Source organism: Neopsephotus bourkii, unplaced genomic scaffold (assembly GCF_033783945.1).
Source record: "Neopsephotus bourkii isolate Nb327-2 ecotype Australia unplaced genomic scaffold, CSIRO-AGI_Nbou_v1 NB_211, whole genome shotgun sequence".
Lineage (NCBI taxonomy): Eukaryota > Metazoa > Chordata > Aves > Psittaciformes > Psittacidae > Neopsephotus > Neopsephotus bourkii.
This window is the reverse complement of record NW_026900723.1, coordinates 1-61,968: the sequence shown is the minus strand read 5'-3', so window position 1 is coordinate 61,968 and position 61,968 is coordinate 1. Positions and strand designations below refer to the sequence as shown.

Sequence of the window (61,968 nt, the reverse complement as noted above, 5' to 3'; positions counted from 1 at the left end):
AAATTACACTCAAAGGGCTGGTGTTCTGTGCTTTTCGGAAAGGGGACTTGGCTTAGGTTGTTTTTTTGTTAAATATTAAAAAAGAAACAGAAGAAAGTTTAAAAAAAAAAAAAAAAGACACCCTTGGCCTGACCTTTCCCCAGCACTTAAGAGGATCCTTTTGTCTTCTCTTGATAATTCCCACCTTAAGAATGCATTCTCCTGTAAAAAATATTTGTCCAGTACCTTAAAGTAGATTTCTCCTGAGACTTCAATTTGTCATTTGTATTGCAAACAATACCCCACAAAAGTACCAGTTTTTGTAAGAACTTTGGGACTCTGCTTCCTGTAGGAGTGGTTCCCAGTGGTACAAAGGAGCAATAAACTTAGTTCTTCCATTAGCTGGGTTACTGGGTGTCCTGGGTTTAGCAGTGGCAGTCATTTTTCTCTTTCTTGGTAGCTGGTACAGTGCTGTGTTTTGACTTTCAGCTGGGAACAGAGCTGAAAAACAATGATGTTTTGGTTTGGCCAAGGACTTTGTGAGCCTCATGCTCTGCCAGGGAGGAGGGAAGACGGGAGGAAGCAGAGACAGGACACCTGACCCAAACTGACCAAAGAGGTATTCCATACCACAGCATGTCATGCCCAGGATGTAACTGGGGAGTTACCCGGAAAGGCTAAGTGGACTGCAGGGTTGGAGGAGGTATCGGTCGGTGCTTGGTCGGGTTGAGGGGTGAGTTATCGGTCGGCTGGTGATGGGGTGCTGTATTCTCTTCCCTTGTTATTTCCTTTATCATTACTATTGGTGGTAGCAGTAGTGATTTGGGTTATACCTTAGTTACTAAACTGTTCTTATCTCAACCAGTGGGAGTTGCATTCTTTATGATTCTCCTCTCTGTCCCTCTGGGAGTAGGGGGAGGAAAGAAGGAGGGGGGAGTGAGTGGACAAGCTGTCTGGCATTGGTTAAACCACGACAGTTCTTTTTAGCGCCCAACGTGGGGCACGAGGGGTTGAGATAATGGCAGATGACTGTCACAATGCTGATTTATTGGCTCTCAAGAGTTGTTCCTCTTGATCTCACAGCTTCAGAATGTTGTAACTTACTTAGAGCCGGTATTTGCTGTGTTAGTGTTTATCAAGTGTGGTGCTTGGGCTAGTGCTTGGGCTAAGGTGTCTGTCTCACTGTACTTTATGGCAGTGACTTGTAATACGGGCGGGCTCCAGCAGCAGGGAGGGACGGACGTGGCCGTGGACTGGTCCCTGGCCGTCCGGCTGCTCCTCACCGTCCTGGCCCTCGCCCTCGCCTCCGTCTGCGTGAGGCCGCGGGGAGCCGAGGGGGCGCGGCCCCGGGAGCCGGCGGCTGCTGAAGCGGCCCGGGAGAGCGGCCCCGGGGACCAAACGGCGGCAGGACCGGAGGCCGCAAGGGGACGGCTGCCGGTGGAGGAGGTCGGGGCGGTCGAGGAGCGGGAGGAGGCGGCGGAGGAGCCGAGCCCCGCGGAGGAGCGCAGCCCCGCGGCCGAGCGCAGCCCCGCGACGGCCGAGAGCATTCCCCGGAAGCCGCCCGCCGAGCCCCAGGAGGACGCAGGAGACCCCGCAGCATTTCCCAGCAAGGCAGAGGAGGAAGAGCTGGACTCAGGAAAAGAGAAGCTGGTGGTGGGAGAGCCGGCAAGCACAGCAGCTACACCAGCCCCAGTGACAAGTACAGCAGCATCGCTTGAGAGTTCTGAAGGTTTTGAATGGCCTTTGGGTATCCTTGGGACCTGCCTGCTGATTGTGATGGGGATCACTATGTTGGCACACATACAGAGTGTGTTTTACCCACCACCATTGTGTCTGATCCCAAAATTTAAGCAGAGTCGGGTTTGGGTCTTGTCTGGGGTTAGACAACAATATGGGAGGACCAAGAGGTTTTCCCCAAGGCTGGAGAGTCATGAGTGGCAGGGCATGTGGGACAGTATGGGCAAGTATCTAGTCCACTGGGCCCCTCCAGTGCTTTGGAAACATTGGAGATGGAAGGACAGTGAATTATTTTGAGCCTGGTGGGCCCATGACCCTTAAGGCCATCAGAGCAGAGATGCAACATCGAGATGGACTCATGATCGAGGGGTGGACTTAGCAATGGACACTATTGCCCAGGTTATTCATGAGTGTGAACACTGCACACAGCCTCTCCTGCTCTGAAAGACTGTTACAAGAGATGGAGCCTGACATCATGGACCAGATGGACTCAGCAGCTTTATAGGGACTGGTCCATGCACTACGATGAGAGTGCACTTAGATAAGAGTGATGGTATATTGAAAATGTGGGATCTGAGCATGACGTGAATGGTATGGAATAAGGGGTGGATAATGTCCTGGGTTTAGCAGTAGCAGTCATTTTTCTCTTTCTTGGTAGCTGGTGCAGTGCTGTGTTTTGACTTTCGGCTGGGAACAGAGCTGATAAAAATTATGTTTTGGTTTGGCCAAGGACTTTGTGAGCCTCATGCTCTGCCAGGGAGGAGGGAAGCCGGGAGGAAGCAGAGACAGGACACCTGACCCAAACTGACCAAAGAGGTATTCCATACCACAGCACGTCATGCCCAGGATGTAACTGGGGAGTTACCCGGAAAGGCTAAGTGGACTGCAGGGTTGGAGGAGGTATCGGTCGGTGCTTGGTCGGGTTGGGGGGTGAGTTATCGGTCGGCTGGTGATGGGGTGTTGTATTCTCTTCCCTTGTTATTTCCTTTATCATTACTATTATTGGTGGTAGCAGTAGTGATTTGTGTTATACCTTAGTTACTAAACTGTTCTTATCTCAACCCGTGGGAGTTGCATTCTTTATGATTCTCCTCTCTGTCCCTCTGTGAGTAGGGGGAGGAAAGAAGGAGGGGGGAGTGAGTGGACAAGCTGTCTGGCATTGGTTAAACCACGACACTGGGTTACTGCGTTCCTCCCTCCCTCCCTCCCTCCCTGGAAGAGTAAGTGTTCTGGGTTCTCTTCCAGAGCCAAAATGCAGGCAGGTTGACATCCTAAGTGAATAATGCTTAGCAGTGCAGGGGTCAGTCGTCTGTAGTCCTTGAGGTACCTGTTGAAGTTATACCAAGGAAATAATAAGCTAGAAGAAAATGAGGTTAGCATGACTTGAAATGAACAAGTGTGTTTAGGTTGTGTCTACCTTGTACTTGCCTATACAGGCTTGGTGTAAGAAGCAAATCAGGAATTAATGCTCTGTTCTTGTCATGGTTTAACCCCAGGTGGCAGCCAAGTACCTCTGGTTTACTCAGGAGTTCTGGCAAAGTATTTACCACTTTGACTTGTTGCCTAACCTTTTGTTGTGGAAGCGTGGTTAGCAGGCAAGGGTTACGTTCCCATGGCTGAACTTGGCCAGGGACCAGTTTTGTAAAAGTCAGTAAGAAACCCAGCTCGGTAAAAAACACCAGCTGTGCAAAAGGATAAGCTGACCTCGTAGTTAACGAGTATCCTGAAGGGAGGAACAAGGATGTTAGAAAAAGGTTGTAACCACAGGAGTTTCCCAAGAATGTGTGTGTGTAGCAGTCTAGCTCTATATATACCCTAGGCTTAAGCAGAATAAACGGATCACTTTTATCAATCATATTGGTTGTGCTGTGTTTCCTCTGCATCGCGACGACATGGAGTCTCCGACAAATTGACGCCCGAACAAGGGACTTAGACCCAGGCGAGACAAAGAAACCCAGGCTGGGGTCGACACGAGCGGAGAGGGGAAGCACCGGAAAAGCAGTGTCCGGAGGGTCAAAGGCACCGATCTTGCTGGACAAGAGTACCGAGTCGCCTCGAGGACCTGGAGGAGAGGAGCCGGTTCACCGGTAGAGGAGCCTCTGCCTTCACCGCCCGCTTATTTGGCTGTCTGTGGGGTAAGCTGCATTGGCGCCAAAGCTGTGTAACTCGTGAAGAATATATAAAGCTAGCTGTGTAATTCATGAAGAATATAAAAAGCGCTGTAAGAATATAAAGAGCTCTGTAAAACTGTGTAAATATAAAAAGCCTGCAAGAATATAAAGAGCTCTGTAAAACTGTGTAAAGCTGTGTAACTTGTGAAGAATAGCAAGCTGTGTAAGAATATAAGAAGCTGTGTAATTTGTGAGGAATATAAAAATGGATGTGGAAAGACAGGCAGCGTATGATTTATTTAAATGTTTCTCAGAGAAGCGAGGTATAGGGAAAGAAATAGACTTAGGGAAAGAGTTTACCGCCCTTCTCGATTATGCACCACAGAAGACTCCTCAGCATAAGGGGGAAGATAAAGTGAAATGGCACTCGTGTCCAAAAGTACAAGTAGAAAGTGCAAATGCGGTCACCTTTGACCTAGAGGAATAAGACCCCAAATCGGAATTGGAACCAGACCCAGAGGCTCTGGCAGAACTGGACGTGTGCCCCCCCCTTCCTGATCCCGACTCAGACTCAGACAATTCAGACAGTTCGGCTCATCTGCAGATGCGATCCAGCCTCAGTGATGGTCAACTGCGACGGCTGCTGAAGAAATTAAAGTATTGGAGGCAAAAGAAGCCTCCAAACCCTCTGCCCCACCCTCCTACAATCCAGTAGCAAAGAAAGGGGAGTGGGAGGGGGATATTGGATGTTGGGCACGGGGTAGGGGATTACAGTAATAACCCTGATAAAGGTTGGCGTGGGATGATCAAAAATGAAATTGTTATGGGGGAATTTTTGGCTATGGGTCCCTCGGCATTCCCGGTGTTTAACAATCCACAGGGGGGAAAGGAGTGGGAGGCATTGTCTTTAAAGGTAGTAAAGGAGGTGCGTCAACCGGTAACATCCTATGGGTTAAAATCATTGTATACTCGGGCAATTACTGCACATATTTTTTCTGCATGTATCTTAGCACCATATGATATCTGTATGATAGCTCAATTGTTGCTTACTCCTCACCTTCAGATATGATTTAAAGTGAGCACAGCAGAGGAAAAGGCTGGATACAAGGCTACTGCCTTTGCCGCTGCTGTTAAACCGTTTTTACAATAAGGTTAGAGCGATCGTGGGGGTACTAAAGGTATGAGATGTTATAATTGTGGACGAACGGGACATTGTAAAAAGAAACAGTGTACTGTAAAGAAAATTAGTTCAGCAGCCCGCCACCCCCCCTCAGTAGTGTTACTGGTTTTGCAGATAAATGTATTAGGTGTGACAAATTACTGCCCCAGGACAACCCCTTGTCAGTGATTGAATGAATTGAAATTTGATCTTAGGACATCCGTTTTATGGATGTTTTCAGTCCTTCTTAAGGTGAAGGGAGCAACCTTTTTTACGTTAAAGTAAAAGTTCTTCATCAAGACCTGAAGTGGAAAGGTCTGTGATGGACTGTGGACTTATGACCCCATATACAACTCATTTAATACATTCTGTCTGTGATACTCATGTACTAGAAGCTGGTAAAAATAAGTATGTCCAGGTTTCTGTCGACCTTTGAAGACCTTTATAAATACTGCTGGCTACTTCTTCCAACATAGGCTGGCCACCTGTGTCAGAATGAGTGTGCATTTTGGTCAGTATAAAAGCCCAAGCCTCATGCAATGTGGGGGAGGCAGAGCCTCTGCGGGGACACCTGCTAAGGTTAAGCCTGCCACCTTGCACTGCAATGATGCTTCTCGGAGCTGGTTTTCCTGTTAGTCTCCACAGGGTCCTTGTGCCACGTTCTGTACTTGGGATTGTGTAGTGGAAGTAATGATTGTTGGGATTTTGTGCTTCAAATACTGTAGTTGTGTGGACTGTGCTTGTGGGATCCCATACGTGTGTGTGTGTGTGTGTTGAGGGCAGACGGTGTTCTGTGTATTTTTTGTTGTTGGGTACTTGTAAAAGATTCTAATAGATAGTAGTTTAACACTTCAGACAAGAAAGGGTTAATGCAAAAGTTGGGTTGCTGGCAGACATTTATGGTTGCTGCTGAAGCAGGCAGGCGGTTATTTGATAAGAGTTTAATCCCCATGTTCAAAAGAAGCTGCCCACCGATTCGGCTCCAGGTGCTCCACTGGTGGAAGGACCAGTATGGACACCAGAGCCGAGGAGAGAAAAAAAAAACAAAATAAAACAAAACGAAGCTTAATATGTTTAAAGTAACCTGGGGATGAATCCAAGACTTGGAGGAACAGATAGATTGGTTGAAACAAGAACTGCTAACTGAAAAAGCAAGAGGGGTAGTGCAACCACAAGCCTTACGAGCCGTCACCTAAGCAGCATCAGGGTGGCAGATACAGAACCTATCTACTTCTCAAGAATTGATAACCTGGAGGAGGGGGTATATTTGTGTCCTTCTACCTACAGGTCCATGGCGACTGCCTGCAAAGTTTGTCAAGCCTTGCCATGATCTGGATGAACGAATGGAGGAAGCCGAGATGCTTCAGCTGCAGGAGCTGAACGTGAATACCCCAAGCAGAATGAGATACAGGGAGAGAAAAACCAATGATTGCTAAACATCATTTGGGAGCAACTGAAAAGTAACAGCTTGAATATGTGTGTTTGTAAAGTAGTTATTGTTAGAGGCTTTGATTTTGTGTATGAAACCACCTGTATTTACTAGCCAGTTGCTGATAAGAAACTACACCTTGTATTGTATAGATTTGTCACTTGTAAAAGAAATGTCAGAGTATGCAAATTTGTAGTAGCTGCTAGAAAATGCTAAAGCAAAAGATAGAAATATTCTAATACAATGGTAGTGTTATAAAACAGGTAATGGAACAAATTAAGAGGGTGAGAGAATTCCACTGGTAAGAAATTTCTTTCGCTAGTCCCTTGCTGGCATCAGCATCTTCAACATGCTGCTGTACCCTGTAATAGTTACTCTGCTAATGTAAATCTGTGTGTGTGCCTTGCCATAATAACAACTTGGTATTGAATGAAGCAGGTGGAACTCTGCACTGACAACAAGGTGCAAGGACTGAGGCTGACCAAATGCCTGCTACCACAATCAAGGGCAAGACTGGGTTGGCCTCTGTGTTTGCCACCAAGAAGAACCTTTAGCTCTGCTGCTGGCTGCAACCCAGCAGGCGTGGAGCGGTGGGGACACATGCTATGCCGGACCTTGATGTGAAGGATGGCCTCCCCTGTTACCAGAGAGCCATACATGTTGCATGAATCTCTCAGGCCATAGTAGCTCTATATACAAGGAGCTGCGACAACTCAAAGAAAATTTACACAAGTTAAAGGAAGGTGACTCTTGGGACCTCACCTCCTGGTTAAAACCACTGGGACTAGGATCCTGGCTCAGCAGTATTTTAAGCTATTTTTTGCCTGTATGTATCTTGCTTTTGTTTATCTTGATTTGTTTGCCTTGCATTATTCAATGTATTCAGCAAAGCCTTATGAAAATTGTAACAAATATGCTTGAAAAAGAAAAAGGGGGAATTGTGGAAGTGTGGTTGGCAGGCAAGGGTTACGTTCCCATGGATGAACTTGGCCAGGGACCAGTTTTGTAAAATTCAGCAAGAAACCCAGCTTGGTAGATCACCAGCTGTGCAAGAGGATAAGCTGACCTTGTAGTTAACGAATATCCTGAAGGGAGTAACAAGGATATTAGAAAAGGGATGTAACCACAGGAGTTTCCCAAGAATGTGTGTGTGTAGCAATCTAGCTCTATATATACCCTAGGCTTAAGCAGAATAAACGGATCACTTTTATCAATCATATTGGTTGTGCTGTGTTCCCTCCGCATCGCGACGATATAGAGTCTCCGACATTTTGTATTTTCCAGTCTTCATAATCAATTACGGACCTTTTACAGTACCAAAAAGAACACTGTATCATGCCACAAGTAATCAGTGTTAAAACAATTAGTATTAAGATTTCTGCAACCAATTGCCTCAACTAGGAGAGATTAGTTAACCATGAAGTTAACTTTTTCCATATTTCTTCAAAACCCTAAGAGGTATCATCCTTGGTCATCTCATGAAATATTTCCATTTGTTTCAAAAATTCCTCCAGATCTGTTTCAATTCTGCCACTTAGACCTATATAGGAACCATTGATTTATGGAACAAGCCCCTCCTTGTGAAGCCAATAAAAGTAAGATGGGGTACCACAGCACCTAAGGTGCATGCCCCCTTCCAGTTGAGGTAGAGTCTTATGAGCATTTTCTCCACATAACCACTACCGTCCTTTCCCTTCAGGAATGGGTCACCACTGAACTACGATACCATCTGTATTAATAGTGTGATTGCAATTTGAATAGTGACCTACACCTGTGGCATTTCTTTGTACACAGGTATAATATTCTTAAACCCAGTCTCCAGATCTGAAAGGGTGAATAGGATAATCCAAACCTGTCACTCTTGTCTCTAATATTCTTTTAACACCAACAAATATCAATAACCTCCTTTTCTCAGTAATTCAGAAAAATCTATTTGCCACTGCTGTCTCGGATAACTTCCTCTCCCAGTTGTCGCAATTGGATTCCTATTTTCAGTTTTAGGATTATTCTTAAGACAGAGCTGATATTGTTCTGTCACTAATTGAATTATGGTGTGTAGATTCCTTCCTATAATTTGTATACAGAGAATTGCTACCCAATGAGTTTTATTATGTTCCTCCTGAACTAGCTTCCAGACTTGATTATAGGGAATTACAATTCGCCCATCAGGTATCTGAACCCAACCCTCTTTGTTTTCCTGTCTTTTCAAATCTTCAATCAACTTTTCATCCTCTTTTGAATACCTAAGTTCAGATTTCTCAACTGTTAGTTTGCTATCAGGGGTTAAGGACATGATTTTAGATTGTTCAAATGCTTGTTTGGCTTCAGAATCGGCCAAATTATTTCCATTTTTCTGATTAGGGTCACCTTGTTGATGCTCTCTACAATACATAATAGCTACTTCCTCAGGTAGCTGAACAGCAGTTTCTGTAGCATGTTTTATCTGTTTCCCTTGTATGTTCAATAGTCCTCTTTCAAGATGGCACCATGTGCATGTACCACACCAAATGCATATTTAGAATCAGTCCCAATACTTACCCTTTTGTCTTTAGCCAGTTCCAGGGCTCTCATTCTGCCTTCTGGGCAAAGGTATTTTCAGGTAAAGCTTTAGCTTCTATTACCTGTGAAGTGGTGGTAATGGCCTTTCATTCATCATTTTTCATGAAGCTACTACCATCAGTAAACTAAGAATCTGGTCATCTTGAATATACAGTCTCTACGTGGCCAAGAAGTTGTGTGTTAGTGGTTCTGTCGATTGTTCCTGAAAAAACGGTGCTGGATTTACATTAGTGACCGCAATTTCTATATCATCGTGTTCCACAAGGGTGGCCTGGTATTTAAAAAAAACATGAAGGAGATAACCAGTGGGCTCCTTTCTGTTCCAGGACTGCTGATACAACATGGGACACCAGTACAGTAATATTTTGTCCCAAGGTGAATTTGCTAGCCTTTTCAGTATTCATGACAACTGCCACCACAGCCCTTATGCATCCAGGCCATCCTTTGCTCGCTTCATCCAGCTGTTTTGAAAAATATGCCACTGCCCTTTTATAGGGTCCTAGTTTCTAAGCAAGGACCACCAAGGCTGTTCCTTCTTTTTCATAAGAATATAGCCAACAGGGTTTGTTTACATCTGGAAGCCCCAGAGCTGGAGCTCTCATTAGCTCTGTTTTTGAATTTTTAAAAGCCCCCTCTGCTGTATTAGTCCATTTTAAAGAGGGAGGGTTTCCTTTCAAAAGTTCATATAGTGGTCTTACCAGAACACCATAATCATGGATCTAAAGTCTGCGGCATATGGTCATTCCCAGGAACATCCGGAGCTCCTTGACGGTCGATGGTCACGGAGTCTGGCAAATGGCTTCTTTTCTAACAATTCCAAGTTCTCTCTAGCCTCCTGTTACTTCATATCCTAAGTAGGAAACTCAGGTTTCAATTAGTTGGGCCTTTTCTTTGTATACCCGATAACCATTCAGTCCCAGGAAATTCAATAATCCCACCATCCACTGGACACATTCTTCCTTTGTTTCTGTGGCAATTAATAGGTCATTCACATATTGTAACAGAGTCCCCGTCTGAGTGGATGGCTTCCATGATTCTAGTTCTTGTGCTGATTTCCAAAAATAATTGGACCGTTTTTAAACTCTTGAGGTAATACTGTCCAAGTTAATTGAGTTTTCCTTCCCATGTCAGGATTTTCCATTCAAAAGCAAATAAATTTTTGTTTTCTTTGGCCAATGGTAAGCAAAAGAAAGAGTCCTTAAATCCAGGATGGCAAACCATTTCTGATTATTATTCAAGTTAGACAATAAGGTATACAGATTAGTTACTACTGGATGAATATCCTCTACAATTTTGTTGATTGCTCTAAGGTCTTGAACCAATCCACAACTTCTCCCATCATATTTCTGTACTGGCAAGATAGGAGTATTATATTCCAATTTACATTCAATTAATAATATATATTTTAAAATTTAATAATGATTTCTTTGATTCCCTTTGATCTTCTAATTTTAAGGGATATTGTTTTATTCTAATTGGGCAGGCCCCCCTCTTTTTATTTCCAATATAACAGGCAAAGCATTTTTCGCTTTACCTGGAACTTCAGATGCCCATACTCCCAGATATACCTGATTAAAGATTTCTTCTATTTCAGGGAGGTCCTCCTGGTTGCTTTTCTATTGAATTAAAGGTAAACTCAGCCATGGCTTCGCGAATGAAGATTTGGGAAGGGCTTTACCCACGCTTACTACAAGCGTTCTGATGACCAAAAAGGCCGATATGAGATAGGCAAATCCGGCTGCAAAAAGCACAGCGAAAGGTCTCCTTGGGTGGTATAAGCAGGGGGCAATTCTTTCTACATTGTCTTTTCTTCTCTAGACTAGTTCTGCGTGAGTTCTCAAAGGAGTCAACGGCATTATGTATGGTGCGTCTCCAAGTCTCCCGATTGGAGGCCAAGGTGTACCACTGATGGTAGTCAGTATGGCCAAGGCTAAGGTACTGTTTCAGGGAGTCCTTATATCTCTTCTTTGGGGCACCTCTCTTGCGGCTACCGGTGGCAAGCTCACCGTAAAGCACTGTCTTAGGAAGGCGGTGATCCTTCATTCTAGAGACGTGCCCTGCCCATCACAGCTGCAATTTCAGCAATATGGCCTCGATACTGGTGACCCCTGCCTGTTCGAGGACAGTAACATTTGACACATAGTCAGTCCAATGGATGTTTGTACGGAGGCAGTGCTGATGGAAGTGTTCGAGGAGTCGCAGGTGATGGCGACCCACGATTCAGACCCATATAAAAGAGTAGACAGTACAATGGCTCTATAGACACTGATCTTTGTACTTTTCTTCAGGTGTTTATTGCACCAGACTCTTATGGAGTTTTCCAAAGGCTCTATATGCCTTTGCTATTCTGTTGTCTATCTCTTTGTCGATCGTGGCATCTGAAGAAATAATGCTTTCCAGATAGCTGAACTGCTGAACTGACTTAAGCTCTGACCCGCCAATGGTAATGTGGGGATGATGGTAATCTTCTTGTGGTGCAGCTTGGTAGAAAACCAGTCTTCTTCAAGCTGACTTCCAGCCCAAAAAGCTCAGCCGCCTCCGCAAAGCAAGATGTTAAACGCTGCAGAGCTGCTTCTGTGTGGGCAACAAGGGCGGCATCATCAGCAAAGAGCAGTTCACGGACAAGATGATTTAGGGTCTTAGTGTGGGCCTTCAGTCCCCTTAGATTGAATAGGCTACCATCAGTACGATATCAAATATAAACGCCATTTCGTTCGTCAAGGTCTACCATAGCCCTTTGGAGCATCATGCTGAAGGAGATTGTGAATAAAGTTGGTGTGAGAACGCAACCTTGTTTCACCCCATTGGTTATTGGGAAGGGCTCAGAGAGTGCATCGCCATATCTGACTTGGCCTTGCTGATCCTCATGTAACAGAATAATCATTTTGAGGAACTTGAGGGGACAACCTAATCATTCCAGGATCAGCCACAGGCCTTTTCTGCTCATAGTGTAAAAAGTTTTGGTGAGGTCAATAAAGGTGTCCTGGGTTTAGCAGTAGCAGTCATTTTTCTCTTTCTTGGTAGCTGGTGCAGTGCTGTGTTTTGACTTTTGGGATGGGTACAGAGCTGATAAAACAATGATGTTTTGGTTTGGCCAAGGACTTTCTGAGCCTCATGCTCTGCCAGGGAGGAGGGAAGCCGGGAGGAAGCAGAGACAGGACACCTGACCCAAACTAGCCAAAGAGGTATTCCATACCACAGCACGTCATGCCCAGGATGTAACTGGGGAGTTACCCGGAAGGGCAGGTGGACTACAGGGTTGGAGGAGGTATCGGTCAGAGCCTGGTCGGGCTGGGGGGCGGCGAGTTATCGATCGCCTGGTGATGAGATGTTGTATTCTCTTTCCTTGTTATTTCCTTTATCATTACTATTATTGGTGGTAGCAGTAGTGATTTGTGTTATACCTTAGTTTCTAAACTGTTCTTATCTCAACCCGTGGGAGTCGCATTCTTTCTGATTCTTCTCTCCGTCCTTCCAAGAGTAGGGGGAGGGCAAGAAGGAGGGGGGAGTGAGTGCACAAGCTGTCTGGCTGGGGTTAAACCACGACAGAAGGTTACATAGAGTCCCTTGTTCTGTTCTCTACACTTTTCTTGCAGTTGTCTGAGAACAAATACCATGTCTGTGGTAGCTTTGAAACCACACTGACTTTCAGGTAGAAGTTCTTCTGCGATAGCAGGTACTAATCTGTTCAATAGTATTCTTGCAAGAATTTTTCCAGCAATGGAGAGCAGAGTTATACCATGGTAGCTTGAGCAGTCTGGCTTGACACCTTTTTTCTTATACAGAGTGATAATGATTGCATCATGAAAATCTGATGGTAATTTACCTTATTCCCAGCAGCGCACAACTAATTCATGAAATTTAGCATGAAGTGCTTGGCCTCCATGCTTCCATATTTCAGGTGGGACTCCGTCAACCCCAGCTGCCTTGCCAGTTTTCACCTGCTGTATGGCCTTAAGAGTCTCTCCCATGGTAGGGGCTAAATCCAATTCACTTTTCACCGGATGTTGTAGAATGTGCTGGATTCCTTCGCCTTGAACTACACGATTAGCACTAAAGAGGGTTTGAAAATGTTCAGACCAACGATTCAGGATGGAGATTTTATCTGTAAGAAATGTCTGGCCATCTGCACTAAGTAAGGGGCTTTGAACCTGAAATGTGGGTCCATACACTGCCTTCAGAGCCTCATAGAATCCTCTGTGGTCACCCAGATCTGCACGTAATTGAGTCTTTTCTGCTAGTTTGAGCCACCACTTGTTCTGGATGTCTCTAAGTTTCTGTTGGAGTTTGCTACATGCAAGATGAAAGACTGCTTTTCTTACATGGCAGAGTGGCTGAGCAAGGTGTGCTTGATGAGCAGATCTCTTTTTTGTCAGCAATTCCTGGACCTCCTGGTTGCTATCGTCAAACCAGTCTTTGTTTTTCTTTAAGGAGAACCAATTGATTCTATGGAGGACTGCAGGATGCTATTTTTAATATGTTGCCAAAGCGCTTCAGGAGAAGAGTCTGTAAGCTGGTTTTCAAGCCTAGTTTGAATGTTAGCCTGAAAGCTGTCTCTCACTGCAGCTATTTGAAGATTATTAACATTGAGCCTCCTCCTCGGAATGCCACCCCTCTTAGGTTTGGGCTTGAAGTGGAAATTAAGTTTGCAACGCACAAGGCGGTGATCTGTTTGACATTCTGCGTTAGGTATCACTCGGATGTGACAGACATCACGAATATTTCTCTGGCGCACTAAGACGTAATCAATAAGGTGCCAATGTTTAGATCAAGGATGCATCCAGGTTGTCTTCTGGCTGTCATTCTGCTGGAAAATAGTGTTGGTGATGGTAAGCTGTTGCTCTGCAAAGAACTCTAGTAAGAGGCAGCCGTTATCACTGCAGCTGCCAACACCGTGCTTGCCTAGTACTCCTTTCCAGGGTTCAAAGTTCTTACCTACTCAGGCATTGAAGTCACCAAGGATTATGATCTTTTATAGGAACCTTTTGAGTGAGATGACGCAGGTCGGAGTAGAATTTTTCTTTTTCTGCAGGGTCAGCTTGCAGAGTTGGAGCATATATACTGAAAAGAACAACATGTTGCTTATTGTGTAGTGGAAGATTTAGGAAGATAATACGATCGGAATGACCTATCGACAAATTTTCAAGTTTAGAGACTGGAGTTTTTAATCATGAAGCCAACTCCAGAAAGATGACTTTCAGTTTTGGATTTGCCTGACCAGTAGAGTGTATAGCCGGCACCATGTTCTTTAAGGCTACCTTCCTCATGAAGGGAAACTTCACTAAGAGCAGCAATATCAGATGTTAATTTGTGACAATTCGTGGGCAATTAGCGCAGAACGGTGCTCAGGATGCCCGCTGTTCCCTGTATTAAGTATGGTTCTGATGTTCCAACATGCGAGTGTCAATCTGGACACACCTTTGGAGGCAGATATATGCCTTTGTCTCTTTGTCTTTAATTAACCACAGTATAAGATGCCCGTTGGCCGCGGCTAGCTAACCAGGTGGAGGGGGAGATGAGCTTTGGTTAGGCCACCTTTTCTAGGCCTCTGTCCATATGGAGCAAGCGGTGCTGTCCTTGAAATAAAGGCTGCTTGGTCATTCAGGATGTTGCTGAACAAGACTGTCATCTCCTGGGTCAGTCTTGAGTGATCAATGTCCTGAACTGCCTGCATGCAGGGTTGGGTCTGCGACTTCCAGTGCACCTTATCACCTGCCGTTTCGTCCCTCGCCTGTCGCTACAGGGCTTTGCAAGTGTGGGTAAACCCTTCGGGCCTGCGCAGTGGATTTTTTAGGTGAGGCACAGCGTGCGCAGAACTAGCCCCACTCTTTACACCTGAGGTTTATCTGCCAGGGCCTAGCAAGCTTGGATGGTGACAGCAAAGTCCTCAAGTCGTAGGTTTGATTAGTGTCCTTTTCTTAGATGGATGGCCTTACAGGGCTATACAAGCTCCATCTGCCCGGGTTTGAAGTTAGAGTTGCCCTTCTCCTAGGATGGTTGCCCGAAGGCTAGTGAGCCCATCCTGCCCATGGACACGCTTTGTCTGACCGTTTAGTTGAGACTTGACTGGCATGGGAGACCCTACCGGAAGCATAAGCCACCACCAGCATAACTCCCAACCTCACAAAGGCACGCAAGCTCTTTTCCCACGACAAAGGAGTGTCTGCAAAAGAGAAAGATAAACTCAAAACTGTAATTAATTGATCGTTTTTAACTCTTCATTCCATTTTGCCTTCTTTAGGTGTTGCTTCTCACCCTAATAAAGATTTTGGAGAATTTCTCATGCATAAAAAATTATGCATTCCTGTTTGTTTTCCCAATTTGTACTCTAAGGGTTTCAGAAAGAATACTTTTTTTTTTTTTCTCTTTTCCTTGGCAGCCAGTAGCTGCTACAACTGTAACAAATTCTTTTCCCTCTGATTTAATGCTAAATAAGTTGCTCCTGTATCCACTAAAATTACACTATATTTCCTCTAGTCCCTGGCTTTAATTTAACCAGTGGATCTGCTAGGGTAGATTCCCCAGGTCCCTGTCAGTCTAGTTACAATTCAATCACCGGAGCCACCCCATGGCACTCCCCCCAGGGCAGCCTCACTTCCAACGTCCAAACTCCCCACAGCACGCACACCGATGCGGTCCTACAGGAGAAGAACCCACTTCCCCACCTCCACCTGACATCCCTCCTCCACCTTTGCCTGACATTCCTCCACAACCAGTTTCAAAGCAGCCACTGTAGCCGTGGCTATAGCCCGACTCAGCTTTTTCTTTTCTACCTGTTCCCAATTCCTATACATTCTTCATGCTTCCTCCTTCACTCCCATCCTCATTAATCCAACAAGCCCTCAGTACTGTCTGTCAACACGTCTGTTCCCACCTGTCCGTCTGCCCCAGCACTCATCCCATGCTCAAACACAGGAGCAGAGTGAGCTCCCCTCCTTTCCCCCTTGGTTTACCCTTTTTCTTTTTCCTCACAGTTGCTCACCCTGCTCTGCAGGGGCTGCAGATGCCTGCTTCTGCTACAGCGCTTCTGTTTTAACTCTTTCTTAACTCTGAATGTGAATCTACTGCTTGTTGCCAGTAACAGTCATCTCTTCCTCCTTCTCAATATCAGATAAGACGGATGCAGAGGGTTCTCCTCTTCCAGGTACCTTTGATACATAATTTTGCAACCTATCTTCCTGATTACTCTGGTTTTTTGTTTGTTTGTTTGTTTGTTTAACTTTAAACATCATTCCCCCAGTATCACAGGCTGAACAACATCTCTCCAACTTAGCTTTCTGTTTTTCCCTGTCCTTTTCCACAGCTAAAATTAAGAGATCTGGCAGAGCTATATTAATTTTGCATTCAGTCTGTCACTCCACGTAGTTTCTTAAAGTGAAAAACATATCTGCATACATTACTTCATCCCATTTTCCTTGCCCCCTCAAAACAACATTAATTGTAACAATGTATTATAGTTCAGAGTTCCATTTTTAGGCCATTTTTCCTGATCTTCCAAAACATACAAAGCCCACCATTGGTTACAATATTTTACCAACATTTTCTTGTTTACTGAGCCCCCAGGAGACCCTCCCAGTTCTTTCCAATGTGCCAAAATTCACCCTAAAGGACATTTCCAAGTTCTCTCCACTCTGCTGATTTTCCATTATCAATATCACATTCACACACATACGGGATCCTACAGACACGCTCCACACAGTTGCAACACTGAGACAGAGACTAAAATTCAACCAAATGAACAATTAATAACACAGTTATAACAGTCTGTCACCAATACCAAAATCAGAAGACCAAAATAATTACTGTAACAAGCTACAAAATAAGATGAATACCAATAAGACCCAAAACCATTTCCAGAAGACATCCCCTGTGTCTTGTAGGACCCAAACCACAAGATGCCCTCTGCTTCTTGTGGGTGTATACCAGCAGCCAGGTATACGCCTTTACCTATGACCTGTGTATCGATACACCAAACCCTTGGAGTGAGCACCTGCGCTCTTTGCCTCACGTAGGACATCTCCTTACAACTTATAGGTATCCCCTTTACCTGGTTCAAACATACCTGGTGATTCACTAGTGATGGTCCTTGTCTGCCCCTGCAGTGATCTGAGTGAGTGGAGGAGTTCTTCCGAGAAATCTCGGGGGCACCCAGAGGAATCCCGTCCTCAGCAGGTCTTGCAACCGGACAGAGATGGTCCCATCTGGGATGCCAAACTGAAGCACAGAATCAGACTCTACAACTCCGAGTTCTAAAGCAGGTATGTTTATTACAGCGCTGGGTACAAGGGGGATTGCTCCTCCTAACTTGCACACTGAGGGGTTAAGCAAGCAGATATTTATTAACATGCAAACATACATATTCATTAGGTTACCGGGGGGGGGGGGGAGGGGGAGATATATTGCAATTAGCCCTCTGATGGTCCTGGGCAGGGGTCTTCAAGATGAAGTAAGTAGCCTTCCTCATGTGGGCAGGGGTCTTCAAGATGAAGTAAGCAGTCTCTCTCAGGGTGCACTTTTCACCTTTGGCACAGTTGGATGCCCCGGTAATCACAAATTAGCTGAAACCAGCCATATCTGCAAGTTTCTGATAGCTGGCAAAGATTTAAAACAGTGCATGTGACTTTCATCTACAAAATTTATTGCCTCCCAAGCTAGCAGATGTTTGGGAGTCACTGTCTCCAAAATAACTGATAATTACAAGTATGGTAAGACATACTTCACTCATTAGAAGGATGAAAGGAAACAATTCACTCTTGTTAGTAAGACTACTAAGTTCTGTTATCACACCACAGACTTGCAACACATTGTTCTCTATCTTAGACCTAAGTTAAGTTAAAAGTATTTTAACGCTATGTTTTCCAGGCACTTGCTTTCCTTATATCAGGGTATTGGTCTGCAGGTGGTGAGCGGTTATCTTCTCTTCCCTTATTATTTCTTTTATCATTGTCATTATTGGTGATAGCAGTAGTGGTTTTGTATTATACCTTAGTTACTGGGCTGTTCTTATCTCAGTCCATGGGAGGTACATTCTTTCGATTCTCCTCCCCATCCCTCTGGGAGTGGGGGGAGGAAGAAGGGGGGTGAGTGAGCAAGTGGCTGCATGGTTCTGGGTTACTGACTGGGCTTAAACCACATCAGTAGGTATCTCAATCATTGTGGTGGTCTTTAGAGAACTGAAATTATTACCAGTGCTGCAGGTCTGTTTTTCAGTATGTGTAGTAACCTGTTATGAACTGATAAGTGATATCAGGTCTGTGACGTCTTTCATATTGTGTTTTTAGGACGGGCTCTTCCACAATGGATGGGACAGATGGTACTGCTGACCTTGTGATTCACAAGAGATTTGTATCTGAATCTGAGCTAGAGGAGCGACAGAAGAGGAGGCAAGAGCAATGGGAAAAGGTCCGAAAACCTGAGGATCCAGAAGGTATGGGATAAATTTTAATAATTTTAGGAAGGAGATCTGAGAATATTTTGCTTTTGTGGAAAACAGAAATAAAAGGTAATAGTTTGTATTCTACGATTTCAAAAGGTTTCTACATAAAGGAACTAAGATTTGTTGGTGATTTAGTGTTTCTAATGTATGGTCTCATTTCCCGATTTGTTCCTTCCTTTCAGAATGTCCAGAGGAGGCATACAGCTCACATTCCTTGTCTGAAATACTTCAGGAGCAGAGAGAAAAAATGCAGAAGGAGTTTGAGGAGCAGTTTAAATTCAGTAAGCACCATTAGTTCCTATTTTGAACCAAAACCCAGCAAGCTGCATGTATTGTGTGCAACAGCTGTATACAACATCTGACTGAGGGACATATCTGTGTTTTGTCTGTTTCTGAGAGATAAATAGAGGCTTCAGAAAAGTATTATTCATGTCTTGTATTGTTCAAGGGTGGTAGATGTTCCTGCAGACAACACATTGTCCTGGGCCCTGTGACAGCACTGTGCAGCTGTGACCCTCCAAAGTTGCTTGCAGTTTCAAAACTGCATTCCTGTAAAGCATGGAATGCTTGGCTTATTTTGCACAATTAAATCAAAAAATTCCCTGATACCAGTTCCTGGAAGAGTGGAAATGTAATGTGGTTTTCAGACTCTTGAACTCTGTCCTGGTTTCAGCTGTAGCAGGGTTTTTTTCCCCTTTTTAGTTGTTGCTGCAGTGCTGTGTTTTCAACTTTAGCCTGAGAACAGTCCTGATAACACGATGTTTTTAGTTGTTGCTAAGTAATGCTTACTCCGATCAAGGACTTTCTCAGTCTCATGCTCTGCCAGAGAGGAGGGGAAGCCAGAAGGAAGCAGAGGCAGGACATCTGACTCAAACTAGCCAAAGGGGTATTCCACCCCAGAGCATGTCATGCCCAGTATAACTGGGAGGAGTCACCCAGAAGTCCCAGATCACTGCTCAGGTCAGGCTGGGTATCAGTTGGTGGGTGGTGAGCAATTGTATTTGGCATCACTTTAGTTTATTGTGTTTTGTTTTTCCTTTTCCCCTTTTAGTTTTATATTATCTCCCTTTGTTATTTCCCTTATTATTATTTATTGGTGGTAGCAGTAGTAGTTCTGTATTCTTTGAATTCTCCTCCCCATCCCCCTCGGGATGAACGAGCATCTGCGTGGTTCTGAGTTACCAGCTGGGCTTAAACCACAACAAACTCTATTTGAATCAATAAAAAAAAAACCCTGTTTCAGCAGCTGTTAGATTTCCAAGCCATAATTAGTTGACACAAAAGTGAGTTGAAGCTCAAGATGGCTAAACATGCAGGAGCTGATTATTCTAAAAGTAGGTGTTTAGCTCTTCTGATGAAGTAGAAACCTAATTTCTGCTGTTGTTTGAATTTCTGGTTTTATAGAAAAATCCTTTGCATTGTATTGCATGTGCTGCTGAGTGCAAAGATGATAATGAGAACTAGAAAATTATTAGTCCACCATTTTGGGAAAAAGGGAGCTATTGGCTCTTATCTAAAGAGAAGTGGGGATGATACTGTGAGACTCCATTTTAAGGTGGGTTCTGATCCATTTTCGTTCTTTAGCTGGAAGCCTTACCCTTAAATGATTGTGTTCTTTAAGCTCGAATTTGTCTAGCTGGATTCTGTCTAGAATTTCTCTTGCATTTGTGATGTGACAAAATCACGTTTTACCTTTATGTTTGGGACAATCTGAGTTTCCTTAGGTAATACTCCCTGCCCCTGCAGATGCTATCGAGTACGGCACTGATGACCATGACTACCTTTGCTGTTTTGTAGTAGATGCTTTTAGAATCATTCCTATAGCCAAATTTCTTTGGGAGAGAAGGTAAGTGGGAGGAACTGACTAACTAACAATTAGTGTTGGGTGGACTTTGGACCACTAGTTTTACCTCATCAGAGTTCATCTCAATTTGGCCACTTGTGACAAGATTTGTCCCCTTATATGCTTGAATTTGCCTTAAAATGTTCATAAATAATTTTTCTATCCATGGGAATTTTGGAGGTGTAGAAAATGAGTTTAGTGCGCTGTCATTCTGATCTGTCAGAATTGGTGATGGGACTTCGGAGGAGAAACACCTTAATGCTGAAGAATTGTGTTCACATAAATACACAAACTTAGTTACACTCTAAACTTTTTGTGCACATTAAATCCAGTACGCAGACTAGCAGTTCTTTCTGCTGGGTTATTCAGCATTGCAAGAATGTCTTCCTTTTCAAAGTAATTTTAGTAGACTGTTACAACATTTTAAATGAAGAATAATCATAGAATCACAAGAGTGATTTGTGTTGGAAGGGACTTTAAAGCTCACCCAGTTCCAACCCCCTGCCACGGGCACGGATACCCTCCACTAGAGCAGGTTGCTCCAAGCCCTGTCCAACATGGCCTTGAACACTGCCAGGGATGGGTCAGCCACACCTTTTCTGGGCAACCTGTGCCAGCGTCTCATCACCCTCACAGGGAAGAATTTCTTTCCATTCTCTATAATGCAACTTAAAAAAAAAATATTTCTGAATGATTATGTAACCAAAATAAGGAGAAGTGGAAGTTATTTCCTGTCTCTCAAGAGTCACTTGTATTTTTGGTGGTGAAAAGTGGGAAGTACAGATGGCAGCATGAATGCATAAAAGTCTCCAACTGTGCCTACAGGATTCTTTCCAGATGGAGAGTTTACAGTTTACTGAAGTAAACTCTTGGTCCAGGTCATCATTGGTGATGTGACTAAGCAATTCTTGTTCAGGTAGCCACCAGGAAACTGACTGCTAGCAAACTGGATGGGAAAGACTTCTAGTGTTTCCACTCCTTAATTACAGAATCCAGCTGTTTCCTAAGTGGTTTTATCTTATCAACATGCATTCTTTTCCTTTATTCAGAAAATATGGTAAGAGGCTTAGATGAAGATGAGACTCATTTCCTTGATGAGGTTTCTCAGCAGCAAGAGCTACTAGAAAAGCAACAAAGAGAAGAAGAGCTGAAAAAACTAAATGAATACAGAATATCCTTTACGTTAAAATGGCTGGTAGTTGTATAGAGGAGGAGAAGAGACAGGGCTGTAGTTTTATTCTGTGATAAACACTGCTTCTATAGAACTGTGTTACAGAACGTGTGTACAGAACGTGTTACAGAACGTTCTGTGTGTCCTGGGTTTAGCAGTGACAGTCATTTTTTCTCTTTGGTAGCTGGTGCAGTGCTGTGTTTTGACTTTCAGCCTGGGAACAAAGCTGATAAAAATGTTTTGGTTTGGCTAAGGACTTTGTGAGCCTCATGCTCTGCCAGGGAGGAGGGAAGACGGGAGGAAGCAGAGACAGGACACCTGACCCAAACTGACCAAAGAGGTATTCCATACCACAGCACGTCATGCCCAGGAGGGAACTGGGAGGGACCCGGAAGGGCTAGGTGGACTGCAGGGTTGGAGGAGGTATTGGTCGGTGCTTGGTCGGGCTGGGGGGAGCGAGTTATCGGTCGGCTGGTGATGAGGTGTTGTATTCTCTTCCCTTGTTATTTCCTTTGTCATTGCTATTGTTGGTGGTGGCGGTGGTGATTTGTGTTATACCTTAGTTACTAAACTGTTCTTATCTCAACCCGTGGGAGTTGCATTCTTTCTGATTCTCCTCTCCGTTCCCCCAGGAGTAGGGGGAGGGCAAGAAGGGGGGGGAGTGGGTAACAAGCTGTCTGGTTGGGTTAAAACCACGACACTGTGTTACAGAACATGTATATACTTTTTAACATTTAATGTTTTCATTGTAACTTGGATCTCCCACTGTAATGTTTGATGTTCCTCCCTCCCCCTCAACCTACACATCTTTGGTACTTTTCTTTCCCCCTCCACTTGTTTGGGATTTTGGTTTAGTTTTCCCTGTTATTAAGGGCATGAAATACCATAGCTAAAAAGAGTAAAAGAACATAGAGGAAAATCAGCATATTGCTTCTTATCTTTTGCTTCTTATTGAAAAGTAAATGTTCTTTGTTTTTTTACTGCATATTGGCTGGTTTTAACATGCCTGTTTGAAATAACGTTTGAATGTCTCTGTTATTGTTTTGAAGTCTTATCTACTTTCTCTCTTGCTGATAACTGCAGGATGAGAAATTACATACATCTGTGTAGATGTGCTGACTTTCTTCTGGGAAGTCAGTGCCCATGGAGACTCGGCTCCTTTGGGTAATACAGACTTTTAGGTAGTATTAGGAGCAGGATAGTTTGGCTTTGCTGTTAAATGCCAAATTTTCAAGATGTGCTAGAAAATAATATAGGATGTTTTTTCTCTTAGATCATGTCAGTCAAGGTAGGTTGGAATGATTTGAGGATTTCTGTGCTGTGCTAAGCTAAGCATTGTTTTTTTGAGGTTTACTGAATCTATGCAGAACCTGATGGTCTCTTGCCTGCTGATAAAAACCATTTTAAGTCATCAGTGAGCAAAGCACAAGTTCTCCAGGATGCTTTAACATAAATGAGTTTGTTGGCACAAGGTGACTAAAACCAGTCAGCAAGTAAAGCTGAACAGTGCCAATGCTACAAAGGTCTGCATTACTTTGTATTAGTTAATGTTTTACAATTTAGAACATGTGTTCTGAGAAGAGCATCTAAGTTATCTCAGCAATGTGTTTATGAAAAAGCAATAATCCTAGAATGGTTTGGGTTGGAAGGGAGATTAAAGATGATCCAGTTCCAACCTGCTGCCACAGGCAGGGACACCTACCACTAGACCAGGTTGCTCAAAGCCCTGTCAATGCTCATGCATTTTTTTCACTTCAGAAATATGTTACAGTTGGTTGAATGATTTGGAATTTTTTCTTGATTTCTTGGATCTCATAATGGGATGCTCATAGGATAAATCAGAGAAATCTCCATGAACTCGCCAACGAAGTTTAAGTTGACAAGCAGGTATTCTTTATTGCGGCGCCGGGAGACATGGAGGATAGCTCCGCTTAGCATATGTCTCCGTATTGCTACACAAGCCGTCCTTATATAATCACTTGGCATACATATTCATTAATTACATGCATATTCATGAGGCTGTGAATGAATTACGTAGTTTTCCAGAAAGTTTCCCCGCATGTGTACAGAATGTGGTGGTGGTCTCTGAGGGTCGTTTACTTCTTCCAACAATCTTCATCACTTCTGACAGCCTTTGAAGCACACGCAGTAGATAATGTTTATACCAGCTTAATTGGTTCAGTAACACTGCAGACATAGCAATCATCCTGTTCTTCTTATCAGTTAGTTTAGCTGCAGCCCATCCTGGACACCTGCTAGTCCCAGATACTCCCCATCCCCACGTTCTGTTTTTCTATCCTGTTTTTCTTACACTTATTGTTGTACTAAGGTAATAAGGGCCTAAAACTATGCCAACTACAACAGTTTATCCTATACAAGAATTCTTATTATGTTCTCTAGCTGCACTCTACTATTTTTTTTTCTGTGAAACATGTACCTCAGTTATTTTCCATTGCTACTGTTACAAAGCCATCAAACTTAACATTACTTAAAACTGATTCTACTTATTTACAAAGGTTTATATTTCATTTTGTGATTTTGTGCCTCCTTGTCTCAATATTTAGTTTTGGTGATTGTTGCTTGTGGGTCTGGCCAATTCAGGGATGTGCCATATAAGATTGTGCTGTGGAAGCAGCTGACAGCTCTAAGTTAGGTCACATACATCTGGGGTGAAACGTACCAGCCCAGAGGGAATCTTATGTTGTCTTGAATAAGCCACATAACACATGGATCCCTGAATTTAGTGAGCAGGGCCTGTTCAAGATGTACAGGCCATCTAACCTCAGTCTTTGCAGTCTTCAAAATATTGTCTGGCTTTGTATCTGAAGTCTTGCTGTAAATTAAACTGCAGAAGTTATTACTGATGGAGTGGGTGCAGGGAGAATGTTTTATAGTTGCTTCATCTCATGAGGAACTGAGAAGTTTTGCTCATTCCTTTCCCTTTTTAAAATATTATTATTATTATTATTATTTAACCATAATATTTCAAGTAAACTCAGGAAAATTTGCAAAATGACTCACCTGTGTTTTGAAAGTTTTGGTGGTATGCTTTTGAAATAGAAAAGGTGTTTTTGCATCTGCAGGTTGTTACTAATGGTTTATCAGTACAGTGACAAAAAACAGTGGATGCTAGGTAAATGTGCTGGGTCTATAGGCACTGTTCAAGTGCTTTTCCAAACTAATAAGAGGAATGTCAACCTCTTGGGTTTGATTATTTGGTCTTTTTCTTGGTATAACACCCAATTTAAGCTACCCAGAGGCATTAATTTCAAGGTAAAAACCTATACATGAAATCATGTTCCTTAAAGGATAAGTATGCCTTGGAAAATTTTAATGCGCTCTCAAGCACAAGAAATTCATATGCATGGATGCATAGGAATTTTATTTCCTCCTACATGAACAACTAGGGGGGTTTGCTTCTTGCCCTATCCAGACCCCACTGGTCTGACAGTGTTTCATAGAATTATAGAATATTTAGGGTTGGAAAGGACCTTGAGATCATTGAGTTCCAACCCCTCTGCCATGGATGTCTCCCACTAGACCATGTCACCCAAGGATTAAAGATTTAAACTTGAAGGATTTTTTATTTTTTTAAAGCCAGTCCCAGGAAGTGTTTGAGAACAGCACCCTCTTGTCTGAAATCCTATGTAAATGTAGGAAAAGTCCCACTCCCAAGAAGCAGGCTTTTCTGTAAGACAGCTTTTTAAATGCTGCTGATATTTAATATCAAGAGGTTTATTTCTAATGTAGTCTTCCTGAGAGGGGATGCTTCTTGTCTAGATAGTGTTACATTTGCTAATGGTAGCAGTACATAGAAAATATCTATTAAAAATGTGCTGTGTCTCTGGGAGTTGAGGTGTGTCAGGAGAATGGCATCCTGGATGGAAGTGAAAACCCTGTAATTTGATATTGTTTAAAAGTCTTTGGGTTCCTCAGCCTGGCTTTTGTAGCACCGTGTTCGAATGCAAAAAGGTAACGAATGGACACACAGAAGTTGAACACTGGTGTGTGGAATCGTGTGTTGCAACATCAAACCATGTTTGACACAATGAGCTTTCAGATTGCTTCTGATAGCCACAGGATGGCACTCCTCTGACATCTGAAATAAAACTTAGCAGGGGCTTTGGCTGACATGGCTTTCAGTTGAGATAGGGAGCAGTCTGGGTTACTACTGTATCCTTAGGAAAATCCATTATTGGAATGGCATCTGAATGCTCCTAATTGTAAAGTGATTGGAGACTTTGAGTGTTTCACTTCAAAGGAAGGTGTAAGGGTTTTTTGATTTGCAGATGTCCAGTGAGGAAAAAACTATGACTTAATGTATATGGTCTATTGATGTGAAATTCACTGTCCAATTTGTCTGCAGTAACTGGGGCACCTGTGAAACTCCAGCTTGTGGTGATGTCATATGATCAGTGGAATTGCAATCAGGTTAGATTTAGGTTTATAAACAAATACCCTTTTAAATCAGGTTGACTTGCCTTTGCTATGTGGAGTTTAAAAGTTTTGCAGAAGTTTTTATGACTCCACTGGCACCTCATCAACAAACAGGATCTTTGACAGAACTTGCTTCATCAGGGATAGCTTGAACATGAGCAGTTATCAGGATGGGAGTAGGTCCTGCATGCAAGGAGACCTGTTTAGTGTGTGCCTTAATAACAGACCAAGCTCCTCCTTATCCTAAGAACCTGATTAAGCTTCTCTTCCTCATGATAGGTTTCAGCTGCATCCCATGATTCTAACACTGTTTTAAGCTACTTAGTTTTTCTATGCTGTCACAATCTTTTGGGGTGAATCTTGAACCACATGTGCCCTTTAGTCAGATGTGTCTCCTTCCTCTTGGGTTTGGTGTTCAAACTGGCAGTAGTAGACTTGTGGCCCTTACAGAGAGATGAGATAAAAAGTTAAATAAGTACAAAACCAGAAAGTTGAACTGTTTTGCTGTGGCAGGCTGATGTCTGCTGGACTTAGCAAAAGGAGGTTTGGAGGAGTGGAAGTGAGCCCACATATTGCTACATATAAGGATTTAGGGGTTGAAGCAGCAAATTTGAATTACAAATGTGTTGATCCCCATAGAGAGGGGAATATTGTATTGTGCTTTTTTTTTTTTTTTCTTACCCCTGTTAATCCAGTCTGACCTTTTTGATTTTCTAAGACTTTTAGGAAAAGGCAGGATGCTGGGTATGTTTATGGGTGCTGGATGTGTCGTGTGTTGCACCTTTCTGCCTTCAGAAAAGCATCTCCTGATCTGCTGCCTGGATGTCTTTACAGGGAGAGCTGATATTAATACTGAGAGAACTCCAGACCCAGAGGGTGAAGTCTCTGCTGTCTTGGCCAAAGATATCAGCTAAATGTCATTACAAATAAAGCTATTTTGATAGAATATGTGAATGAACTTCAGTTGCTGCTGTCAGCAGAGCTGGCTAAATATATCAGGAGAGGAAGTATCTGTTCTCTCCATTTCTTCCTGGTTGATCCTTAACCCTTAGTTCACAGCACTCTCAGTGAAGTGGGAGTCAGTGTGGACACAAAGAAGGAAACTGAGAAGAAATTGCCCATCAAGTCAGTGGAAAACAAGAACACATTCTCTCAGTCAAAGCTGTTAGCAGGAGCTGTGAAACACAGGTTAGTTTCGCACCTTTATAAATTCATGAGGAACGGAACCCAGTTAGTAATGTAAATGAAGGCAGGCCAAAACTGCCTTCAAAGAGTGAGGTGTGAACTTTAGTCCTAAAGAAAAAAGGGGGGAGGTAGAAGAAAAGACCAGCCTTGTTTCCATAGGCTCTCACAAACTAGGAAAAAACATGACACAATTCAAAAGTGTGTGTAAAAGCAAGTGGGTTGACTGTTTATTCTAGACTGCCAGGCTTGACCAATCTCACTTGGGGATCTAGGGGGAATCTATTTTACGTCTCTATTTATAGATATCAGTGTCACCTCACCTGTGTGATTTCATTCAGGTTTGCATAGTGTATCAACTGATTTTTATCTGTGTTTTAATTGCTGCTGGGGGCAGCATGGGGGAGACAGGTTACAAGAGAGGAGCTCGGTGTACCAATTTGATCCTGAGGGTATCAGGCAAACTTCCCTTGTTCCTCACTGATTTGCACTCTTTCCATCCCAGGGAGATGGTAGCTGGGTTTGTGACCTGTTTGCTGTTTTGATCATGGCCTGCAAACACAGCTGCTGGTGTGCTACAGGTTCTGGAGAAACTAGGCAATGTGAGACCAGGGTTATTTCCCACAGATGAGTCATCTAATACTTAAGTTGATTACTGACATCTCAAAATTCAGTCAGTGTTTTTGTCCCAGAGAATGAGAGATTATTTTAGAAGCTTATCTTGTAGGGTGATGCTTAGCTACCAGTACAGCAGTAATTGCATGTCTGAAAACTGAAGTAAGTACTTCTACCATCTAATGTGTGTAGGGTTGGGTAGTTGTTTGGGTTTTTGGAAGGCAGAGAAGAAAAGCCTTGAACTGATAACAAGCAGCCAAAAATTTTTTGGGGTGTGTTTGTTTTTTGTTGTTGGTTTTTTCGGGGGTGGGGGGTGTGTTCTTATAACTACTAGTACTTAACACAGTAGAATGTAGAGAAGGAGCTGGCATGTGCTTAATGGCACATCTGAAGTCTGCAGATGGCATCAATTTGAAGAGAGCAGCTTAACTGACATGTCAGTGCCATCACAGACTTGCTTTGCAGTCTTCTATTTTTGCTGTCTTATCTTTTATTGCAAACTGTCCCAAACCAAGTGTAACATGAGATCAACATCTGCTCTCTGAGCTTTGTAGTTTCCTGTAAAGGATGTATTATTATTAAAACCTTTTATCTTTACCATATGCTCTGACAGGGACAGGAAAGAGTTAATGCATAAGGATGCTCATACTTCATCACTTTAGTTCATCACAGTTGAAGCTGGGAAGCATTTGTTTATGTGGATGGCTTAAGATTAGGAACATACAAGAGGGGCGTAAAAAGAAACTGAAACCATAAAAGGGAAGAGACATGGGTGTTGCACCAGCAATTATGGTAATCATCCACATGAGCAAGCCTGTGGGCATCTGGGGTGGCTAAAGCTCAGGTCATCATTCTTGATCTCCTTTGAAGTACTTCCAGCTGAATAGGCAGCTCTGGGCTGCTGTGCAAGAGGTCTAACTTGGACTCCCAGAGTCCAAATGTTTCCCAGGTTAACCTACTTGCAGTGTAGGTGTTGGCTCTGTCTAGGATCCTGCATGTTCCCCAAGGAGCTCCACTTAAGAGCAGTTAGAAGTAGTGATGGTCATCAGGGGATCCCACTGGCATTTGCTATAGCATTTGATGCAAAGATGTGACTTTAACTTCACAGTAATTAAATGGTTACCTTATAAGAAACAAGACACTTTCTTATTTTGTCCACAGTTCAGATGGTGGTAACAGTGTGAAGAGGTTGAAACTAGATACTGATCATGATGAAAAGAATCAAGGTATGTCCTGATTTCTGCATGTGGCAAGCTGGCTGTCTCTCGTCTGAACAGCAACTGACTTAGTGTTAAATGTGATAGAGGATTTGCTTGTCTGGTCCTTCATTACGCACAGATCACAGTTGGCATGTTCTCAAAGCAGCAGAAATGGTAACTATAGGTGCTGACAGCAGTCTTCATAGAAAATAGGGCTGGAGGGAACCTCTACAGGTCATCAGTCTGTCCCCTGCCTAAATTATTCCTGATGGGCATTTGTCTAAGCTGCTCTTAAATCTCCACAGATAGAGATTGTGCACCCTCCTTAGGCAGTTTATTCTAATGCATCACTGATTTTACCCTTAAGGAGTTCTACCTGATAACTAATAAGAGTCTCCTTGGCTGCATTTTGAGCCTAATGCTTGTTTTGCCAAGAGGAGACATGGAGAGCATATCAACCCTTCCTCTTCACAGCAGCATTTGATGTATTTGCATTTATCCACTTTTAGCTTTTCATGCGATGAAGTGAACTTTTCCATCCTGAAACGAATTTGTTTCAGAAAATTATGGGGAAGTAGAAGCAAAATTAAGTTGCGTTTCAGTCTTAGCTGTCAGGGCTGCAGTTGACTTGCTGTCAGGATACTCTGACACAAATAGGATGAGCTGCAATTGTATAATAGCAGCCCAAGGACCTTCCTGAATCTCCTTCCGTTCAGTAAACTTTCAGAAAACTAGAAATAATCAGCTGTGGAAGATGGGAGACGTTGACTGGCAGAATAAAGCTTTTCCCCAACTATGCTGTTAAATTGCAAAAAAATACTCAATTACACAAAGCAGAGCTATTTATTCTTATTTAGTGGCTTTGGTACTTGACAAGCATCAAACTGACAACTTTAGAATGAAAATCTGTAATGCCAGCATAGAGCTGGACTGAAACTAGTGATGAGAAAAGGAAAAAAAATACCCTGAGGTAGCAAGTCCTTCCTGTCAGAATAGCTTCATTGCAACACAAAGCTGCCTTATGCTTTAATTAAATCCTGCAGTCATTCACTGCTGTGGCAATAGCAGGTAACTGACACAAGGCTGATTAAAAGCCTTTTCCCCGTGTACTCTTTTTTGACCGTGGTATCTCTCTTTCAGAAAAAACATCCTGTGTTCCCTTGGGGAGCAGCTCGGTGGGAGGCTCCACAGTCCACTGTTCCTCAGCAGCCGTGTGCATTGGGATCCTGCCTAGCCTGGGCACCTACTCGGGCAGCAGTGATTCAGAGTCCAGCTCGGATAGTGAAGGCACTATTAATTCCACTGGGAAGATCATCTCTTCTGTCTTCCATAGCAACAATTTCTTTGATGGTCCATAATGAAATCCCTCCATGTGTAATGTAGTGCAGAGTATCTTCCAAAGCCCTGATGGATGCTTGATGCATCCTTCTGCCCCAAATGAAATCTTTCTAGCTAGCCTCGCAATGTTAATACACTCAGATACTCCTAAAATAACTCATTATATCCCCCCCTCAGCTTTCCATTTCTGTAAGAAAGGCTGCCATCCTAAACCAGAAGGCACACCTAGTAACTGTCATGGTTTAAACCCAGCCAGTAACTCAGAACCACGCAGCCGCTTGCTTACTCCTCCCCTCCTCCCCCCATTCCTGGAGGGATGGGGAGGAGAATCAAAAGAATGTAAATCCCACAGGTTGAGATGAGAACAGTCCAGTAACTAAGGTGTAATACAAAACCACTACTCCTACCACCAATAACAATAATGATAAAGGAAATAACAAGGGGTGAGAATATAAAACTAAAAGGGGAAAGGGAAGAAAACAATAAACACAAGTGACGCCCAATATAATTGCTCATCACCCACCAACTGATACCTAGCCTGACCCAAGCAGCGATCTGAGCCTTCTGGGTAACTCCCCCAGTTTCTATACTGGGCATGACCTGCTGTGGTGTAGAGTATCACTTTGGTTAATTTGGATCAGGTGTCCTGTCTCTGCTTCCTCCCAACTTCCCCTCCTCCCTGTCAGAGCATGAGGCTGAGAAAGTCCTTGATTGGAGTAAACATTACTTAGCAACAACTAAAAACATTGGTGTGTTATCAGCACTGTTCTCAGACTGAAGTCGAAAACACAGCATTGCACCAGCTACTAAGAAGGAGAAAAATAACTGTTATAGCTGAACCCAGGACAGAACATAATGAAGGTATGAGGGTAGGGAAGAGGGAGCCTTATCTTTAAAATTTTTATGGAAAGAATGAATTCTGGTGATCTAAGAAGTTTGCACAAGACTAACAGGCAAAAAACACTCACTTGAAGAAATTAAGTCTTATAGAAAGAGCCATGTGTTCTGTATTAAAATGTTATTTTTATTCTGTATTTGAGAAATGGGGCACAGCAAAATTCAAAGTTACCGGGTCTGTGTCTCATTCACACACTGATCACAACCGTATTCCCCCCTAACCAAACAATACTTACAGTCTGTTTTCTTGTCCTGGTCTTCGTGCACATGAATTACAGGCAACCACAGTTTTCCTGGGAGCCCTTCCCTTCTTTTACTTTATGAGTCCCCTTCTTTGCCCACGATATAACCTGCAAGTGCCGATGAGACCAGAAGAAACCGAGCAAACTGCTGAAATTGGCAGGGCGCGCCTTTCACTCAAATTCCCCTAGGCCCACAGAAGCAAAGCAGGTTTTATCCTGGACAAGCCCCCATTTGTGAAATACAAACTCACTCCTCTAAACAAGATAACAATGTTTTATTGAGGGACAAAGTCAATAAAGCAAAAGCAACAGCTCTGGGCGCATGACCATAGCCAGTGGCGCAACTGATTAGTATTTGTTACAGGTTTATATACTTTCACTATTGCATTAGTCACATACATATTCATAATTCCTGCGTATAGGTGGGGAATATTGTAACTAGCTCCAGGAACTTATTATCATAAGTTTCCTCCTCTTGGCGTCTGTGCAATGCTCTCTGATGATTGTGGGCACGGGTCTTGAGGATGAAGTAAGCAGTCTGGTGCTTGGTCGGGCTGGGGGGAGCGAGTTATCGGTCGGCTGGTGATGAGGTGTTGTATTCTCTTCCCTTGTTATTTCCTTTGTCATTGCTATTGTTGGTGGTGGCGGTGGTGATTTGTGTTATACCTTAGTTACTAAACTGTTCTTATCTCAACCCGTAGGAGTTGCATTCTTTCTGATTCTCCTCTCCGTTCCCCCAGGAGTAGGGGGAGGGCAAGAAGGGGGAGGAGTGAGTGCACAAGCTGTCTGGGTGGGGTTAAACCACGACACTAAGTCAAACTTCATCCCAGAGCTGTATGCCATGGCCAGAATGGGCAAGGGGAATAACCTTGAAAGTTGATTCATTCTCTCCTGCACATCCACCTCTGACAAGGCACATTATGCAGTAATAGTTCTTTGAGAGTTTGGATTTTGGTGGAAGTAGACACAGAGCATAAGGATAAATCAACACTGTCCTGTACAACAATAACTGACCCTCTTTGCATGAGAAAGAACAATTTGTTTTCAAAAAGCAACTCTCCCCTTTCTGACACCTTACCAAAGCCTTTCCTTTCCAGGAACAGACAATGGCAGCTCTCAGGCAATTTAGAGGATTCCAGGCACTCTATGTTCTCTCACTCCTTTCCTACATTTTTCTAAACAAAAGACATGTGGAGCCCACCCAAGCTAACTAAGTGACCATTAACATTAGGTCTATAGAGCATACAGCCAAGAAAGGGCATATTCCTCTTTGCTGAGGTTCCTTTTTCACACCTTGAGGCCAACCTTATGTAGTATAAAAGACCCTGTATGATCTTCTGCCTTGGCATGGATTTTAGTACAGTTCTTTTTAATGAAATTAAATTCACTGTCCAGTTGGTACATCACACGCAAATGACCAGTGATGAAGAGTGCACAGGTGCATCAAGTGCCAAGTGACCAAATAGCCCTTTTAACTGCAACAAGGGGGAGCACAAAATTACAAACTAAAAAATAAGAAAATAAAGAGGGCCAGGTTCAGATACCTGATGGGTGAATTGTAATCCCATATAACCAAGTCTGAAAGTTAGTTCAGGAGGAACGTAATAAAACTCATTGGGGTAGCAACTCTTCATATGAGTACTTAAACAAACAAATTGCAGGAAGGAATCTATAAACCACAGTTCAATTAGCTACAAAACAATGTCAGCTATGTCTTAAGAATAATCCTAAGACTGAAAATAGAAATCAAATTGGGACAATTGGTAGAAGAAGTTATCTGGAACAGCAGTGGCAAATAGATTTTTCTGAATTACCAAGAAAAGGGGGTTATTGATATTTATTGGTGTTAATGGATACTTTTTCAGGCTAGCCAGAAGCATTCCCTTGTAGGATAAATAATGCAAAAAAAATAATTAAAACATTATTTAATGAGATAATACCTCATTTTGGAGTACCAGTGGCTATTTCTTACAACCGAGGTTCACAGTTTACTGCAAAATTGTTACAAGAAATTAGCAAAATTGATCGGCAACTACATGTTCCATACAGGCCTCAGGCCAGTGGGCAAGTAGAAAAGATGGTTCATCTGATCAAACAACAGACTGGTAAAATATGTCAGGAAATGAATTAATATTGGTACCAAGGTGTACCACTGGCTCTATTAAGAATTCAAACTAAACCTCAATCGAAAGAAGAGGTTAGCCCATTTGAAATTTTATATGGAAAACCATATCAGTCCCAGTTTAAAGGAGGAAGTCTTCAGGAAGTGAGAGAAGGCTACCTCTGACAGTTTCTGATCAATCTGGGAAAACAGTTGGAGGAGATAAAGAAGATAATAGTAGGGACAACAGCAAGAGGTTTGGATTATCCAATTCACCCTTTCAGATCTGGAGACTGGGTTTATGTTAAGAATTTTTCAGGAGGTCCTCTACAGGAGAAGTGGAGAGGACCGTACTAGATATTACTGACCACCTTTACAGCAGTGAAGATAAAGGAACAACCTGCTTGGATACATTATTCAAGAATAAAGAAAGCACCAGAGCCAGAGAAGACATTGCGGATCAAACCTTCAGGACCCTTGTGTAAGAAACGGCATCGGTCATAATTTGGACTCATGATAACTGGCACACAAGCTTGGGACCAGAATTTATACCTGAAATAAGTGCAGAATGTTGCTAAGGTTTTAATCGTAGTGACTGTTGGGTGTGTGCACAGTTGCCTAAATCAGGAGAAAGCCTGAATCTCCCATTAACTGGAGTTCCAATTCCTAACACTGTCTCATGGACAAATCTGTGGGGGAACACTAGCAATCTGTGTTCAAAGGAAAGGTTAAAATTTGGAATAGTTAATCCTAACCCAGGAAATAAATATTGCACATGTGCACAAAGATGTATTACACTAGGAACCAGGGTAGGAGATCATGCTTGTTTAAATGTCACAGATGTAGGTTACCATTCAAATTGCAATAATACTATTAATATAGATGGTATCGTAGTTCAATGGTGGCCTGTTCCTAAAGGGAAAGGATGGTATTGGTTATGTGGAAAAAATCCTTATAAGATTCTACCCCCAACTGGAAGGGGCCATGCACCTTAGGTGCTGTAATACCCAATTTTACTATTATCGACAGGTATTCTTCTGGGACCTGGATTAGGAGTTTTGGTAAATGAATTAAGCGAGGGTTTAACCCTATTATTAAACGGCACACTGCATTTCATAGTTTTGTAAGGGGGCTAATTCCATCTTTGAGAGTAAGTGAATTAGAGAAGGAAATTGTAAATATCTCAGCAACCATAGAGGAAATGGAAAGTAAAACTATTGATATAATCCAGGCAGAACAACAAGAGATAACTAGCTTATCTAAGGTGATATTACAAAACTGAATGGCTCTAGACATGTTACTGGCATCACAAAGAGGGGTTTGTTCCATTATCAATGAAAATTTTTGTTCCTATACAGACTAAAGTGACAGAATTGAAACAGATCTGGAGGAAATGCGGAAACAAACTAAGATATTTCATGAAATGGCCATGGATGACACCTCCTGGGGTTTTGAAGAAATATGGAAAACGTTAACTTCATGGTTACTTAATCTCTCCTGGTTGAGGCAACTGGTTGCAGGAGTATTGATGTTAATTGTTTTAATATTGATTACTTGTGGTATGATACAGTGTTCCCTCTGGTGTTGTAAATGGTCTATGATAAATTATGAAGATTGGAAGAGAAATGAAATCAGGCATCAATTAGAAATGGGAAATTATTTCAAAAAGACTTTAGATGGCAATGGTAGTATATAAAGTGTTGCAAAAGAATTTGCAACACGGAAAAAGAGGGGGGTTGAGACAAGGGGGAGCACAAAATTACAAAATGGAATATATAAACCTTTAGAATCAGTTTTAAGTTATGTTAAGTTTGATGGCTTTGTAACAGTAGCAATGGAAAATTACTGAGGTGCATGATACACAGAAAAGAAGTAGAGTACAGCTAGAGAACATACTGAGAATTCTCACAAGATAAATCATTATAGTTGACATAGTTTTAAGAAAACAGTCTAGAAGAACAGGACACAGGGATAAGGAGTATCTGGGAACCGCAGGTGTCCAGGATGGGCTACAGTTAAACCAACTGATAAGTAGGAGGACAGGAGGATTATTATGTCTCTCGTGCTTACGAACCAATTAAGCTGGTATAAGAATCTAGTGTGCGTGCTTCAAAGGCTGCCAGAAGTGATGAAGATTGTTGGAAGAAGTAAATGACCCTCAGAGACCACCAGCACAATTCTGTACACATGCGGGGAACTTTCTGGAAAATGATGTAATCCATATGTAGCCTCATGAATATGTATGTATGCCCAGGGACTATAAAAGTACAGCTTGTATAGCAATACAGGGACACACGTTAGGAGGAGCTATCCCCCGTGTCTCCCTGCACCGCAAGAAAGAATCCTTGCTTGTCAGCTTGAAAACTTTGTTGGCAAGTTTGTTCCTGGAGTTTTCTCCGAATCATAACACTGGTTTGGCTAAGGTGAAACAGCAGAGGATTATCTGGTTTTGTAGACCAGAAGACTGCTCCTTCATAGAGTTACATGGACAGAAGGATACACAGCTGTGTGTTTGACAGGAGGCATTTTCCAAAATGTAAAAGCAAAGTTACCCAATTCCTGCTGCTAAACTATTAAATGCTAGGGAGAGCACAAGGGAACTGTCGTGTGCAGTCAGGAGGTGAAGAGCAACACATCGATTTCTGTCTGACTCTAGAGATGTAGAAGTGCAGTAAGAGGCACACAGGAGAAACAGTCACTACGTATTAGCAGTGTTCAGCAGCTCATGGTAGGCCTCTTGGTTACCACTGACACGATGGACGGAGTAACAACTGTTAACTGTTAGTACCTATGGATTTCAAGACAATTGTGAGTTTTTTGAAAGAGTAGTTAAAAGGTATTGAAAAATGAAATTTGATTTCCAGTCGTTAGCAGCTTGTTTTGCATCTTCCCAAATACAGGGCATGGTCTGTTAGGTTTACAGTAATTGCACACAGAGCTTCACCTCATGCATTATGCATGAGAGTAAAAACATCACCCTCAAGTGATCTTTCCAGGCTACTGAAAAACTACAGAATGCTATCACTTCCCAGCAGGAACTTTATGAACTTTCTGAAATCCTTCTTTCAAGGTTGTGAACAAAAGTGTTGCAGAGCATTAGAAGTGTTCCTGGATTTTAATGAACAGGAACTAAAGAGAGTAATTCAATGCTGCCAAAATTAATTGCTATGCTTTAACTGCACAGTAGCATAAGACAGGAAACAGGTACCTGGCTGAATGCGGAACTTCAGTATTTCCTAATCCCATTACAAAAATCCTAAATCCTGAGAACCATAACGTCAACAAGAGAGGGCAGAAAACTACAAGCAAGTGCACACAGATAAATTCAGAGCTAACTCCATGTGATGTAACAGAGCCCTACTTCCGAGGCCTATGAGACCTTAGCTTATTTGCAATGAAATCCAAGGGTGTGTTAAGTCCATTTCTCCTTTGTTATATTCCCATTAAAACAAACCCAAACCAAACTCAAACCAGAACTAAGAGTTGGCACTGGATAAACCAGGAACCACTGTGAATAAAGTCTATCCAGATTTCAGAAAAAAAATTAAAAGGCCTCCCAACTCTCACATCCTGCTCTTCTTTCCTCTCTACCCAGAGATGAAAAGAAGAGCCTTGGACTACACCATATTACAATGTCTGGTCATGGAATTCTCCCTGCAGATTTATGCATGTCCAGACAAAAGGTTGATTGGAGCCATAAGGATCCGGTCTTTCCTAAATTAAAAGCCCCAGCCAAAACAATGCCAATTCTCTACCACTAGTATGTGTCTCTCTGGAGACAATCCAGTGACAGAGCAAAGCTGGCAGCTGTAGGTCTTAGGCTCCTATTAACAGTGTCCCACATGTGGCACACACCTCCTTGCACCAAGGATGCATGGTGCTGCTAACATTGTATGTACTCTTAAGGCAGGGAGCTGCTGGGAGGTAAGAAATGCCTTACTGCAAAAGAGAAAGCTCTTATAAGCACAATCTCAATGACAGAGAATTGGCATTCTTTATACTATCTGTATGGCTTGACAAATCCAGTGTTGACCTTCAACCCAACTTCCTGCCCTTGGTAGTGCAAGACGAAGCTCAAGAAGAGTATACTCCAGAGATTGTTTAATAAAATTCAAAATATATTCCCAAAACTCAGGCAAACATACCTACTGCCTTCCTTCAAGAGTGCAATGGCGATCTGGATCCAATTCCTTAGGAAGATTAGCATCAGTCTCAGAATCCAGATAGTCAGAGATGACATGCCATTGCGATCCCAAGTACTATCAGTACCCCTAGCCATCAGAACTTCATGTGGCAAGTGACCCCTGTGGTGCTCAGAAGCACAGACTTTCTTCAGAACACAGTTTTTGCTACACACATTTCAGCACCTATTTTTGATATGGCTCTCCATGAACTAATACATAGGCAGGTTCCTTTGAAGTTGGTCTCAATCCAGTTCAGCTTTGTTCAGTTAATGTAGCTTGCCCCAAGCATTGTGAAAAAGGAAAGCAATGTCAGTCCGTGATGAGTTCTAGACTAGGACTAAGAGGACCTACGTTTTCTTCAAGGATATTTAACTGATTCACTGGGTGATTTTGGAAAAGTAATTTAATTCCTGAGTACCTCAATTTACTTATCTGAAAGTGACACTGACCTCTGGATAAATTATACAATGGCTGCTAAGAATCAGGCAGGGGAGTTACAAGGAAAGACGTAATAAAATCCTAATATTTTCTATGGCCAGCATGCTAAAAAGCTCTGTCTCAACAACATGTAGAAGATGCTCATGAGCTCAATGATCCAACATGATTACATGAAGACACAAAGCAGAGAAAGGAGATTTAAGCAGTAAACTGCTGCTCTATTAATTCAGCTACCAATAGGGAGAGTCAGTGTTTCAGCTTATGTGCCATTCGTCATCAGTTAGTGTCTGTGTGCCTGCTAATAGAGCAGTAACAGCAGTGCAAGTAGTATTTGACAGATATTTGTTCTCTCTTGAGCCCCTCCTTCCCTTGGGAGGGACGTGTACGCTGCAGGCTGTCTTGTTCCAGTAGGATTGCTTTAAATACATTGCCCTTGTAAGAGAAAGCAGTGAAGCATTTCTGAAAACCAGAAGTGATGGCATTTGTGATGGTTCATTCCATAGCCTCAGGTCAGCATCCAAGAATATTCAGTGACCTGAATGTAAACAGGTCTACAAAAGATGCATAGAGTTATTACTCATTTCTGGGGCCCTCGAGGAGGGAACATAAACAGACTGAGAGAAAAATGCTCCTCCTTATCTTCATCAGGACTTAGTTATTGCCTTCTGCTTCCCCATTGTGAAGACTGAACACACAGGAAGTAGAATGCTAGAAGCACAAGAGTTTTTCACTCTCATCGCTAGTATGACTGCATTATGTCCCCTTACAAATATACTAGTAGCCTTGCAGAAAAAGTATATTTTTGTGCTATACAAATAAGCAACATATGTAGAGGAGGAGATTTAACAAGGCAGAAACTGTAGCAAGACAGTGACTGAATCTCCTGAACATCCATTAACAGATACCAAGTTTAAAGGGCACTTACTAAACGCTAACCATGTTTGCCTCAGCTGCAGGTACACTCTGAAGTCTGTCTGGAATCCAGTATCAGAAACAGTAAGGTCAGATCCAGGTATTCCTTTAAGATGGTCATACTCCCAGTAACAATGCCAGCTGCCTGTTAAAAAGCTATCAATATAAAATGAGCGTTTCTGAAGAGTGCAAAGACAAGGTTGGGGTTATTTAAACCTTTGGCAAGTGAAGTGTTTTGTCCTCAGCAGATTAGGTAAGCAAAACCCAAGCACGCATTACTGCAAGACTAGTCAGCTATAACATCACATCTATAGAAAAGAAAGATCAGTACAAGTGAATGCAGACTAAGCACACTGGGGGTAGATAGTTCGGGTTACCACATCTGGTGCTAAGTATCAGCACAGCTGGATTCTTACTAAATTTTGCTGCCATTTAAGCCCTTCTCACTTAACTCTGTCTAAACCTAGGCACTAATTCTCCCAACTATAACATTTAATTGATGCAATCACTTACTTTCCTTGCCCAAAATTAAGCAATAAGGAAAAACAGCCTCAGGGGCTGGAGGGTTGCATCTACCATAACCAATAATTCCAATCATGACAAAGATGAAAATCCAGAAAAGAACCCCAGCTATGAACCTCAATAACACAAGGAAGAGCAGGCTCACAATCACTGCAATGAACAGCCCACTAGAAAGACGAGAAACAGAAACACAGGGAGAACAAGTGTGAGAATATTTCTTGCATGCCTCTTACTCCAAATGAGGGTCACTTCATCTCATGTAGGAGACTGGTTTGAAAAAAATGTATTTCAAAATCTTCCTTATGAAATATTTCCTCATGGCTCTCTGCTATTAGAAACAGACAGATTCTATATGATGATCTCACAGAACACAGACAGAAATGTTTACACACACTAAGTTCTCAGGGTGTCCGAATGGGACCAGTGCAGGTCTGGTTTGGTCATTTACACTGGCTGACCAACTCACTGCCTTTTCCAGGCCACGGCCTAGTCTGCAACACAGAAAGTTAAACTGGAGAAATACCTGTGTGTGTGGAGGTAGTGTTTTATGTCCTCCATTTAAAATCCCTGTTTGCAAAGAAACAATATTAATAAAGTAACATTTGAGGAGCTTTCCTAGAAAAAAAGGATTAATTTTAGGAGGAAAGCCAGTGACTCTTTCTACCCATCGGAGAAGAAAATGATCAGAGCATAGTGATGCACAAAAAGAACCTGTAAAGAGCCATCAGTGGGACCCCTATGAAAGATATCTACAGTGTCTTTATCAAGTCTGTGGGAAGGAAATATTTACTTTCATTTCACTCCCAGAAAGCAAGTCAGAAAGGAAAAAAATGACTGCAAAAGGCCTTTTTACTCAGGAGGGCCTTCTAAAGCAATGTGAGTAAATCAGTGTGAACAATGATTCCATACAACAAAGATCCTTCTCAGACACTTCACAGAATATTTAATTTCTCAGAATTTTGAGGTGTTACATCAGAATTTTGTACTAGAGCAGACTCAAAAGAAATGAAACCCTTTTCTTGCCTGTGTTCAGGAACTTCTCTTGTTAACGTTCCCAGTTTATTTAGCCAGTGGCTAAAGATAAAAAATAGGTCAGCCTGATCACAATCAAAACCTGATGTTTTGGGCAAACTAATCCAGATGGGCAGAAGGACAAGAAAAAGAACATCCGTTTATTTAATTAAACCTTCGTAAACTGGTCTGAAGTCCTAGCCCTTTAAAGGCTTCCCAGCATTATGTGTTTTCCCTCTGAATGGCTTGTTTGAAATTCAGAATGTATTTCTCAAAAAAAAAGCTGTCATTTTGGAGTTTCTGACTCTATTTTTTAAAGCAGTAAGTTACCTTTATCTACAGTTAGCTTCAGATTTACACGAGTCCTAGTAACACCATGTACACTCATGTACAGAACCATAACAACATTACGGCAGTTTAAAAGTAGGTTTGGTAACAAACACGTACGTGATCTATTTTTCAATTCCCTACACACTCCAAAGCAAATTTGGAAAAACATAAAAATACCCATTAGAATCTTACATTAAAATCCAGTACCAAGAAATGGCATAGTCTTCAAAATTCTTACTCCAGTTGATCTTGTATCCAGGACATTATTGATGCCGCTGAGAAAAGACAAGACTGCTAATAGCAGCGAAGCAGAAAACAGCTCAGTGAAGCAAAAGGAGGACTTCTTGGAGTTATTTTCCTATCCTGCAAAGTGCTTGCCCATATTAATGTTTTCCTAAGAAGACATGAAGGATTTTCTTATCAAAGAACAAACAGTGTCATTGTAGAGGCCAGAAGGAAACTTCCTAAGGTGAAGGTGTTAGCACTGCTGGTAAGGTGCTAGAATGTGGTAGCCTCAGATCTAGAGATAAGAAAAAGTGTCCCTGTGCTCCAGACAGGCTGAGGAAGGAGAGCAGCTGGAAAAGGGAGGCTATTGCAGCGGTTTTCTCTCATCCTGGCTGCTACCCAGGATTGGACATGCTTGCTATCCATCTGCGAGGGAGGTGCTGTCTGGCATCAGAGCCCAGGACGTTGCCTTTTGACCTTTAGACATGTGATAAAAATAGGAGCATGCTGATGAGGTGAGATTCCAAATTACTAGGACAGTCCACGGTAGTAGAAAGGCCGTTTTAGGAAGGAAGAGCCGAGGCCATTACTGGTTGGCCTAAGTCCTGCTGCATGAGGATTTCATTTTGAACCTCCTTGAACTTTCCTTGGTACTAATTTTTGCTAGGAAAACCAAGTAGAATGTTTTAAAAACTGACAGTCATTCTGTGGCAGACAAAAGCTTTTGGCTCCTTGCTCATTTCTGCATACCACAGTGCTGGTTTTCCCTACTGGAACTTTGCATGTGCTCAGGCACAGAAACCATCTACTAGCAAGTCTTGTCTGGGTACCCTCAGCCATTTGCTACAACAGATTCTGATCTTTCTTTTTTTGAATTCCTAAATTATTTCACAGTCTCAGAATCAAACACGCAGTCCTTGTTTTCATTCCAAAGGGAAGAGCAGGTCAGTCCTTCTACACAGCTGTACTTCACCTTTATCTAACACTTATGCACTTTCCTTATCAGGTTCCAATAAGCACTGATGCCTGGGCTCAATATTCAGTCTGCAATATCTCCCCCCCCCCCCCCATTATTCTCAGGAAATAACTAAGTAACATGTCTCTTTTCCTCCCTCTCTAATCTTCACCTCTTGCTGTAATCTAAAATAAGAGAATAGCTTCTTTGCAAATTATTTTCTGTCTTTTGGGTCAGTACATCGTTTTTCATACAGATTTTTTTTTTCATTTAATCCATTATTTTCTCTTTTTGACAGCATGTGCCTGGTTTACACAATCTCTATTTTAAAGCATGGAAAAATAAACAGCAGGTCCTTATTTGCATGAGCTTCTAGGTCAGTGACAGATACTCTAGAGCTCTGAGACCTGTGTTTGTCTACTCAGAAACACCTGCTGACCATAGTGACAAAACCAGTTTTCTGTCCCCTTAATCCCTCTGCCTCCCTGCATAGCCAGCACTATGTGCAGCACTGAAAAGCAAGCTGCACTGTAACTGGGCTCAAGTACCACTTGAACTTCAACAGCTGCCCAGATGAGCCTTCCTACATTCGTGTCATTTCCTTCATGCCAACAGCTTGGGTTGGGTTGGGTGCCCACATGGTTTGGAAGGCACAGTTTGTGCTGTAAAGCATTTCTTATCAGTGATGATTCAAGAGCAAGAAAGAGCTCAGCTTGACCCAATCACACTCCGAGTGTCCATGTATGGCACTCTAGAAAAAATAATGATAAATCTTTACACTTTCAAGCTGTTTAAAACTGAATGGATGCCACTGCCAGGTAACAGTCAGCTCCTCGTAAACTTGACACAAAACACTTTTCAGACTGGAGTAGTGCTTTCATGTGAACGCTTACAATCTGCTAAGACGTGTGTAAGAAATAGAATCACTCATAAGGCTTGCTTGGAATGATCATTGAAGAACAATCTTCATCATGTAGGACTTGAGCAACAGACTAAAAAGGGGAAAAACAGGAATGCTGAATACATAGCAGAGGTACTACGTGGGTTTTGTTTCTCATCCACTGAGAAAATGCTCCAAACTGGACTCTGTAGCCTCCTCCCCAAACTTGACTGGTGATGCTGCAAGACACATTCATGATGTGAGAATCCAACCTCTCAATGTGATTTGGGAAAAGACTATTCTTTACTTTTCTAGTGACAAAAAAGAAAAGACCTGTTCACTTTGGCTCGGCAGGTGAGGCAAATCGTTCCTTGACTCCCCCTTACTTTTCTCTTAAAGAAGAGCAAGAATTTAACACAATTTACATAGCTGAATCACAAGGTGGTTTAGAGATGGGAGAAATAACACAGTGCATTTGAGTCCAAAATCAGTTCCATGAAAGACGGACTTCTTTACCTAGCTAAATCACTGAGGAGCTCTAGATAACTCAGGAGCCTTAAGAACTGGTTTGAGACACTCTGCTCTACTGCTGTGGAGTACTTAAGTACTAAAGGATACTTACAACAGTACCGCAACCACATGGGTAGCTGCAGATACTCTTTAAGCAAACAGTAATCACTTAAAGAGTTAGGGATTTGATGTGCATACAAGGCCTTCATCTCTGACCAAATCACTGTCAAAGCATATGTATGGGACAACTCCTCACATGGTGAAATCAGAATAATTCAAAGCTTTGCTGTAGCTAAGTAAAATCATGCATATTACACATTGCTTGAAGAGAAAAATAAGTATTCCATCACCTCCTGATACATACAGACCTTGCGAGGACTCTTAAAACCAGATTTGCAGGACTGCTTAAAGTATTTCCACTGATCTTTGCTGGAGATTTCCATCTCTTCCCCTCTGTCAAATAGTCAATAGGGTCACACTAACTGATAGGCCAGAAACATATATCAAGGACTGGTAACAGGAGTAAGGGCAAGCTGGTATAGGAAGTATTTTTAAATGATATCCAAATAAAAACAATTAACATTTGGAATCAGTAAATTGGTGACCATGTAACAACCCTCATCCAAATTAATACCGGACCTCACTGAATATTGTCAAGATGGCCAAGACCATACTCGGTCACCTGCAGTTTAGTTACACAGTACAATTACTCTGGCAGCAAAGTTGGATCAAAGCAGCCCTTCACCTAAGTCCTCTGACCTACCCCATGCCAAAAGTTGTTACCTTAGAAGATGGAACAGATGAGCATAACTGTTTGTGCAATTGATCGACAAAGCAGGTCAGTGAAACGGCCTCATGGAAAAAACATCAGGAGGATGATAGTAACCCACACAAGCTCAGTGAGTGGGTTTATTTTGCAGCTTCACAAGATGCTGCAGCACAGCCAAGGGAGTACGAATTGTAGCTGTTGCAGTGCTGTGGTTTTGACTTTCAGCCTGGGAACAATGCTGATAACACTGATATTTTTAGTTGCTGCTCAGTAATGTTTACTCTAACCAAGGACTTCCTGAGTCTCATACTCTGGCAGGGAGGAGGGGAAGCCGGGAGGAAGCAGAGACAAAACACCTGACCCAAACTAGCCAAAGAGGTATTCTATACCACAGCACGTCATGCCCAGTCTATAAACTGGAGGCAGTCACCTGGAAGGGTTAGATCACTGCTTGGTTGGGCTGGGTATTGGTCGGTGGGTGGTGAGCGGTTGTATTCTCTTCCCTTGTTCCCTTATCATTATCATTATTGGTGGTAGCAGTAGTGGTTGGTGTTATAATTTAGTTACTGGACTGTTCTTATCTCAGCCCGTGGGAGTTACATTCTTTTGATTTTAGATTGGATATAAAGAAGAATTTCTTTACTGTTAGGGTGGTGAGGCACTGGAATGGGTTGCCCAGGGAAGTTATTAATGCTCCATCTCTGGCAGTATTCAAGGCCAGGTTGGACAGAGCCTTGGGTGGCATGGTTTAGTGGGAGGTGTCCCTGCTCATGGCAGGGGGGTTGGAACTAGATGATCTTAAGGTCCTTTCCAACCCTAACTATTCTATGATTCTATGATTCTCCTCCCCGTCCCTCCAGGTACGGGGTGGGGGGAAGAAGGGGGGGAGTGAGAGACTGTGTGTCTAACTGAGTTTAAACCATGACAGGGTGGGATTTGGGGAGCAAGGGGTGGTGGATGCACTGGCAGCAGCAGCTGAGGGAAGCAGCAGATGAGGATGTGCTGCAGCCCCCATCCCTCTGCCAGCAGCACCCCTCAGAACCTAGCAAGCCCTAAAAGACCCTCTGGGCCAGCTGTGAGATATTAGAGCCTCATTTGTTTTCTGGGGTGCTCAGTTTGTCCCCCCCAGCTCTGGGTAGGCAGAGCCAGCCCTGCATCCCCAACCCAGTGGACTGAAGGGGACCTGGGATCTGTGTGTCACCCCTCCTTAGTGGCTCCAGCTCCAGGCTGCCAAGGGCCACCCCACCCAAGAGCCACTGAGCTGCTGGCAGCATGGTATCCCAACCTCTCTGCCGGTTCCAGTGAGCTGTGTGGCACTCAGAGTGCCCACCCGTACCCCTTGTGGTACCCATGCTGGTATAACCTTACCGAGTACCATGGGCAGCATGCTGTTGGTTAGGGGAGCTTCTGGTGTGGTGGTGGGTGGTGAGACAAAGGGGCACAAAATTACAAGATGGGATATAGAAATCTTTAGAAGTAGTTTTAAGTAATGTTAAGTTTGATGGCTTTGTAACAGTAGCAATGGAAAATTACTGAGGTGCAGGATACATAGAGAAAAATATACAGAGAGAGTGCAGCTAGAGAACATACTGAGAATTCTCACAAGATAGATCGTTATAGTTGACATAGCTTTAAGAAAAAAACAGCCTAGAAAAACAGGACACAGGGATAAGGGGTATCTGGGAACTGCAGGTGTCCAAGATGGGCTACAGGTAAACTAACTGATATGTAGGAGGATGGGAGGATTATTATGTCTCTGGTGCTAACGAACCAATTAAACTGGTATGAGCATCTACTGCGCGTGCTTCAAAGGCTGCCAGAAGTGATGAAGATTGTTGGAAGAAGTAAACGACCCTCAGAGACCACCACCACAATTCTGTACGCATGCGGGGAACTCTCTGGAAAATGATGTAATCCATATGTAGCCTCATGAATATGTATGTATGCCCAGGGACTATATAAGGATGGCTTGTATAGCAATACGGGGACACACGTTAGGAGGAGTTATCCCCCGTGTCTCCCAGCTGCAATAAAGAATACCTGCTTGTCAGCTTGAAAACTTTGTTGGCAAGTTTGTTCCTGGAGTTTTCTCCAAATCAGTGGAAAGAGGACATTGAAGAGCCAGAACTGGAACGTGGGCTGCAGGAGCAGTGACAGCATCAGCAACTCAAGCCTGGTGCTGCTGCTTCCCATGGCTAGGATCCTCTGTACATCTCCAAGCATAACAGCCTTTGGTATTTTTTATGCAGGTCCATCCAAAGGCTGCAGGGGAGGGGAGAGGGACTGGCTGTGGTGGGGAGGAGGCATGAAGGACTGGGTTTGGGGACATGCCATGAGCCCCAGTGGTGTCCAGGGGCTCTTTGTGCCCCAAGAGCACTGCTTGGGGGGGGTACCAGCACAGCGGGCATATGGATTTAGCAGCTTCCTGGTGCCTTGGTGTCCCTCTGCTGCATGCTGGGGTTATGACTGCCTTGCACTTCTCCATGCGTGGTGCTCCCAGGGTGACCCCATGGGGCTACCTGCTCCCTGCCTGCTCCTTGGCATGTGGGGATGATGTTGCTGACATGGCCAGGTGGACCCCAAACCACTGGGAGAAGACACTGGGGCTGGGACAGGTGAGGACACATATGGGCAGCCCCTGGTGCCACATGGCAGCAGTGAATCCCCCAGTGCCACCCTGTGCCCACCTGCCCAGGCTGCCCCATGCAGCATCCCCTTGGCTTCCGGTGGCCCTGCCTGCACTGGGGACCAGGAGGCATCCAGGGTGACCCAGGCCAGCAGTGTCTGGAGGGGCACAGGGCAGAAGGGCTGGGGTGCAGAAGGGTGATCCCAGGTACCCCTGCCCCAGGGGTGGGGAGCTGGTGCCCCTCTGGGTCCTCCTCCAGCCACCCAGCGCTTCCACGCATGTTTGAATGCTCTTGTGAGCTTGCAATGGCAAAAATAACCATTCCAAAATAGCCAAGATGTCTCCCCGGTTTTTCTTTTGACATCGCAAGATCACAGCAAACCCTGACTGTGCATGAGAGACGACCGTTGTTCTTCAGAAACGACTACTGGTTTGTCAGCTTGTGCACCCTTTAGCAAAGGACGAAAAGGCATTAGCTGTTCGTTAGTAATTCCAATAAGACGCCGGACCCATTGCAAATCCCCCATTAGGGTTTGAACATTGGTCAACATCCTCAGCTCTAGGTGCAATTCTACTTTTTGGGGCCATACAACAGAATCAGATATAAGCCATCCCATGGCATGTGTCCTCACTGCTCCACGCCTGCTGGGCTGCAGCCAACAGCGGAGCTAAAGGCTCTTCTTGGTGGCAAACACAGAGGCCAGTCCAGTCTTGCCCTTGATTGTGGTAGCAGGCATTTGGCCAGCCTCAGTCCTTGCACCTTGTTGTCAATACAGAGTTTCACCTGCTTCATCCAGTAACAAGTTGTTATTATGGCAAGGCACACACAGATTTACATTAGCAGAGTAACTATTACAGGGTGCAGCAGCATGTTGAAGATGCTGATGCCAGCAAGGGATTAGCCAAAGAAATTTCTTACCAGTGGAATTCTCCCCCTTCTTAATTTATCATTGTATTAGAATATTTCTATCTTTTGCCTTAGCATTTTCTAGCAGCTACTACAAATCTGCATATTCTGACATCTCTTTTACAAGTGACAAATGTATACAATACAAGGTGTAGTCTCTTTATCTGCCACCCTGATGCTGCTTAGGTGACGGCTCCTAAGGCTTGTGGTTGCACCACCCCTCTCGCTTTTTCAGTTAGCAGCTCTTCTTTCAACCAATCTATCTGTTCCTCCAAGTCTTTGGAGTTCACTCCCCAGGTTACTTTTAAACATATTAAGCTTCATTTTGTTTTATTTTGTTTTTTTCACTGCCTCAGCTCTGGTGTCCATACTGGTCCTTCCACCGGTGGAGCACCAGGAAACCAAATCGGAGGGCAGCTGTTTTTTGTACATGGGGACTGAACTCTTATTAAATAACCTTTTTTTTTTTTTTTTTTTTCTGAAGTTACTCACCCTGCTTTGCATGGCTACAAACACCTGCCTGCTGGGCAGCAGCTATAGCTGCCTGCCTGCTTCAGCAGCAACCATAAATATCTGCCAGCAACCTCACTTTTGCATTAACCCTTTCTTGTCTGAAATGTTAAACTACTATCTATTAGAAACTTTTACATGAACCCAACAACAAAAAACACACAGAACACCGTCTGCCCTCAACACACACACACACACACACGCGCATGGGATCCCACAAGCACAGTCCACACAACTACAATATTTGAAGCACAAAATCCAGGCAATCATTACTTCCACTGCACAATCCCACGTACAGAATGTGGCACAAGGACCCTGTGGAGACTAACAAGAAAACCAGCTCTGAGAAGCATCATCACAGTGCGAGGTGGCAGGCCCAATCTTAGCGGGCATCCCCGCAGAGGCTCTGCCTCCCCCCACATTGCATGAGGCTTGGGCTTTTATACTGACTAAAATGCACGCTCATTCCGACACAGGTGGCCAGCCTATGTTGGAAGAAGTAGCCAGCAGTATTTATAAAGGTCTCCAAAGGTCGATAGAAACCTGTACATACTTATTTTTACCAGCTTCTAGTACATGAGTATCACAGAGAGAATGTATTAAATAAGTTGTATATGGGGTCATAAATCCTCAGCCTATCACAGTCTGCCCGATACTCCTGATAAGAGCATATGAGAGACCTTCCCACTGCAGGTCTTGATGCAGAACTTGTACTTTAACATAAAAAAGGTTGCTCCCTTCACTTTAAGAAAGACTGAAAACATCCATAAAACTGATGTCCTAAGATCAAATTTAAATTCATTCAATCACTGACAAGGGGGGCGTCCTGGGGCAGTAATTTGTCACATCTAATACATTTATCTGCTAAACCAGTAACCCCACCGGGGGGAGGGGGTGCTGCTTGCTGAACTAAGTTTCTTTAGAGTACACTGTTTCTTTTTACAATGTCCCATCCGTCCACAGTTATAACATCTCATACCTTTAGTACCCCACGATCGCCCTAACCTTATTGTAGAAGGGGTTTAACAGCAGTGGCAAAGGAAGTAACCATGCATCCAGCCTTTTCCTCTGCTGTGCTCACTTTAAATCATATCTGAAGTTGGGGAGTAAGCAACAACTGAGCTATCATACAGATATCATATGGTGCTAAGATATATGCAGAAAAAATATGTGCGATAATTGCCTGAGTATATGATGATTTTAACCCGTAGATGTTACTGGTTGATGCGCCTCCTTTGCTACCTTTAAATCCAGTGCCTCCCACTTCTTTCCCCCTGTGGAGTGTTAAACACCAGGAATGCCGAGGGACCCATAGCCAAAAATTCCCCCATAACAATTGCATTTTTGATCATCCCACCACAACGTTTAGCAGGGTTATTACCATAATCCCCTACCCCATGCCCAACACCCCCCTCCCACTCCCCTTTCTTTACTACTGGATTGTAGGAGGGTGGAGCAGAGGGTTCGGAGGTTTCTTTTGTTTCCAATGCTTCTAATTTCTTCAGCAACTGTTGCAGTTGACCATCCCTGAGGCTGGTTCACATCTGCCGACGAGCCGAACTGTCTGAACCGTCTGAGTCTGAGTTGGGATCAGGAAGGGGAGGGTACAAGTCCGGTTCTGCCGGAGACTCTGGGTCTGGTTCCAGTTCCGATTTGCAGTCTTCTTCCTCTAGGACGAATGTGAGCGCGTTTGCACTTTCTACTTGTACTTTCAGATGCGAGCGCCGTTTCACTTTATCTTCCCCCTTATGCTGAAGAGGCTTCTGTGATGCCGTGCCAGGCACAACAGGGCGGGGGGGCAAATACCATAGAGGTAGCACTCTTGTCTACCTCTGACTGACTTTGTAAAGGAGCAGCGGCCAGGAAAACAGATGCCACTGCTGCCTGTTTCGATTTCATTTCCTTTAAAGTCTCAATTATCCATCTCCATAACGTAGAATACTTCAGGGCTTCCTTTGTCCCTTTACTAATCTCATCCCACAACGCCAGGCCTATACGTTCCCAAAGGAAGTATTGATAGGGTGTTAAAACTAAACGGGCTAGTGACATGCAATCATTAGGTGTCATAACCTCTGACCCAAAAACATAAGTCAAAAGATGTCTCGCTGGTTCAGAGTGGAGCCCATACTGAGAGACAGTAGCCCGCAGCTGCTGCATTAGCTTCCAGTCGAAAGGATGCCACTGTGCCCTGGGCTGTCCCTGGGGTGTTGTTATGGTCTGAACTGGGAATGCCAATGCCGATGCTGCTTGCCACTCACCCTCCAAAATGGTATCTCTGATAACCCCAGACCAATGACTATTTGTTGCAGTGTGTTTCACTAATACCCCATTAGTAGTTGTCACCTGGACATTCCCCACAGGAATTCCACCCATCTCCCTTATTCCCTTTTCGATGCCCATTACAGATCGATCTGAGCGTCCTGACTTTTGAGGGGAGAGGGGTCCCGGGGTGGTCTTAGGGGGCTCTCTTAGTACGCTGTCGGGTTCTGAATCGATGTCAGACTCGTCTGTCGCGTAATGCGGGTGAGTTTCCCGAGGACGAGAGTTGGGGCCCCTTGGTGTGGGTTTGGGGGGGGCCGGAGGGGTCTCCCTTTCCCCTGCCTGTGAGGGTTTCTGCAGAACTTTATCAGTTTCCTTGGCCACTTCTTCAGGTGTGTCCTTAATAGGGATAATAACACCTTTGTCTGTATCGGCCAATAGATGGTAAAAAACAAGTGTATCAGGCGGGGGGGGGGCCCTTCTGATCCCAACAGCTTAGTAGCTGCCATAGTCATCCTCTTCTCTGCCACCATCTGCTGCAGCTGATTTATGACCTCCCTCCAGGTGACCCCCAAGTCTTTAGCAAACTTATTCCCCCCTATGGTAGCGTCCCACAAAGAGTCCCCAGTTTCCCTCTGTTCAGCAATGCTGATCATTAGCTGTGGGTCCTTAAGATGTCCTTTCTCCTTCGCCCACAGACAGAGCTCTCTGAGCTTTTTTGTGCTCACATTAGCCTCTCACTTAGCAAGTAAGTGTTCTAAAAGTGTGAGTGCTGCCTCTCGATCCATGGTGGATTTTAGAGTGCGGTCTTACCCATGCAGGTGTGGGTGCGCAGGCCACATCAGCTGTCACTCCTAGCTGAGCTTCACTGCTTTTGCCAGTAGCCGAGCTTCACTGCTTTTGCCAGTAGCCGAGCTGCGCCGCTCTTGCCGGTAGCCGAGCTTCACTGCTTTTGCCAGTAGCTGAGCTGCACCGCTTTTGCGAGTAGACGCTTCCTGCACTGCCAGCTCCTCGCTTCCCCCGTCTGTGCCTTTGCTGCAATGGCCGGACACAGTTTGGAGAAGTTCGAGTCCAACCTCAAGTCCCTGTTCGGGCGCCAAATGTTGGAGAAGCGACCCGAATCAAGAAGACAATCTCAATATGAGTTACGCTTCTTGTTCCATTTATTGCACAGGCTCACCTAATTTATACCATTGGTGATAGTTTACGTGACAGCTGTACATCTTTCATTGGCTACATAAACCTGTTCACGCGCCTGTCTATACATTGCTATTGGCTAAGCTAAGTTTTACACACATATCTCTGCAACAGCAGGGTGCATGCCTTGTGATAAGCGGTGCATTCCTTGTGGCCAGCAAGCTCCTGTTTCAGCGTTCTGCTTGCATTTCTTCGACTCCAGGCCTCCCCGGCTCAGCTGAGTCAGAGAGAGTTCAAGGCTGTCTCACTCGGCTCTAATCCTGGGTTGTGCAGGCTCTCGCGAGAATAACCATTGCTCCACAAAGAGCCAGCTAACATTCACATTCCTATAGCTGTGGAGGACCTAGAGTGGGTAATGGGGCATTCCGTTAGCCTACAGATGGCCTTGCTGCAATATGAAGGGAAAGTCTCGGTGGATTTACCTAACGGAAAAGAAGCCTCATTGCTATTGTCCAATGCATGGATAACACGACCAAAGTTATCCATGAGACCCATTCAGGGAGGGCTAACTGTGTATACAGATGCAGGGAAAAAATCGGCTAGTGCAGTGGTCACATGGTGCCAGGGCAATCAATGGAAACATCACAAACTTTTGCAAGGTCAGGAGATTCGTTACAAACTTTAGAGTTAACTGTGGTTGTTTGGGCAATATTGTATTGGTTACATGTCCTGCTTAATGTGGTCACTGATTCATTATATGTGGTGGGCATAGTACAATGAATCGAAGATGCATTTATTAGAGAAACGCGGAATGAGCGTTTTATGACTCTTTTTCAACAACCTTAACAAGTTATCCGCCAGCGTTCAGCAGAATATTACATCATTCATATTCGGAGCCACAAAAGCCAAGATGGGTTAGCTGAAGGTAACGCAAAAGCTGATAAACTTGTAAGCCATGTTTGTCCTATCGTCAGTCAATTTGATGCTGCACGGATGGCACATGCTCTGTTCCATCAAAATGCATGAGGCCTACGGCGACAGTATCGACTAACATGGACTGAAGCCACTTGAATCGTTTGAAGTTGCCCTCAGTGCAGCAATCATGGACCAGGACTTGGACTTGGGGTCAGCCCTCAGGGTTTGAGGGCTTTGGAGCTGTGGCAAGTGGATGTCACTCATGTTTCTGAGTTTGGGTATTTGTGTTATGTACATGTTACAGTAGATACGTATTCTAAGTTTGTATGGGCTACAGCACAACCTGGGGGTTAAGTGGTTGGCTACGTAGTTTGATTAAGGCATGCATATATGGATTGATTTTTTTTGTTTTTGTTTTACTATTGATACCTTGCTTATTACAATGTTTGCAAAGCTTGCTTAGTAGATCACTTAGCAAAATTTTCCTTGTATGACAGGAAGCATCCTGGGTTGTGCAAAAGAAAAACGGGGGAATTGTGGAGCAGTGGTTACGTATCATAAATTTTGATTCTCATGAGGGCCTGCACAACCCAGGATTAGAGCCGAGTATGAAAGACTTGAACTCTCTCTGACTCAGCTGAGTCGAGGAGGCCTGGAGTCGAAGAAATGAAAACAGAACAGTGAAGCAGGAGCTTGCTGCCCACAAGGAATGTACCTCTTATCACAAGGCCTGCACCCTGCTGTTGCAGAGATCTGTGTGTAAAATTTAGCTTATCCAATAGCAATGTATAGACAGGCGCATGGACAGGTTTATGTAGCCAATGAAAGATGTGCAGCTGTCACGTAAACTATCACCAATGGTATAAATTAGGTGAGCTTGTGCAATACATGGAACAAGAAGCGTAACTCATATTGAGATTGTCTTCTTGATTTGGGTCGCTCCTCCGACATGCCCAGACACCGGGTGCTGAGACCGGTGCACCAGCAGTGCTGGGAGTTGGTCCCCAGCAAAACAAGGTCCAAGCCCAAAGCTGATGGTTTTTTTTTCTGCCAGGCTGCTGGGACCAGCACCTGCAGACCTGGCTGAGCTCTTCTCTTCTTCCTCCTACTCCTCCTCTGCTGCGTTACTCTGGCTTTTGGCTGTCCCCAACAGGACAAACCTGGTGTTTGTACTTGCCAGGGCAGTGTTAGCGTAGGAACTGACACATAACCACCGGAATGGTTATATGAGGTGCTTTATTGCAACGCTTTGAAACTAGGGGCACGCGCCCAAATCTGGCTTCGACCTCATCACATCGCGTTCACAATTTATACACTGAAAGTTACATAACTAATACATATTCAATACAGATTACATCATTAACTAATACATATGCATTAAGGATTACCACATCAGTCTATTATGACATAAGCCTCTTCTGCGCTTGCGCAGGCCCCCTCTCGTGGTCGTCCTGATGAAGTAAGGAGTCTTCCTCGGATGAAGTAAGAAGTCTTCCTCGGCTTGTTTTTTTTCACCTTTTTTTCCTCTGGACATATCCCAACCATTATGTGGATGCCAGCATTGTTCTATTTTCCCTTGACTACCTCTGGTAATTTCTAGGTTCTGCTTGGATAGAATTTCACAATATACTTCTCTAAATTCACCCATCCACCCTTCACCTTATATGGTTATATAAGCTCTTGCTACCAAGACTACCATTGTATCACTGGTTACAGGTTAACCACGATACCAGACTGCAGACAGAACTGCAAAATTATAGCTCTTTCTAATCTACAAAATCTCACTATTGATTTATAAACCTCTCAAACATAATTGTTCCTACCATTTTATATGATTATTTATCTTAAAAACTTCACTCTTTTCTAACATTTCCCCCCTTTGAAAATACTTCACTCAATTTAAGTTAAGTATTTTCTTTCTCTTAGGTACCTGTTTCCTGATAAATAGGAGTAGGTGTGGGGGATTCTGGATGTTCTTTAGTTACTGCTCCTATAATTCAATGAGTCCATGCATTGCTCCGGGCTATTTCCTTTCGAATGCAAAAATACATCAGATATAACATTAAAAACACGATCATCATTACAACTACAGTTTGCAAGAAGGACCGAATCCATCAGTAAGGTGAAGGCCCAAACTATCAAAGAGTGCCCCAATCCAATTTTGTTCAATATATTTCCTTTCTCTTTCCGCTTCTTGTTCCACTTTGGTCAACTGGGAAATATCATATTCTATGTTTGCAGTTACATTAGGAATATGAACACAACAATGATCTATTCTACCTTTCAAATATCCATGTTCCTTAAGTAACACCATGTTCCTTAAGTAACAACAGGTCTAATGCCATTCTGTTCTGCAAAGTCATTTTAGTTGTTGCTTGTAATTGCAAATTTAAATCTCTGAATCCTTTCTTTGTTACGCTGGCTAATCTTTTTGTTTGGCCAATCAGTCTGTCAATCATTTCTCTATTTCAATATGCTGCTATTTGTGCAAATAAAGATTCAAAAACCCACCCTATTTTAACTCCTGCGGAGGGCTCCTGCCATTTGTCATCATCATCATCATCATCTACATTCCTTTTTGTTCAAATTTGCAGGGTTTCTAACTTGTCTTTGACTGTTGACTTTTTCCAAATTGGACAAAGAATTGGTAATCCCAGGGTGATATTTTTTAACTGGGCCTTCTATGGGTAGGTGAGTAGTCCAGGTTCCATCACTTGCTGCCCAAACAAAATGTCCTATACTACGCACTGTAGAATATTTACTATCTTCATTGCCAGTTGGGACCTGTATTCCTTTTCCTCCAATTTTAGTCCCCGGCATGCACATACTGCCATTAAAGCAATCTTAATTGGAGGTATTGTGATTTCCTCAGGGTCCATGTCACAATCTAAAATTTTGGTACAATTCCACCAAGGAACATTTTTGATAACATCCCAACTAACCCTATTTATAGACAGCAAATCATCGATGTCTATATTCTTGTCCTGGGTTTAGCAGTGGCAGTCATTTTTCTCTTTCTTGGTAGCTGGTGCAGTGCTGTGTTTTGACTTTCAGCTGGGAACAGAGCTGAAAAACAATGATGCTTTGGTTTGGCCAAGGACTTTGTGGGCCTCATGCTCTGCCAGGGAGGAGGGAAGCCGGGAGGAAGCAGAGACAGGACACCTGACCCAAACTGACCAAAGAGGTATTCCATACCACAGCACGTCATGCCCAGGAGGTAACTGGGAGAGTTATCCGGAAGGGCAGGTGGAATGAAGGGTTGGAGGAGGTACCGGTCAGTGCTTGGTCGGGCTGGGGGGAGCAAGTTATCGGTCGCCTGGTGATGAGATGTTGTATTCTCTTTCCTTGTTATTTCCTTTATCATTACTATTATTGGTGGTAGCAGTAGTGATTTGTGTTATACCTTAGTTACTAAACTGTTCTTATCTCAACCCATGGGAGTTGCATTTCTTTTTGATTCTCCTCTCCGTTCCCCCAGGAGTAGGGGGAGGGCAAGAAGGGGGGGAGTGGGTAACAAGCTGTCTGGGTGGGTTTAAACCACGACAGGAGGGAACACAGCACAACCAATATGATTGATAGAAGTGATCCGTTTATTCTGCTTAAGCCTGGGGTTTATATAGAGCTAGGCTGTTATTCACACATATTCTTGGTAAGCTTCTGTGGTTTTATTATTTACAGGAACATCCTGTTTTCTAACCTCCTTATTCCTCCCTTCAAGATACTCGTTAACTACAAGGTCAGTTTACCCCCCTGCACAGCTGGTGTTTTTTACGGAGCTGGGTTTCTCACTGACTTTTACAAAACTGGTCCCTGGCCAAGTTCAGCCATGGGAACGTAACCCTTGCCTGCCAACCACGCTTCCACAATTCCCCCTTTTTCTTTTTCAAGCATATTTGTTACAATTTTCATAAGGCTTTACAGAATACATTGAATAATACAAGGCAAACGAATCAAGATAAGCAAAAGTAAGATACATACAGGCAAAAAATGACTTAAAATACTGCTTAGCCAGGATCCTAGTCCCAGTGATCTTAACCAAGAGGTGAGGTCCCAAAAGTCACCTTCTTTTAATTTGTGCAAGTTGTCTTTGAGTTGTTGCAGCTCCTTGTGTATAGAGCTACTATGGCCTGAGAGATTCATGCAACACGTATGGCTCTCTGGTAACAGGGGAGGCCACCCTTCACATCAAGGTCTGGCATGGCATGTGTCCCTACCACTCCACGCCTGCTGGGTTGCAGCCAGCAGCGGAGCTAAAGGTTCTTCTTGGTGGCAGGCACAGAGGCCAACCCAGTCTTGCCCTTGACTGTGGTAGCAGGCATTTGGTCAGCCTCAGTCCTTGCACCTTGTTGTCAATGCAGTTTCACCTGCTTCATTCAATAACAAGCTGTTATTATGGCAAGGCACACACACAGATTTACATTAGCAGAGTAACTATTACAGGGTGCAGCAGCATGTTGAAGATGCTGATGCCAGCAAGGGACTAGCCAAAGAAATTTCTTACCAGTGGAATTCTCTCACCCTCTTAATTTGTTCTATTACCTGTTTTATAACACTACCATTGTATTGGAATATTTCTATCTTTTGCTTTAGCATTTTCTAGCAGCTACTACAAATTTGCATACTCTAACATTTCTTTTACAGGTGACAAATCCGTATAATACAAGGTGTAGTTTCTTATTAGCATTTGACTAGTAAATACAGGTGGTTTCATACACAAAATCAAAGCTTCTAACAATAGCTACTTTACAAACACAAATATTCAAGCTGTTACTTTTCAGTTGCTTCTAAATAATGTTTAGCAATCATTGGCTTTTCTCTTCCTCTATCTCATTCTGCTTGGGATATTCACATTCAGCTCCTGCAGCTGAGGCATCAGGTTCCTCCATTTGTCTGTCCAGCTCATGGCAAGGCTTGACAAACTTTGCAGGCATTTGCCATGGACCTGTAGGCAGGAGGACACAAATATACCCCCTTTTCCAGGTTTTCAGTTCTTAAGAAGTAGATAGGTTCTGTATCTGCCACCCTGATGCTGCTTAGGTGACGGCTCGTAAGGTTTGTGGTTGCACTACCCCTCTCGCTTTTCCAATTAGCAGCTCTTGTTTCAACCAATCTATCTGTTCCTCCAAGTCTTGGATTCATCCCCAGGTTACTTTAAACATATTAAGCTTGGTTTTGTTTTATTTTTTTGTTTGTTTGTTTTGTTTCTCTCCTCAGCTCCGGTGTCCATCCTGGTCTTTCCACCGGTGGAGCACTGGGAGCCGAATCGGAGGGCAGCTTCTTTTGAACATGGGGACTAAACGTTTATCAAATAACCTTTTTTTTTGTTTTTAAGTTGCTCACCCTGCTTTGCACGGCTACAAACGCCTGCCTGCTCGGCAGCAGCTACAGCTGCCTGCCTGCTTCAGCAGCAACCATAAATATCTGCCGGCAACCACACTTTTGCATTAACCCTTTCTTGTCTGAAATGTTAAACTACTATCTATTAGAAACTTTTACATGAACCCAACAACAAAAAATACACAGAACACCGTCTGCCCTTAACACACACACACACACATATGGGATCCCACAAGCACAGTCCACACAACGACAATATTTGAAGCACAAAATCCCAACAATCATTACTTCGACTATGCAATCCCACATACAGAACGTGGCACAAGGACCCCGTGGAGACTAACAAGAAAACCAGCTCCGAGAAGCGTCATCACAGTGCGAGGTGGCAGGCTCAACCTTAGCAGGCGTCCCCGCAGAGGCTCTGCCTCCCCCACATAGCATGAGGCTTGGGCTTTCATACTGACTAAAATGCACGCTCATTCCAACACAGGTGGCCAGCCTATGTTGGAAGAAGTAGCCAGCAGTATTTATAAAGTTCTCCAAAGGTTGATAGAAACCTGGACATACTTATTTTTACCAGCTTCTAGTACATGAGTATCACAGAGAGAATGTATTAAATGAGTTGTAAGTCCACAGTCCATCACAGACCTTTCCACTGCAGGTCTTGATGCAGAGCTTTTACTTTAACGTAAAAAAGTTTGCTCCCCTCACTTTAAGGACTTTAAACAGCCATAAAACGGATGGCCTAAGATTAAATTTCAATTCATTCAATCGTTGACAAGGCGGGGCAGCGGGCCGCTGAATTAATTTTCTTTACAGTACCCTGTTTCTTTTTAAAATGTCCCGTCCGTCCACAATTATAACATCTCATACCTTTAGTACCCCCGCGATCGCTCTAACCTTATTGTAAAAGGGGTTTAACAGCAGCAGAAAAGGCAGTAGCCTTGTATCCAGACTTTTCCTCTGCTGTGCTCACTTTAAATCACATCTGAAGGTGGGGAGTAAACAACAATTGAGCTATCATACAGATATCATATGGTGCTAGGATATATGCAGAAAAAATATGTGCAGTAATTGCCCAAGTATATGATGATTTTAACCCGTAGGATGTTACCGGTTGACGCGCCTACTTTACTGCCTTTAAATCCAATGCCTCCCACTTCTTTCCCCCCTGTGGAGTGTTAAACACCGGGAATGCCGAGGGACGCATAGCTGAAAATTCCCCCATAACAATTGCATCTTTGATCATAACATTTAGCAGGGTTATTACTGTTTGTGTTTTTTTTTTGGTTGTGGGGTGGGGGGGTTGGTTTTTTTGTTTTTTTTCTTCAGCAGCTGTCGCGGTTGACCGTCACTGAGGGTGGGTCGCATCTGCCGACGAGCTGAACTGTCTGAATTGTCTGAGTCTGAGTCGGGATCAGGAAGGGGAGGGTACAAATCCGTTTCTGCCGGAGACTCTGGGTCTGGTTCCAATTCCGATTTGGGGTATTCTTCCTGTAGGTTGAAGGTGACCGCGTTTGCACTTTCTACTTGTACTTTCGGACGCGAGTGCCGTTTCACTTTATCTTCCCCCTTATGCTGAGGAGGCTTCTGTGATGCCGTGCCAGGCACAACGGGGGGGGGCTTCCCTCTCTGCCCTCATTTCTTTTAAGGTCTCTAGGACAGAGTTCCATTGGTGTCCACAGTTTTTGCCACATGGTTCCCCCAAAGTCTCGCCATTCCGATACGGAAAATATCAGACAAATGTCCTCAACATGTCCCCATTTCTGGCCTAACTTAATTAATCGTATCAGCCGCTTCACCGGCGCTTCTTTCCCTCTCTTGGAGAGGATTCTGGCGAGCAAGTTGGCTGCAGCTTCCTGATCCATAGCTGCACCTGGGGGTTAGAGAGCTCCTCTAACGCCAGCTTTCCATGTCTGCCTGGACCTCTTGTCCCCGGCAGGGCTTCCCCAGCCGATTCTTCCCGCTCCGACCCTCCTCTTGCTGCTTACCACAGTCTCGGAGATCTTTGGTCGGGAACCATCCTCTGCTACCAGATGTCGGAGTGGGAGTCGGGCCCGGAGTAACGACGCAACCTCAATATGAGTATGATCGTTCTCCTTTATTGTTTGCATACACAGTGTTTATATAAGATTCTAAATAAGCCATGCTCCTAAAGCAAAACTATCATTGGTCCCCAACAACTGTTCACATGCCTGTCTATACGTTGCTATTGGCTAAGCTAAGTTTTACACACATATCTCTGCAACAGCAGGTTGCATGCCTTGTGATAAGCGGTGCATTCCTTGTGGCCAGCAAGCTCCTGTTTCAGCGTTCTGCTTACATTTCTTTGACTCCAGGCCTCCTCGGCTCAGATGAGTCAGAAAGAGTTCAAGGCTGTCTCGCTCGGCTCTAATCCTGGGTTGTGCAGGCCCTCGTGAGAATAACCATTGCTCCACAAGGTAGTGAAACAAAAAGTGATTTACCTGGGCTATGAAGTTAGTGCTGGACAACGAACTTTGGGACAAGATTGTAAGGAAGCAATATGCCAAACCCCCAAACCCCGAACAATAAAAGAACTGCGGACCTTCCTGGGTATGACAGGATGGTGCAGGTTGTGGATTTACAACTATGGATTGCTCGTAAAGCCTCTGTATGAAATCATTGCTAATGGAAACAGAGACCTCTAGTGGATAAAGGAGGCCACACGGGCCTTCAACCAGATAAAGAATGTTCTCATGTCAGCTCCAGCTCTAGGACTTCCAGACGTGAGTAAACCATTCTTTCTATTCTCCCATGAGAAACAAGCGACTGCTTTGGGAATACTGGCACAGAACTTGGGTCCGTGGTGTGGAGCAATAGTTATTCTCATGAGGGCCTGCACAACCCGGGATTAGAGCCGAGTGAGACAGCCTTGAACTCCTTCTGACTCAGCTGAGCTGGGGAGGCCTGGAGTCGAAGAAATGTAAGCAGAACGCTGAAACAGGAGCTTGCTGGCCACAAGGAATGCACCGCTTATCACAAGGCATGCACCCTGCTGTTGCAGAGATATGTGTGTAAAACTTAGCTTAGCCAATAGCAATGTATAGACAGGCGTGTGAACAGGTTTATGTAGCCAATGAAAGATGTACAGCTGTCACGTAAACTATCACCAATGGTATAAATTAGGTGAGCCTGTGCAATAAATCGAACAAGAAGCGTAACTCATATTGGGATTGTCTTCTTGATTCGGGTCGCTCCTCCAACATTTGGCGCCCAACAGGGACCTCGAGGTTGGACTCGGACTTCTCCAAACTGTGTCCGTCCGTTGCAGCAAAGGCACAGACGGGGGAAGCGGAGGAGCCGGCAGTGCAGGAAGCGTCTACTCGCAAAAGCAGCGCAGCTCGGCTACTGGCAAAAGCAGTGAAGCTCGGCTACTGGCAAAAGCGGCGCAGCTCGGCTACTAGCAAAAGCAGTGAAGCTCGGCTAGGAGGGACAGCTGATGTGGCCTGCGCACCCACACTTGCACGGGTAAGACCGCGCTCTAAAATCCACCATGGATCGAGAGGCGGCACTCACACTTTTAGAACAATTACTTGCTAAGCGAGAGGCTAGTGTGAGAACAAAAAAGCTCAGAGAGCTATGTCCGTGGGCGAAGGAGAAAGGACATCTTAAGGATCCACAGCTAATGTTCAGCATTGCTGAATGGAGGGAAACTGGGGACTCTTTGTGGGACGCTACCATAGGAGAGAATAAGTCTGCTAAAGACCTGGGGGTCACCTGGAGGGAGGTCATAAATCAGCTGCAGCAGATTTGCCCCCCCCTCGTTGTGTCTGGCACAGCACCTCAGAAGCCTCCTCGGTATAAGGGGGAAGATAAAGTGAAACGGCGGTCGAATCCGAAAGTACAAGTAGAAAGTGCAAACGCGGTCACCTTCGACCTAGAGGAAGAAGACCCCAAATTGGAATTGGAACCAGACCCAGAGTCTCCGTCAGAACCAGACTTGTACCCTTCCCTTCCTGACCCCAACTCAGACTCAGACAATTCAGACAGTTCGGTTCATCGGCAGATGCGATCCAGCCTCAGTGATGGTCAACTGCGACAGCTGCTGAAGAAATTAAAGTATTGGAGACAAAAGAAACCTCCGA

General features: G+C 43.7%; 1 protein-coding gene and 1 long non-coding RNA gene across 2 annotated transcripts; one reads left to right on the top strand and one right to left on the bottom strand.

Annotated features, from left to right (window-relative positions):
* The first annotated feature begins 17,415 nt into the window (after window positions 1–17,415).
* On the top strand, window positions 17,416–31,252 carry LOC133207440 (PSME3-interacting protein-like). Its single transcript, XM_061344354.1, has 6 exons — window positions 17,416–17,420; window positions 18,256–18,401; window positions 18,593–18,691; window positions 26,914–27,049; window positions 28,820–28,884; window positions 29,998–31,252. The coding sequence occupies exons 1-6, from the start codon at window positions 17,416–17,418 to the stop codon at window positions 30,213–30,215; spliced, it is 669 nt and encodes a 222-aa protein (XP_061200338.1). The 3' UTR covers window positions 30,216–31,252.
* Window positions 31,253–39,059: 7,807 nt separating this feature from the next.
* Window positions 39,060–40,873, bottom strand: LOC133207441 (uncharacterized). The gene is made up of 2 exons (XR_009724044.1): window positions 39,546–40,873; window positions 39,060–39,114 (listed from the first exon to the last, which is right to left on the bottom strand). It is a non-coding gene; the product is annotated as an uncharacterized LOC133207441 (long non-coding RNA).
* Between the last annotated feature and the right edge of the window lie 21,095 nt (window positions 40,874–61,968).

What these genes read in the sequence shown, in the direction of transcription:
- LOC133207440 (XM_061344354.1), top strand. An exon ending in AAAACCTGAGGATCCAGAAG is followed by an intron (nt 18,402 to 18,592) that starts GTATGGGATAAA and finishes CCTTCCTTTCAG; the next exon opens with AATGTCCAGAGGAGGCATAC. An exon ending in GCAGGAGCTGTGAAACACAG is followed by an intron (nt 27,050 to 28,819) that starts GTTAGTTTCGCA and finishes TTTTGTCCACAG; the next exon opens with TTCAGATGGTGGTAACAGTG.